This window comes from Cupressus sempervirens, chromosome 3, assembly GCF_028749045.1.
Source record: "Cupressus sempervirens isolate cs-2001-9-10 chromosome 3, ASM2874904v1, whole genome shotgun sequence".
Lineage (NCBI taxonomy): Eukaryota > Viridiplantae > Streptophyta > Pinopsida > Cupressales > Cupressaceae > Cupressus > Cupressus sempervirens.
This window is the reverse complement of record NC_143120.1, coordinates 850,006,754-850,059,075: the sequence shown is the minus strand read 5'-3', so window position 1 is coordinate 850,059,075 and position 52,322 is coordinate 850,006,754. Positions and strand designations below refer to the sequence as shown.

At 36.2% G+C, this 52,322-nt stretch overlaps 1 protein-coding gene across 2 annotated transcripts; it reads left to right on the top strand.

Annotated features, from left to right (window-relative positions):
• The first annotated feature begins 25,249 nt into the window (after positions 1–25,249).
• LOC149569443 (uncharacterized) lies at positions 25,250–51,190 on the top strand. 2 transcript variants are annotated; one of them, XM_089822143.1, is made up of 5 exons: positions 25,289–26,907; positions 28,019–28,471; positions 29,095–29,395; positions 31,194–31,291; positions 50,563–51,190. In XM_089822143.1, exons 1-5 carry the CDS (start codon positions 26,359–26,361, stop codon positions 50,584–50,586), a joined length of 1,425 nt encoding a protein of 474 aa, XP_089678269.1. In that variant the 5' UTR covers positions 25,289–26,358; the 3' UTR covers positions 50,587–51,190. The 2 variants fall into 2 exon arrangements, with proteins under 2 accessions (XP_089678268.1, XP_089678269.1); XM_089822142.1 differs by lacking the exon at positions 50,563–51,190 and having other exon boundaries at positions 25,250–26,907; positions 31,194–31,465.
• Positions 51,191–52,322: the final 1,132 nt, after the last annotated feature.

Below are 52,322 nucleotides of genomic sequence, written 5' to 3'. Positions count from 1 at the left end.
CATAGATTTGAAACCACATAACATGAACAAGAAGGAATTTAAAGATTAAACTACTATTGAAATAATATTAGTTTTCAAGCTAATAAAATCAAATACATAGCAAACTTTCCAACTCACTAATTACTCCAACATTATAACATGTTATTCTAGTCATGATTTTGCAACTTGCTACTATAGTACTATGAATAGTGTCACACTATAGTAAAAACTACCTTCAATTAGTCCAAGACCCTCATAAAATTTTTCCTCCACAATGGCATAAGTATTGGACAAGGAAAAAGAATGGTATGAGCATACACCCAATCCGCCTATAGCTAGAAATGTGCCCAAGCTGCCTGTTAATGAAGCTAATAGCAATGAATTGCAAAGGCCAAACCCCAAGGCAATGGTGTCTAGAATGACACAAGAGAGGGTAGATGTCCTTTAATGCCAAGAACAGATCCATAACCCATGCATCCAATCCTTCTCATATTCAACTTGCCTAACAATAGCCATAAGCTCTCCTTTTATTCCTACTTCATAGGGTTGACCACTTTTCACAAGATGTTAGATAAATAAAATAAAATAAAAGGCTAACAGTCACACAATCAGACAACTGCTAAAGTGGGGACATTATAGTCTGCCCCCCTCGAAATTTATTGTCTTCAAGAAATCTCAATCTTATTTGCTATAACACTTGCTCACTCTCCCAAGTAGCATCTTCCTTTGGCAGGTCTCTCCATCTGACTAAATATTCTTTAATCACCCTGTTCTACAGAGTCCTCTCCCTAGTATCTAGTATAGCCTAAGGAATCAATACAAGCTTCCTCTCCTCATCTAATGGTGGCAAATCTGCAGAAGGAACAACTCTTTGATTGATGGATTTCTTAAGTCTCGACACATGAAACACATTATTCATCCAACTAACCTCTGGAAGCTCAATCTCGTAGGAAACCTCGCCCACCCTACATATCATTATGTAGGACCTATAAAACCTAAGCTTTAACTTATTTGTTCCACTCTTCTTGAGTGATGACTGTCTGTATGGTTGTAGCCTCAAGAAAGCCATATCCCCAACCTCAAAGTTGTGCTCTATCTGGTGCTAGTTAGCATACAATTTCTGTTGATTTTGGGCTTGATGTATATTCTCCTTGATCACCCTCAAAATATCTTGACTATCCTGCAAGAAGTTTTTTGCTTTGGGCACTCTACTATCCCCTAAAACCAAATCCATGAAACTAGGTGCTTCATAATCATACAATATCATGAATGGAGTCATCTTGATGGACATATGATAAGTGGTGTTATAACAATACTCTCCCATATGTAGTCATTTGACCCAAGCCCTTTGTTGTGCAATCACATAGTTCCTCAGATATCCTTCCACCCATTTATTCACAATCTTTTTCTGCCCATCTATCTATAGATGATAACTAGTTCTAGGTGTAAGATCTATACCACACAACCCACATAATTCCTACAAAAAATAAGTCATAAATTTACTATCCTGATCACTAACAATGAAACTAGGTAGCCCGTGTAACTTGAATATCTCTCTAAAGAAAAGATTGGCCACCTATGCTACTGTTTAAGTGGATGGAATAGCAAAGAAGTGAGAAAACTTTGTCAACTGGTCAACTACCACATAGATGCAATCTCTCCCCTGTACTCATGGTAACCTAGTGATGAAGTCTATAGAAATGCTTTCCCATTTCCTATTCAGAATGGGCAAAGGTTGTAACAACCCCGTAGGACATGTGTGCTCCCCCTTATTCTATTGACAAACTGCACACTCCTAGACATGCTTTTGAACATCATCCTTGAGCCCTTTCCATGTGAACCACTCATGGATCTTCCTATAGGTCTTAAAGATCCTTGGATGTCTAGTTGTAGGTGCATCATGGAATTCCTTCATTATTACCTCCCTAAACTGTGATGAAGGAATCAAATATATCCTACCCCAAAACTTGATCAATTCATCCATCACTGCATAACGATCATCCTGTATGGTGCCCACAATCACTCCAGAAGCCCAAGTGTCCCTCACATACTATGTCATAATCTTATTTCTCCAATCTCCTAAAATCTCAGCTAGAGCACAAATATGAGGTCTCCTGGATAAAGAATCTGCCAACACATTCTTCTTACCTTTGAAAAACTCAATGTCAAAGTCATAAGCCTACAACTTCGTAATCCACTTTTGTTGTCTATCATTCAAATCATGCTAACTCATGAAGTATTTGATGTTTTTGTGATCAATCTTGATAACAAACTTCTCCCCAACTAGGTAGGATCGAAACTTGGTCAATGCATGCATAATAGCCAACATCTCCTGATCATAGATGGAATAGCTCCTCTCCACTCCACGAAGCTTCCTACTCTCAAAAGCAATGGGATACTTCTCCTATATCAAGACTACCCCAATCCCATCACCTAAAGCATCATAATGAAGCTCAAATGGCTTCATGAAGTCCGATAGAGCTAATATTGGACATGATGATATCACCTTCTTGAAATGATTGAAGCATCTCTGAGCTGCCCCTGTCCATGCAAAGGCCCCTTTCCTGGTAAGGTCTATCAAGAGTGCAACAGTCTATGAAAATTCCTTAGTAAATCTCCTATAAAACTCATATAGACCAAAGAACCCCTTAAGTTGTGTAAGGTTCATAGGGGTAGGCCAATCAACAATAGTTCTAATCTTTTTGGGATCGACCCAAACTCCATTTGCGATAATGATATGCCCAAGGTACAGTAACTCAGTCAACACAAACTCAAACTTAGATTCCTTGGCATATAGTGAATCTCTCTCCAAAATGGACAACACTATCTCAAGATGTTGTAAATGCTCCTCCCTAGTCTTACTGAAGACCAAACTATCATTAAAGAAAATTAGGACAAATCTCCTAAGTTGCCCTCTAAATACCTGATTCATGTAACTCTAGAACGTAGCAAGGGCATTGATTAGCCCAAATGGCATAACCAAAAAATCAAAGTGGCCATAGTGACAATGAAAAGCTATCTACTCAATGTCCTCTACCCTCATCATGATTTGATGATACCTTGATTGTAAATCAATCTTCGTAAAAAAACATGCACCATGCAGCTCATCAATCAACTCATTTATCTATGGGATGGGATATCTATTCTTGATAATCTTCTTATTTAATGCCTTGTAATCAATGCACATGCACATGCACATTGTCTCATCCTTCTTCTTTACCAACACTACTACTCAAGCAAAGGGGCTCTTACTAGGCCTAATATGCCCCATCTCCAACAAATCCTTAATTGCCTTTTCTATCTCATCCTTCTATTTCTTAGGATGATGATAGGGAGTAATCATAGTTGGTTTGGCTCCCTCCTCAAGTTCAATAAAATGCTTCATCCCTTTGTCAAGAGGAACCCCATGCAGAATGTCACCAAAAACTTTAGCATGCCTATCAAGTATCTCCTGAATATCTACTGGATGACTCTTCACCTATGGTTCCTGTGAGGCTGGCATAGTAAAACATTATGTCACTCACTCTACATCATCATGCCAAAATAGTCTCTGCATTCTCCTCAAGGAGATTACTCTGTAACTCCCATCTGAAAGTCCTCTAAGTACAACAGTTCTGCCCTCATGCTGAAACCTCATCTCCAATTTTGCTAGGCTAAGTGTGAACTCGACTAGCGAAGCCATCCATGTCATGCTAAGGATGATATCATAGTCTCCGATGTCTACTACATAGAACTAATCCTCTAACTCATAGCCATCTCCAAACCTAATGTGAAGATTAGATATTTTCCAAGTGCATAGTAATTTTTCACCATTAGCTATCATGACTCTGAACCCAGTGTGCTCCTCAGTCTATAAATCTCTCTTGGCTACCAATTTTTCATCTATGGAATTATGTGTAGCCCTAGTTTCAATGAGTGAGATCATTTTCTGCCCCTAGATAATACCCCTAACCTTAAATGTGATTATATTCTAAGCTCCCATTGATCATGCCAATGACTTCTCATCCTTAGGAATGTTGCTCTCCTCTGTAGTGCTATCCTCATCTAAATTAGAGTGTTGATCCTCCCTCTCTGATTGTGACTCCTCTATTGAGAAATAATCCATTTGATTTGCCTTAGCCTTGAGAGAACACTTATGAGATAAGTCCCAAGGCTCTCAGCAATGAAAACATAGCTTCTTCTTCCTCAACTCATTTAGGGTGTCATTATCCAACTTATTATCCCTTTTTGGTTGAGCATCCTTGTGAAAAGATTTTTTTTCCTTCTCCTTGTCATTTTTCATATATGAATCTCTATGCTAAAATTTGCTCCTAAAAGAAGAAGGTGCTAAGTCACGAGCCTTCTTAGTAGCCTCTTGTAATGTAGTTGGGTCATGTCCCTTGATCCAACCCCTCAAGGGATTTGAAAGTCCATCCATAAACAACACTACTAACCTCCTCTCTAAAATATCTATGACCAATACAACTAACCTCTGAAATTCACTAATATACATCTCAACTGATCCCCAATACTTGAGTTATGCCAACTCCTTAAACTGTAACTAGGGATCTTTGGTATCAAATCTCTCTATGAGTCTCTCAGTGAACTTCTTGTAAGATGTGATCTAATTATGTCCTAGGGTTACCATGCCATGGTGCCACCACTAATGCATTGGACCATCCAAATGAATAGCTGCATACTTGATAGCCTTCTCCTCAGGTATAGGATTCAGCTAAAAGTATGTATCTACCTTCTACACCCAAGCTTGTGTAGTCATCTTCCCTGAAGCATCAAAATAAGGTAAAGAAAGTTTCCCAACTTTCTTTCTTAGCTCAAAGTTTTGATTTCTCCCTCATGATCTAAGCATGTTTCTCATCCTCAAGTTCATATAACTTGTGAGGGAAATATTTTCCTGAAACTTTGGTCCACTAGCCTCCTAGTCCCTCTTGAACTGATCCTGTGACTTGGTAATGTGTGGTTCATTAACTGGTTGAACTAGATCTCTAGGTGGGAAGGTGGGTAGAAGAGGTCTCGAGATCACTATTCGAGCTGGGTGTGCAACATGTCTAAAGTTATCAGCCTCATTCCCATTGTTTCCATGTCCATTATTACCATTGATGTTAATCTCAAGACCATTTTTTTTGCCTCGGCCTCCATTATTATCATTTCTCCTATTGTTATCGTTTCCCCCATTGTTATTGTTTCCATTGTTGGCATCACTTGGATTAATATTGACACCCATCTATCTAGCTATAAGTTGCAGCATCATATCCATTTGCCTATTCTGCTCCTGTTGCATATGCCACCCCTCGTCTAATGTACTAAGTAATTGTCTGAACATTACCTCCTCCTGATTTGGACCAGTATCCCTACCTCCACCTAATCCTGTATTCTTATCATCTTGGCCACCCACACTGTTGTCTTGTTCAAAGAATATCTCCTCTATGTTTGTATGACTGGATTGTGTGTCCCTCTACACGGATGAACTAGACTATTCGCTCTACAAGTTTGAACTCCTAATTTGTCTTGCTCTAGTATTGTAGAAATTATCAAGCCCCTGTTGCATGCTCAAACATAAATGCTTAACCTTTTTAATTTCTAGTTTTAGTGTTTTGACGTTTTGTCAAAGACTTTTCCCTCTATCTGATTTTTCCAAATTCCTTATAAGACCTCCATAGGATGATAGGACTTATAGCTCTAATACCACTGTGATGAGCAACCTAGAAATGTCGAAAAGACTGAACCAACTGCTAATAGTGATTTTAATGTCTTTGCATAGATTTGAAACCACATAACAGGAACAAGAAGGAATTTATGCAATACTGAAGATTGAACTACTATTGAAATAATATTAGTTTTCAAGCTAATAAAATTAAATACATAGCAAACTTTCCAACACACTAATTACTCTAGCATTATAACATGTTATTCCAGTCATGATTTCCCAACTTGCTGCTACAATAATATGAATAGTGTTGTGCTATAGTGCTGGTACAAAAAAAACTGCCTTCAATCAGTCCAAGACCATCGTAAAAACATTCCTCCACAATGGCATAAGTATCAAACAAGGAATGAGAATGGTATGGGCAAACACCCAATCCGCTTGTCGCTGGAAATGTGCCCAAGCTGCATGTTAATGAAGCTAATAGCAATGAATTCCAAAGGCCAAATGCCAAGCGAATGATGTGTAGAATGTCACAAGAGAGGATAGATGTCCTCTAATGCCAAGAACATATTCGTAACTCACACATCCAATTTCTTCTCATATTCAACTTGCCTAACAATAGCCACAAGCTCTCCTTTTATTCCTACTTCATAGGGTCAACCACTATTCACAAGCAATGTGGAATAAATAAAATAAAATAAAGGGCTAACGATCACATAACCAAACAACTACTAAAGTGGGGGCATTATAGTTTTGGCTATAATATCCAGATACTCTAAACGATAACATAATCCTCATCACTTAAAACAAGGACAATCAAACAAGGTGGGCATGTTCAAATGAAATAGTGTAATGGGTACCCCTAAATGTCCCAAAAACTAAACCAAATTGCTAAAAGGAATTATGTCAAACAATTTGCATTCAACCTCTTATTTCTCTGTTTAATGTTTTAAAACCTTTATAACTCCAGAAATCAAACGTTTATTTGTTTGTTGTGTTTGTGCATGGAATTGGTATCATACAACACAAACAAGAAAGAAACTACAATAATATGCAAAGTGGACATGAACTACAGCCAAATAAATGTTATTTTCAGAATTCATAAAACCAAATACATGGCAGATTTATCAACTCATTAATTACTTCAACATTATTGACATAATACTCTAGCCCATGCTTTCAAACTTGCTGCTACAGTACTTTGTCCTTCAATCAGTCCACTACTTTCATAATATCATTCTCTCAAAGCAGCATAAGCGTCGGACAAGTAGTGAAGAAGATATGAGCAAAATACCAAATCTGCCTGTAGCCGAAAATGCAACTAAACTGCCTGATAATGAAGCCGATAAAAAAGAATTCCAAAGGCCAAACCCCAAGGGAATGACGTCTAGAATGTTACAAGAGAGGATAAACGTCCTCAAATGCCAAGAATGGAGCTGCAACTCACACACCAATTTCTTCTCATATTCAACCTGTCTAATGAAGCCACAAATGCTTCTTTTTATTCTATTCCCAAGGGTCTGCTCAACTCATATGGGCAATGTGGGATAAAAGATGTGTAATATATAAAACATATATTAAAATACCCCTTATGTCTCCCTTGGGTACACATCACCATAAAATAAATATTAAAGTAACACTTTAATAATTTACAATTAAATTAGACGTTACTTTAATAAAACTTCAGGCATTAAAATGTATTAGCAATCAGGCTCTGAATAATGCGAGTGGTAGCTCATTAGAAAGCTCTCACCGAGGAGTATCGAATCCAATCACCAAAATTGACCTGCACTGTGTCCTACCGACTTACTAAAAATAGTAAGTATGCCTGAAACTGAGTAAATCAACTTCGTTTTGGCCCAAACTAGAAATGACTAGGCCAAAACACTCCAGGATCCCATTAAACCCTTCGTTAGCCCTCAGGACCATGTAGAACAAGGCTAATGCACACACACTTGGTCAACTGCTAAAATGGGGACATTACAGTTCGCCCCCCTTGAAATTGCTTGTCCTCAAGCAATCTCAGTCCAGCCTGCTGAATAACTTGCTCACTCTCCCATGTAGAATCTTCCTCCAGAAGGTCTTTCCATATGACCAAATACTCCTTCACTATCTTGTTTCTAAGCTTCCTCTCTTTGGTGTCCAGAATAGCCTCGGGTACTAACACAAGCTTCCCCTCCTCATCCAAAGGGGGTAAATCTGCAGAAGGCACTATACTCTGACCAATGGATTTCTTAAGCCTAGACACATGAAACACATTGTGCACTCGATTGCCCTCTGGAAGCTCAAGCTCATAGGCGACTTTGCCCACTTTGCGAATCACCCTGTAGGGACCATAAAATCTAGGTTTCAACTTTTCAGCTCTGCTCTTCTTGAGTGATGACTGTCTATATGGTTGTAGCCTCAAGTAAACCATATCCCCTACCTTGAAGCTACGCTCTATTCGATGCTGATCAACATACAATTTCTGTTAATTTTGGGTCTGTTGTATATTCTCTTTGAGCACTTTCAGGATGTCTTGACTATCCTGCAATAAGTTTTTGGCTTTGGGCACTCTACTGTCCCCCAAAACTAAATCCATGAAGCTAGGTGCTTTATAACCATAGAGTTCCATGAAAGGAGTCATCTTGATGGACATATGATAAGTGGTGTTATAACAATACTCTCCCATATGCAACCATCTGATCCAAGCCTTTTGTTGTGTAGTTACATAGTTCCTCAAATATCCTTCCGCCCATTTATTCACAATCGTTGTTTGCCCATATGTTTGCGGATGATAACTAGTGCTAAGTGTAAGATTTGTACCACACAACCTAAACAGCTCTTGCCAAAAAATACTCATAAACTTACTATCCCGGTCGCTGACAATGAATCTGGGCAGCCCATGTAACCTGAATATCTCTCTAAAGAAAAGATCTGCCACCTGTGCTGTTGTGTAAGTGGACAGAATAGCAAAGAAATGAGCAAACTTCGTCAAGCGGTCCACCACCACATAGATGCAATCCCTTCCCTGCACTCGTGGGAACCCAGTGATGAAGTCCATCGAAATACTTCCCCATTTCCTATCAGGAATGGGTAAGGGCTGTAATAAACCTGCAGGAAATATGTGCTCTCCCTTATTCTATTGACAAACCACACACTCCCTGACATACCTTTGAACATCATCCTTGAGCCCTTTCCATGAAAATCGCTCTTGGATTTGCCTGTAGGTCTTAAAGACCCCCGAATGTCCAGTTGTGGGTGCATCATGAAATGCCTTTAGTATCGCCTCTCTCAAATGTGATGACGGAATCAAATAAACCCTGTCCTGAACTCTGATCAATCCATCTATCACCTCATAGCGATCATCCTGTATGGTACCTGAAATCAATCCAGAAGCCCAAGCATCTCCCACATACTCTGCTATAATCTGATCTCTCCAATCTCCTGAAATCTTTGCCAGAGCACATAAGTGAGGTCTCCGAGATAAGGCATCAGCCACCACATTTTTCTTACATTTGACAAACTCTATGTCAAAGTCATAAGCCTGCAATTTAGTCACCCATTTTTGTTGCCAGTCATTAAGATCACGCTGGATCATGAAGTATTAAATACTGTTGTGATCAGTCTTGATCACAAAATGTCCACCTACCAAATATGATCAAAATTTGGCCAATGCATGCATTATGGCCAACATCTCCCGGTCATAGACAAAATACATTTTCTCAACTCCCCAGAGCTTCCTACTCTCGAATGCAATGGGATGCTTCTCCTGCATCAATATTGCTCCAATACCATCACCTGATGCATCACAATGAAGCTCAAAAGGCTTCATGAAATCTGGTAGAGCTAGAACTGGACATGAAGACATTACTTGCTTGAAATTCTCAAAACACCTCTGTGCTGCCCCTGTCCACACGAATGCTCCTTTCCTGGTAAGATCTATCAAGGATGTAGCAATCTATGAGAATCCCTTAACAAACCTCCTATAAAAACCACATAAACCAAAGAATCCCTTAAGCTATGTAAGGTTTGTGGGAGTAGGCCACTCTACAATAGCTCTAATCTTTTCGGGATCAACCCGAACGCCATCTGCACTAATGATATGCCCAAGGTAAAGGAGCTCAGTCATGCCAAACTCACATTTAGATTCCTTGGCATACAATGACTCTCTCTCCAAAATAGATACCACCTCCTCTAGATGATGTAAGTGCTCCTCCCAGGTCTTACTGAAGACCAAGATGTCATCAAAGAAGATCAAGACAAATCTCCTCAGCTGCTTCCTGAATACCTAGTTCATACAACTCTGAAATGTAGCGGGTGCATTGGTTAGACCAAATGGCATAACCATGAACTCAAAGTGGCCATAGTGAAATCAGAAGGCTATTTTCTCAATGTCCTTTGCTCTCATCCTGATCTGATGGTATCTGGATCACAAATCAATTTTGGTGAAGAAGCATGCCCCATGCAACTCATCAATCAACTCATCAATCCTAGGAATGGGATACCTATTTTTAATTGTTTTCTTATTCAGTGCCCTGTAATCGATGCACATGGGCATCATCCCATCCTTCTTCTTTACCAATACTACTGCTGAAGCAAAGGGGCTCTTACTGGGCCTGATATGCCCCATCTCCAAAAAATCCTTAATCGCCTTCTCTATCTCATCCTTGTGTTTCTTAGAATGACGATAGGGAGTAATCATAACTGGTTTGGCTCCCTCCTCGAGCTCAATAACATGTTCCATCCCTCTGTCAGGAGTAACCCCATGAGGAATATCGCTAAATACTTTAGCGTGTCTATCAAGTATCTTCTGGACATCTGGTGGATGACTCTTTTCTTGTGGCTCTGGTGAAGTTGGCATAATGTAGCACTCTGCCGCCCACTCTATGTCATCATGACGAAAAAGTCTCTGCATTCTCCTCAAGGACACTACTCTGCAACCTCCATCTGAAAGTCCTCTAAGTACCACAGTTCTACCCTCATGCTGGAATCTCATCTCCAATTTTTCTAGGTTGAGTGTGAACTCAACTAGTGAAGCCATCCATGTCATGCCGAGGATGACATCATAATCTCCCATGTCCACAACATAGAACTCATCCTCCAACTCATAACCATCTCCAAACCTGATGCGAAGATTAGATATCTTTCGAGTGCATAATAATTTATCACCGTTAGCCACCATGACTCTAAACCCATCATGCTCCTCTATCTGTAACCCTCTCCTGGCTACCAACTGTGCATGTATGAAGTTATGTGTAGCCCCAGTGTCAATAAGAGATATCACTTTCTGCCCTTGGATAGTACCCCTGACCTTAAATGTGATTGCCTTTTGGGCCCCTGTCAAGCGTGCCAATGATCTATCATCCTTAGGAATGCTGCTCTCCTCTATAGTGTTACCCTCATCTGAATCAGAGTGCTAACCCTCCCCCTCTGACTCTGACTCTTCTGTTGAAAAATACTCCATTTGATTTGCCTTAGCCTTGAGAGAACATTTATGAGATAAGTCCCAAGGCTTTCTACAATGGAAGCACAACTTCTTCTTTCAAAGTTCATTCAAGGTTTCATTGTCTAGTCCTTTTGATCCTTCTTTGGGTTTGCTATACTCTTTCTAAAATGATTTTTTGTCTTGGTCCTTGTGGTAGGAAGAATCTGTTGGATGGTTTTTTCCTTTGTATACCGAAGGGGCTAAATCTCATGCCTTTTTAGTTGCTTCAGCTAAGGTGAGTGGATCATGTCCCTTCACCCAACCTCGTAATGGATCAGCAAGACCATCACAAAATAACACCACCAATCTCTTAGGAGAGATATCAGTAACAAGTACAAACAAGCGTTGAAACTCAGCAATGTAAGCATCCACAGAACCTGATTGTTTTAACTGTGCTAGCTCCTTGAAATGTAACTCGGGATCCCTAGTGTCAAATCTCTCAATCAATGTTTCGGTGAATTCCTCATAGGATGTAATCTGATTATGCCCCAAAGTCACCATGTCATGATGCCACCATTCATGTGCAACACCATCTAGGTGCATAGTCGCATACTTGATAGCCTCCTCCTCAAGCATAGGATTTAGCTGCAAGTATGTATCTACCTTCTGCACCCAAGCTCATGCAGTCATCTTCCCTGAAGCATCATAATAAGGTAAAGAAAGTTTTCCAACTTTCTTCCTCAGCTCAAAGTTTTGATTCCTCCCTCCTGCTCTAGGCATGTGTCTCACCCTCAAGTCCATATAATCTTTGAGGGAAATATTCGCCTGAAACTCCAGTCCGCTAACCTCCCAATCCCTCCTGAACTGATCCTGTAACTCGGTAATCTACGGTTCGTTTACTAGTTGAACCGGATCTCTGGGTGGGAAAGTGGGTAGAAGAGGTCTCAAGCTCACAGTCCGCGCTGGGCGTGCAATGTGTCTAAAGTTATCAGCCTCATTCCCATTGTTGTCGTGTCCATTATTACCATTAATGTTATTCTCAGGACCATTGTTGTTGCCTTGGCCTCCATGGTTATTGTTTCCCCCGTTGTTGTTGTTTCCCTCGTTATTATTTCTGTAGTTGGCATCACCTGGATTAATATTGACACCCACCTGTCTAGCCATGAGCTACAACATCATGTCCATTCGCCTATTCTGCTCCTGTTGCATACGCTGCCCCTGCTCTAATGTATCCAGTAACTGTCTAAACAGTACCTCCCCTTGATCTGGACCAACATTTTCGCCTTCGCCTAATCCTGTATTCCTATCATCTCGATCACCCATATTATTGTCTTGATCAAAGAATATCTCCTCTATGTCTGTATGGTTGGATTCAATGTCCACCTGCACGGATGTACTAGACTGTTTGCTTTGCAAGTCTAAAATCCTATTTTGTCTTGCTCTGGTATCGTGAAAATTATAAGACCCCTGTCGCATGCTCAAACATAAATGCTTAGCCTGTGTTTTTTATTTATTTCTGATTTTAGTGTTTTGACATTTTGTCAAACACTTTTTCCCTCTATTCGGCTGTTCCAAATTCCCTATAAGACCTCCACAGGATGACAGGACTTATAGCTCTAATACCACTGTAATGGGCACCACTGAATGTCCCAAAAACTAAACCAAATTGCTGAAAGGAATTATGTCAAATAGTTTGCATTCAACCTCTTATTTCTCTATTTAATGTTTTAAACCCCTTATAACTCGAGAAATCAAACGTTTATTTGTTTGTTGTGTTTGTGCATGGAATTGGTATCATACAACATACACAAGAAAGAAACTACAATAATATGCAAAGTGGAAATGAACTACAGATAAATAAATGTTATTTTCAGAATTCATAAAACCAAATACATGGCAGATTTATCAACTCACTAATTACTTCAGCATTATTGACATAATACTCCAGCCCATGCTTTCGAACTTGCTGCTACAATACTTTGTCCTTCAATCAGTCCACTCTCTTCGTAATATCATTCTCTCAAAGCGGCATAAGCATTGGACAAGTAGTGAAGAAGATATGAGCAAAATACCAAATTCGCCTGTAGCCGAAAATGCAACTAAACTGCCTGATAATGAAGCCGATAACAAAGAATTCCAAAGGCCAAACCCCAAGGGAATGATGTCTAAAATGTTACAAGAGAGGATAAACGTCCTCAAATGCCAAGAACGGAGTTGCAACTCGCACACCAATTTTTTCTCATATTCAACCTGTCTAATGAAGCCACAAATGCTTCCTTTTATTCTATTCCCAAGGATCCACTCAACTCATATGGGCAATGTGGGATAAAAGATGTGTAATATATAAAACATATATTAAAATAACCCTTATGTCTCCCTTGGGTACATATCACCATAAAATAAATATTAAAGTAACACTTTAATATTTTACAATTAAATTAGACGTTACTTTAATAAAACTTCAGGCATTAAAATGTATTAGCAATCAGACTCTGAATAATGCGAGTGATAGCTCATTGGAAAGCTCTCACCGAGGAGTATCGAATCCAATCACCAAAATTGACCTGCACTGTGTCCTGCCGACTTACTAAAAATAGTAAGTATGCCTGAAACTGAGTAAATCAACTTCGTTTTGGCCCAAACTGGAAATGACTAGGCCAAAACACTCCAGGATCCCATTAAACCCTTCGTTAGCCCTCGGAACCATCTAGAACAAGGCTAACACACACACACTTGGTCAACTACTAAAATGGGGACATTACAAATAGAGAATAACATATTTACTCTTAGCCTACCCATAGTATAATAAAAATATTGGACACAATGAAATTGATTATACAAACATTCTTATGCTTTACGTTATAGCATGTTTTTGACTATTTATGTCTCTGATGGTATCCACATCTTGTTCCAACCTTTGTATTAACAAATCCATCAAACACCAATCTACAGAGCAAGATTGAAGTCTACACCACACACAACATTAACTAGTATATTATTTATTAATAGAAAAGGACTCTTCATCAAAAAAATCATCTCCTCCCACTGATGGAAATGTTGGTGAGGACTTGAGTGGCATACTCAAGTTTCTATCAAAAAACAACTCCCCTTTCATGGTCCAAGTTTTTCCATGCTTTAGCTTCAAAGATTTCGGAGCCCAAATTAAAGTAGAGTATGCATTGTAAGGTCTAGTTGTTCGTAATTCTCATAGGCACATTACCATTACACCACAACTACCACTACCATCTATTTCTTTGAATCCTTTCCTTCTATGCATGTTTGAAAATTGTTAAATGATACACATGACATCTTAACGCATTTTATGGTGACAAGCGGAGATAACTAATGGTTGTCTCTTCTATTGCTGAATTAGGAGTTAACAAATGTTACTCATGTCAATGAAAAAAAAAATGACAAAAGTGTGATTTAGGAATGCAAAGTCATCAAAATCCATTAAATAAACAATGTCAAGAATAAGAATATCACCCATGTGATCAATATTCGAAACAAGCTCCTCGAATTTGATGATACAGAAAAGCTTAATATAATTGCAAAATAATAAGAATAACAATGCACTTTAAGATATATCACACAATTTGACATTATAGGGTATCTTTTGCCTCTAAATATGTCGATATGATATTTTTGAAACTTCAACATCATGTAATGATGATGATGATAAGAATAATAATACAACTTTTTTTCCCATCTTTATTCCTCTATGAATGCATGACATTTACTTTCATTCAATAAGTTTAATTTTTTATATAAGATAAAATTTATTGAGAGATTTTTTTTTAAATTACAATTTCAATAAATCATAAATTTAATTCTTAAAAAATATATATACACATATATATATACATATATATATACATATATATATAGATATGTATATACACACACATATACATATATATATATATATACATATACATATACACACACACACACACACACACACACACACACACACACACACACACACACACACACACACACACATACATACATACATACATATATATACATACATACATACATACATACATACATACATACATACATACATATATATAGATATAAATATATATATATATACATACACATATATATACATACATACATATATATATATATATACATATATACATACATACATATATACATACATATATATATACATACATACATATACATACATACATACATACATATATATACACACATACATACATACATACATACATACATACATATATATATATATTTACATACATACATACATACATACATACATACATACATACATACATACACACACACACACACACATGCACGCACGCACACACACACACACACACACATATATCGGTAAGAGGCCAAAGCCAAGGTTGATTATTATTATTTATTTTGATTATTTGTTTCAATTATTAGTTAATCTCGAGTAGATGCGAACCCAAGACCTCTCAATTAAGAGGCTCACAATTTACCATTGTGGTGTAGGCTCTTGTCTTGTTTTTTTAAATATTTGATATATGATTTTTATTTTTATTTTAGATACATTTAGCTCATAAATATCTTTGGTGTGATAAATATTCTTTATGACATCATCTAATTCTTACTAGATATTACATATTAATTATAAACATACTTAATAAGCTAGAATTTAATATAATATTGTTAAGTATGATTTAGTATATTGTCAATGGGCCCTTGATCTATTGGTGAAGTTGAATGGCTCACAAAGAGCCCACCAAGGATCAAGTCTTGGTGCAAAGCTTCGACATCATAAGGGATGACACCGAGATCATGCCCTGGGTGATTTTGACGGTGTGGATGCCCCTCAGTCATTGGCTCTTGAACCCTCCATCATTTTTTTAATCTAAATATATTATCTTATTTAATTTAGGTTAGTACTAAAATATTATCTTTTTTCTATTTTATATATATATATATATATATATATATATATATATATATATATATATATAAACTAAATAATTCAATTTAAATAAAAAATAGTATAAAAATACACAATTAATTTAATATTTATATTTTAACTAAAATGAATAATATTTAAAATGAGATAGATATACTCTCTTATGCTAATTCAATAATAAAAATATGTTTGAAATCTAGTATAATATGAATTTTGGAAAAAAGTATTTGATATGTAAGAATTTTGACTTCAATAATATTCAACATTATACAATCAAAAATTGTGAATCGTTTATTGATTAGTATAACTACTTGGTTTAGGAGTAAGACTTAATTGAAAAATTATAGCTACATTTGTGTTCTATAAACATGCAAACTCAAACAACCTTTTCTATCTACTATCCCAAGCCATGAAAACAATTCAAGTGGAGCATTCTAAATACATTCTAGGAGTTATGTTTCAAAGATGAGCATTTAGATGTAATGGTAAGTTATTATATCATGGTTTTTGACATTGGTTGTAGTTGTGGAATACTTGAGAGTAATATGTAGATAAATGTTTTACTTTAGGCATTTTATTTGCTAGCATCCATCCTCCTTGTGTTGTGCCTAATACACATTTAACTAAAAATGAGGTTTTTCAAATCTAGCAAGTATTTAGAAGCATATGCAGAAAATGAGAAGGGCTTGAACATGATCCCTTGAACATTTTTTTGTTGTGCACAAGCTTTATGGATTTTTTTTCAATTATTTCAAAGGATTGGATTTCAAAACATTATGTAAACTCCACGTAGCAAGCTAGTAATATGGAACTTAAGTAAAATTCTTAACATATATAGCAAAATCAGGTACACAAGATAGTAATGAATAAATAATGTGCACTCACTTGTCTTTTAAGTTTCCACTAGCTATATAAACTTCTAGAGAAGTTAAATGTTTGTATTTACATGCTTCCAATTAACATTAAAAAGGAGAGAATAGTTCCAGATTTCAGTCACACAAATAGTTGCATCTAATTAGAGTTTCCTACTAAAGCATAGTTAATAAATATGGAATAAATTATTCATATATTTCCTTGCAAATATTGTCCATGTCTTTTTCCAAATAAAAAAGATATTATTTGTTCATATTTTAGGTTTATTTAGTCAGAATTCTCTACTTGCTTACAAGAATAAGATTTATGTAGTCTCTCAAAAAATAAATATAAAAGTTCAACCTGAAGACCTATTTCTAAATGACTACCATGACACAATTTCTACACTCTCTATTAAAAAACTTCTCAAATAGCCATGTCTTACCACTAAAAACATTACACAATAGGCATGAATGCCAACACTTTAATATTTGTCATGGAAAAGCTAGGATGCCCTAATAATGCAATTGTGGTGACTACACGCCGGTGGCCTTCTGTAGACACTGATGTGGCTACTGTGGACAATGCTTGAACATACAACCTTACATCCTATGATCATTGCTATTATGAAACTAGATTTTCAAATTTATTTGAGGAAATATGCCCAAATAGATGAGGCACCTTGTTTGTGCATTAATGGGCATCTAAGCCCTATTCAATGACTTCAACTAAACTTACAAATTAAAAATGTGATTACAAATGACATAAAACTTACACCCCCTATTCTTTTAACACATATACTAATACTAGTCAAAGATTCCAATTTGCATGATATAGTTGGGACCGTATCATGCCACATACTAATCCCTTCTATCATTAAAAATATGCAACCAATTTAGTATTTAATGTGTTATGGTTACAACCTTTTTTTGTCTAGTATTTCCCCCTTACAATTTACTTCCAAGTAAGCTATGAACTCTAAAATGCAATTTTTTCCCCAAAATTTATTTAGTTTTAGGGGATTATGTTGATTTAAGCACCTAATTGTTTAAAGGAGCACCAAAAGATGTATGATGTGTGAGACATGTATCTCCAAGCATCTAATTTTTAAAAAAAAATATGAATATAATATAAAGATCTAGGTGTGTTGAATGGTCTAATTTATAATTACAATATCGAAGTAATTATTATTGGATTAATTAAAGTAGGCCCTTGCATATGATATGACCCCACATTATTTTAAACAACAAAGCATACAATCATTTTATAGGAGAGGGTAAAGTGTTGTTAACATTAAATGTATAGCATTTCTATTTTACGAGCTTACAATTAAGCCTTCTTTTAATTAGTATAATTTAAAACAAATTTTATGTTGCAAATTTATTCTTACTAGATAACAAAGAAGCTTCAAGCCTGTCCTAAATAAAATAAACAAAGAGATATCTCAAACCAAATATTAGATTCTATCATATCTTATATTTTTGATGTAGGAGCATCTTGGGTCTTTGAGCAATCTTGCATCAACCAAAAATATATCTTGTTTTCTATACTAGTCTATTGTTCGTGAAGTAGTCATTACTATTGTTGGTGTTTTGTTATGAACAGTTAACATAATGATGGGAATCTATCCTTGATCTGCCTCCTAAGAGCGCAAGATTTGATCATTTGAATTTCTTGAGTTGTGAACCGTTCTTTGTAGTCCCTATTTTTTGTGTTTTCCTTCTACCAAGGCATGTCGTTTCTTTTGGCATGGTTTCTTATGTCAATGTGATGTGTTGCAAAGTTAGGAGCCAACTCCTAGGATATGTGGGAATCCACCTTCAAGTGCGTAATGCCTTATGTTTCATTTAGCATTAGTTAAATGGTTTACTCTTCCTAGGTTGGACCTATAATGTAGTTAAATGCTTGACTAGCTGACTTGTGGCTTAGTTGGCTATATAAGAAGTTTGGTTAGAGATAGAAGGTAGGATAAGATGATACGATATGAGAAGCAGGATAGGATGCAAATTTGGATACTAACTTCATAAATTTTCATTGTATAATGTTGAAACCTGGAAGGCCTCATAGCTAGGCATGCTGATAGAATTGTTTTAATTATTACATTAGTGTGGCTACCAATTGATAGCCTTATATGGATCTTGTTTCCATTGTTTCATGAGATATTTAAATTTCTTCTGTGTGTAACTCTGAGCAGGACTACTTGTATGTTTGAGTTTAACTGTTTCTACTTGAATATACCCTACCTCTGCATCAGGTGGTATTAGAGCCAAATTCTTTCTTGTGGATTGGATCGTGGGTAACCTTATTAGATTGGTTGTAGGGTGGAAGGTCTGAGATCTGACTTATAACTTGCACAAGGTTACGATCTTGCAATAACTATTGTCAAGATAGTTTGTGGTAGAGGAAATGTTGACAATGCTATAATGGATATGTTGAGGCAGAATGCAACCAGACTTGAAGTTGTGGAGATAACCTAGAGAAGAGGAGTACATCTTGAAGATGTTAGTGATGAGAAAGAGGAAAAACCTAACCCTAATCCTGAACTTGAGGTTGAACAAGATGAAGAAAAGCTTTTGAGAGTATTGTCTAGAGTGAATGCTAGACCTACTATTGAAGTTGCTTGTTATGATGGAAAACTAGAGACCAATGTGGTATTGGATTGGATCTCTAAAATGGAAAGGTATTTTGAGTATGAAGATACTCTTGATAATAAAAAGGTTAAGATAGCAGTTACAAAGTTGAAAGGTCATGCATCTCTGTGGTGGGATCATTTACAAACTGATAGGCAAAAGAGAGAGAAGGAAAAGATCAAGACATGGATGAAAATGCTTGGAAACATGAAAAATAAGTTTCTCCCTATAGGCTACCAAGTTAGTTTGTTGAGGATGATGAAAAATTTAAGACAAAAAGACATGAGTGTGAAGGAATATAGTAAGGAATTATACAAATTAGAAATCAGATCTAGACACGTGGATGATGAAGTTGAAAAGGTAGCTAGATAGCTAAATGGCATGAGAATATCAATTCAAGATGAGATCAGCTATGTTAAGATGGATAATGTGGAGGAAGCATATTAATTTTCTTTAAAGGCTAAAGAAATATTAACAAATAAACATGACCAAAGACAAAAAGGAAGATGTGGTAGATTTTAGAGAAGCAGATGCAAAATTTATGGAGAATGTAATAGATTTGATAATACAGTGCAAGATAAAGGATGGAAGGATGGACCTACTAGTAAAAGTGGTAATTACTCTAAAGGGAGCTATATTGGTTACTCTAGTAACAACAATAATGGAAAAGGGGAAGAAAAATATTGGTTTAAGGGTACTTGTTAGAAATGTGGAGAAGAGGGTCACAGGGCTTTCAAATGTACTAACTTTAGAAAGAAAGATGGAGGTAACAGTAGAAATACTTTGGCTTGCAAAGAAGTTGATGAAACATCTAATGAAGCTGAGAAGGGTGAGATCTTGATGGTGAGAAGAGTTTTGTGGAATGAAGAAATTGATGAAGAATCTATTCTGAGAAGAATTTTATTCAAGACCAAATGTAAGATAACTGGAAAATGTTGCAAGGTGATCATTGATAGTGGAAGTTTTGATAATTTGGCATATGAAGAGATAGTTGGAAAATTTTCACTTGCAGAGGTTGAGACAACCTAAGCCTTACCATGTTGTTCGGATCCATAAGGAGCATAAATTACTTGCAAGTGAACAATGCCTTGTCAAATTTTAAATTAGGAATTATCATGATGAAGTTTTATGTGATATTATGCCTATGGATTTTTTGTCATATTCTTTTGGGAAGACTTTACAGTATGATAGACAAGCTTTACATGATGGTAGATTGAATTAGTATACTATTTGGGTGAATGGGGCGAAATAGATATTGTTACCTTTGGTAGAAAAGTTGAGCAAAAGTCACTGTACTACAACCAGAGTATGTTTAGTGGAGGGTAATAAGTTTGCAAAAGAGATGAAAGAACAAAATCTTTGCCATGCTTTGATTCCAAGGAAAGTTGAGAAACAAGAAGAATTAGAACATAAACCTAAGATTGAACCTTTGTTGACAGAATTTCATGACATCATAATGTACCTGATGGTTTTCCTCCTATGAGAAGTATAAGTCATTGTATGGATTTCACACCCGGAGCTAGTTTTCCTAATAAAGCACCACATAGGTTGACACCTGATGAGAAGATTGAGATGAATAGACAAGTGTGGAAATTGTTGGAGAAAGGGTTGGTTAGAGAAAGTTTGAGCCCATGTATTGTACCTATGGTATTAGCACCTAAGAAAAATGGAGAATGGAGAATGTGCACTAGTTCTAGAGCTATGATTAAGATAATAGTAAAATGAAAATTTCCTTTACCTAGGATGGATGACATAATGGATAGTTTGAGTGGAGCAAAATATTTTACAGAGATTGATTTGAAAAGTGGATATCACAAAATTAGAATCAGAGAAGGAGATGAATGGAAGACTACTTTTAAGATTAATGAAGGTTTGTATGAATGGTTGGTTATGCCATTTGGTCTAACTAATGCAGCTAGTACTTTCATGAGATTGATGAATGAAGTTTTGAAAAGTTTCTTGGGTAAGACTGTGATTGTATACTTTGATGATATTCAGATATTCAGTAAAAGTAAGAAATAGCACCTTGAACATATCAGACAAGTTTTGGAGAGATTGAAAGAGGAAAAGTTATTGATTAACTTGAATAAATGTTCATTTATGAAAGAGGAGATTGTATATCTTGGTTTTTTAATTTCAGCTAATGGATTGAAGATGGAACTTGAAAGTTAAGATTAATCCTTGGTTGGCCTACACTTGCAAATGTTGGAGAGGTAAGATCATTTCATGGATTGACAAGTTTTTATAGGAAGTTTATTAGGAATTTTAGTTCTATTTGTAATGCTATGATTGAGATTATGAGAGGAGATAAAAGGGATTTCAAATGGACACATGGAGCACAAAGGAGTTTTGAAACATTGAAACAAAAGATTGTAGAATTTCCTACACTTGCTTTGCTTGATTTTAGTTAAGTTTTTTCAAGTTGAATGTTATGCTAGTGGAAGTACAATTGGAGATGTTTTGAGTCAAGAAGGAAGACTTGTAGCTTTCTTTAGTTGAAAGTTGAATGATGCTAAGAGAAAATATTCAGTTGATGATCAAGAATTCTAAGCTATTGTTCAAGCTTTGAAGAAGTGGAGACATTATTTGATGCCTAAGGATTTTGTATTGTACATTGACCATAAAGTTTTGTAGTATTTGAGAGGTCTGAATAAGTTCAATCAGAGACATATGAAGTGGGTTGAGTTCCTGCATATTTTTTCCTTTTCATTGAAGCATAAAAGTTGATAGTTAAACAAAGTTGTTGATGCATTGAGCCAAAGAAGAAATTTGCTGACTTAGATGAGAGTTGAGGTACTTGGCTTTGATGACTTGAAGTGTTTGTATGAGACTGATTTGGATTTTGTAGAACCTTTGAAAGTTTGTAAGGAACATATAGTGAATGAAAAATGGTCTGATTATTTCATTCAAAATGATATGTTGTTCAGAGGAAAGCAATTATGCATACCTAAAGGATGTATGGGAGAGAACATAATAAAAGAGAAACATAATGGTGCACTTGTTGGACATTTTGGTATTGATAAGACTATTAAATTGATTTCTGAGACATATTTTTGGCCACAGATTTACAGGTATGTGCAACAAATGGTTAGAGGTTGGAAAAAATTTCAAGTAGCAAAAGGAACTAGTCAAAATGTAGGATTGTATTCACCTTTACCTGTACCTAATAGACCTTGAGAAGATGTGAGCATGGATTTTGTTCTTGGATTGTCTAGAACTTAGAGAGGTAATGATTCTATTTTGGTAATGGTTGACAATTTTTCAAAGATGACATATTTTATACATTGTAAGAAGACCTCTGATGCATTACATGTAGTTGAGTTATTTTTCAAGGAAGTAGTAAGATTGCATGGTTTCCCTAAGACTATTGTTTTAGATAGAGACACTAAGTTTACTGGTTATTTCTGGAGAACACTTCGGGAAAATATGAATTTACAGGGTTGAAGTTATGTTCTATATTTCACCCTTAGAAAGATGGACAAACTAAAGTAGTGAACATAAGTTCGGGTGACTTACTAAGATGTTTAGTTGGGGATAAGCCTGCTAATTGGGATTTATTCTTGGCACAAGCAAAGTTTGCATACAATAATTCTGTGAATAGAAGTACTAAGAAACCACCATTTGAGATTGTTATTGAATTTCATCCTAAAGGAACCACATAGTTGAAAGAATTGCCTACTAAGTCAAGGAGTGATGAAGATGAGGACTTTGCATTTTTCATGAAAACTTTACATGAGTAAGGTAAAAGATATTTGGAAGACAATAATCAAAAGTATAAACATAGAGCTGATAAAAAGAAGAAACACAAATCTTTTGGAGTTGGTGATGAGGTTATGATTCATTTGAAGAAGAATAGATTTCCAATTCGTACCTACAGTAAGCTGAAAATGAAGAAGTTTGGACCTTGTAAGATTTTGAAGAAGTTTGATAATGGAAATGCCTATCAAGTGGAATTACCAGAAGATATGGATATATTGCCTATATTCAACATTGTAAATATCTTTGAGTATTATGAATCAAAAGATGAGAATGATAGTAACTTGGATTATCCTAGAAAGTAGAAAGAAGACATTGCAAATATTGTAAACAAAAGAGTAAGCAAGAGTACTAGAGGAAATGATTACATGGAATACCTAGTTCAGTGGAAAGATAGCTCATGGATTACACAAGCTAAGTTGGATCTTTATGATTTAGGTCAGAATACAAGCAGTGCCTAAAGTGGACATTAGTTCTTTATTAATCCCAGGTGTCTGATGCAGGAGCATCTTGGGTCTTTGAGCAATCTTGCATGAACTAAAAATATATCTTATTTTGTGTACCGATTTGTTATTAGTGAAGTAGTCATTGCTGTTGTTGGTGTCGTGTTATGCATGGTTAACATAATGATGAGGACCTATCCTTGATCCTCCTAAGACCACAAGCTTTGATCATTTGCATTTCTTGAGTTGTGAACCGTTCTTTGCGGTCCTTATTTTTTGCATTTTCCTTCTAGTGAGGCATGTTGTTTCTTTTGGTGCGATTTCTTATGTTAATGTGACGTGTTGCGAAGTAAGAAGCTGACTCCTAGGACATGTGGGGATCCACCTTCAAGTGCATAATGCCTTATATTTCATTTAGCATCAGTTTTGGTTTACTCTTCCTAGGTTGGACCTATAATGTAATTAAATGTTTGACTAACTGACTTGTGGCTTAGTTGGCTATATAAGAAGCTTGGTTAGATATAGAAGGTAGCATAAGATGATATGATATATTGAGAAGCAGGATATGATGTGAATTTGGATTCTAACTTCATAAATTCATTGTATATGGCTAAAACTTAGAAGACCTCACAACCATGCATGTTGATAGACTTCTTTTAATTATTACATTAGTGTGGCTGCCAATTGCCTAGCCTTATATGGATCTTGTTTCCATTGTTTCATGAAATATTTAAATTGATTCCATGTGTAACTCTAAGCAGTATTGGTTGTATGTTTGAGTTTGACAATTTTTGCTTGAAAATCCTGACTTGAGAGCAATTAGATAGATGGAGGTCATTTACACACTCATAATAAAATAAACTAAATATAGATAAATGTTAATAAAAACTCAAAATTAATAACTTGTAAATGTAAAAATAGACATTGATAAATATCAATTAAAACTATTTTATTTATTTATCATGAAATTATTAATTTTTATGCCAAATTATAATTATATACAAATTTATTTAACATTCTTCTCTAATTTTTAGTTTAAATATTTAAAACTTTGATTATTAACATTCAATTTTAATTTTTAATTTTAAATATTTATCATTATTTACAAAAGTAAAAAATTAAAGTTATCAAAACACAAATTTTTAATTGAACTAATGATTCTTAATATATGTACTAATAATTGGGATAAAAATAAAATTTAAACTTATTATTACTATCATTTTAAAAAATTATAATTTTTAAAAAATATTTCCACATCTACTAAAAAAATATAATTCTTGTGAGAGCATATCTTTGTGTTTTTATATTTATTTTGAAAGTATTATGTAATCAATATTAATATTTTATATTTATGTTAATTATCAATTAAAATATTAGTTAATAATTAGGTATTGCATAGTTGTATATAATAGAGTTATAGATTTGATCATGAAACACAAATAGACATATATATTTAACACTCACTACTAGCAACCAACATAAAACTCCACGCTTGAATGCATAGAGACAACATAAACTATACCAAATTGTTCACTACTCCTTCATGTTTGTCACTTTATGATTGAATAATGGTTTACAATAGACAAAAACGCTATCATCGCAATCAAAACTAGGAATCGTATACTAAAACTTCCTATTCTTCAGACTGATATCATATACTAAATCAATGCCATGACATTTGCCAATTCCATTTCAAGTTTACAATTCACTACCTGCTGTTATACTTTCTATGAAATGATCGCAGATTCACGGGATATTGTACAGGAATGCGGAACGATGATGATGAATTTTGGTCATGATTAAAGCGGCGATGATTCCTGTGCTTTTCATCGTTTTTTTCCATTTCCATTTAAATGCAATTTTTTGAAAAGTTTTTATTCCTTTAAAAATACGACGAAATGAATGAGCACTCACTCTCTTTTATATTATTTAATCACCGACACAGTCCAACCAGACGAAGCTTTGTGAGGCAGGAATGGCTTTTGCTTTGATTAGCACATTTCCAACTGAGAGATTCCAAAGAAAGCTTCTCAGGCTGAAATATCACTTTAATTTCCTGAAAACCTTTAAAGGTAAACCCATGGTGGTCTGCAAAACAATAAGCAAAATCAGCGAAGGAAAAGAAGAATTCATGTGCATTGTCACTTTGAATGCTTTGCTTTTACTCAATCGCGCTGTAATGAGGGATTTGTGTTTATTTTTATATCATAGAGTTTGTTTCCAAGCTGTGACTACTTATATCAACAATAAGATGTATATGTGAGTAAGAGTATTCTAGAACCAGCAGCATGACTTTGGTATTGTTCCGAGATGGTTAATTGCATGAGTTGTTGAAGTTCTTCTGCTTCAGAAAGAAAGAAACAACATCTAGTTCTGTTGCACATGCTAAAATTTGAGGTTTTCTATTATCAAATTTGGGTAGTGTGAGCCTAAAATTGGCCTGCCAAATTTGAGCAGAGTCTTAAGCCTCACAAGTATGGTCTCGTCTGAATTAGTTAGATGGTAAGATTGAGCCTGGACTTCAATTTTTCCATACACTAGAATTCAAGATTTTCGGTTTATCCATTGCATAGTTTTAGCAATAAAGTCTTCCCGTCAATAGAAAACACACAGTCAATCTATCCAGAAAACAGCCGCTCTGAGATTGTTCTGTTTTGGAAAGTTATAAGGCCGATCCTTTAGTGTTCCAAACGTTTGTTCTCCTTATGGATATGGCTAGTGCAAGAAGTTTAATGTTACCAGGAACGCACATAAGTTTTATAAGTGTAGAAGAAGTCCCTGTTCCTAGTCATGAACAATGTTTCTACGAAGAAGAAATAATCTCTGGCCACAGTTCTCCGCACTGTAGTCCTCCTAGTTCCACTCTTCGAACCCCATCCTTGCTGCATAAGGATTACACAAGACAGAAATCCAGCAGAAGAGATGAACTTAGGAGGTTCAGAACGAGCTTATGGTGGTGGGGGCTAGATCAGTCCACCAAGTCAAATATGATTTTTTCATGGTTTATCTTCATTATGTTTACTCTGGGAGTTCCTGTTTTGAGTTCACTTTTTGTGACGTGTCCTCGCTGTGAGGAAGAGAAGAGTTATGCTTATGATAAAATTGTTCAGATTCCAGAGTCAATATTGGCTGCTATTGCGTTCTTTTGCCTTTCACGTTATGTGAGAAGATACGGCCTTCGCCAGTTTTTGTTTTTGGATCAACTCTGCGATGACACAGTAAAGGTGCAGCAAGGCTACACAGAAGAAGTGGATGTAAGTACATTATTGAAAGAATGTATTACTTTACTAGGCATGAACACGTAAGATTCAAGTGCTTAATTAGTCATAATTATATAAGAATTTAACTGAACATGCTCCCCAATCACGTAGTCTTTTTACATTATTGATATTCTAGATCTTAGGGTATGAGTTCATATAACTCTAAAATTGAGAGTACTTAATTTGTAAATGTTGTGGTTCAAATGGTTGGTGTAAGTGTTTTGGCTAATTGAACTAGAGTTTTTCCTGTTGACGTTAATAAACTTTTTCTATTTATAATGTGATAAGCAACGTGTATTTGTGAAACTTTCAGACAGTCACCTCAACATGATACTGTAATGTGTATTTCTCCAGAAAGGCTGTGAGTCGACATCTCTTGATAAATTATCTTTTTGCAAATTGAACAACTTGTGAAATCTCATGATCTGCTTGATAGGAATAGATTGCAAAGATAAAATTCCCATCTCAAAGATATCTTGTTGAACTATTTTACTGTCAAGGGTAGGACGCATGTAGAACAAGAATAACTGAACTATAAAGAGATGAACCATTAAGAATGGGGTTTAAGCATGAATTCCTCGACATTCTAAATCCCAGAAACATTTTTTAGTAGGCCGAGAAGCTGTATTAGGATTTGGCAGGGGTTTCCTGTGAATTGTTGAAACTACTAGAGGGGCAGGTCATAGGAAACCTTTTCAAAACACTTGTTGAAAATCTTAGCTGTTATTAAAAAATTTCCTACCGTAGAATATAGCTTGACCAGATGCACTTTAAAATTCGCAATATTCACACAGTGGTTTCTGAAAATTTTCAAGAGTTTCTTAGAGTTTCTGCTATATTTGATGCCTTTTCCTGCTGTTCTTGTTTCTTGCCACTTCCTTACGATGTGTACCTCCAGTTCCTTCAGTTTCCCGATATACTGTCCCTGCATTCAGTGCCGATGTTTACAAAGGTTCAAATAGCCATATCTGATTTTTGTTGTACCATTGACTAATCATGAAAATTTGAAATTCAAAGAAATGAAATAAGTTAAATATTTTACTTAGATTTTGGGAATTCTATCTTGAATTTCTTTGACTTTTAATGCTTTCCTTTGTTTGTGCAGAATTTGTTCAAACTACTGGCATGGATTCTCTTACCATCATTCCTGGTTGAGCTTCTACACAAAATTCTGTGGTTTATGTCTGTGACAGTTACCGTACCATATATCCATGGTCATATCCTTAGCAGCTCAATTATGTTTGCAGCTATTTTAGTTTCATGGATTTACAGAACTGGTGTATTTCTCTTTGTTTGCATCCTTTTCCGCCTGACATGCCATCTTCAAATTCTTCGGTTTGAGGGCTACAAAAGTTTTCTAGAAGAGTATAGCTCTGACGTTTATACACTTCTGAAGGAGCATATCAGAATCAGGCACCAGCTTTTTCTAATCAGTCATCGATTCCGTGTTTTTATTTTGGGTTCTTTGCTTACCATTAGTGTGAGCCAGCTTATGGCACTTGCAACGATGTTATCCTCGACTTCCAAAATTAACTTTTTCACTGCAGGCGAAATGGTGGTCAGTGAACTAACTGGCTAATTTAAAATTACACTAGCATAGTTTTCACATATGGATCAATTTATGCTATTTATTTAAGCAATCCATGACTTGGAACCTACTTAAAGTTTATGGTTTTTTCTTTTAAAAAATATCTTGTTTGATATAAAAAGTATACATCCAACATTCAATTGGGAAGAATAAGACTTCACTGTTTGCATGTCCATTATATGATAAGTGTTACATCCTTCCCTATTCTTTTGTCAAAAAAATTGGTAAACAAAGTACAATTTCATAGTTGTAGTTATATTTTTATCTAAATTTCAGATGATTTTTTTTGAATATTGGGTGAACATTTTTCTTTTGCTCCCCATGTCATTATTGGGGCTCTGTGTTAGTGCTATACTCCAGGCTCAAGCCTGATGTGCCTCAGCCCTCACTGTTATAATGTGACAGCGCTACTATTCAGGCCAAAGTCTGATGCACTTCACTGTTATTGGAGCTGTTTGTTATTGCTATACTCTGATCCAAACTTGATGAAGATTACTTTTTATCTTAATCCTATTTCTATATATTTTCTAAAGAAAATATTATTGAAAGATGATATCTAATTTAAATGTTTTCCTTCACCATGATGTATGCAGGTTTGCTCTGCAGTTCAGCTCACTGGTTTCTTGCTTTGTCTGTTGGGAGCTGCGAGGATAACCCATAGAGCTCAGGGACTTGTTTCCATGGCCACCAGGTGGCATTCATTATCAACATGCTCCTCTCATGGCGCCTATTATTCTGAAAAAGCAGATTTACCTGATTCTTTTGGGCAAAATCCAAGTTCTACCACTTCTTTTCCAACAGAAAATTCAGATAACGATTCCGAATCATCTGAGATATTTTTTATGTTTCCTTCAAAAGATGCAGTGGCAGCTTTCCAAATGAGGCAATCGTTTGGTCAGTATTCAAATTTCAAACCCACTTTCATGATGATTTTTTAAATATTTATAGTAGTTTGTTGGAGAGTTTCCTATTACGCCAGAATATTGTTCATTATTTTGTAACAAGGGGATGTGTTTTCAAACTGGTAACCATTGAAAGAATTATTAATAGTTTGTAATTTGTGTTTTCTCTGCTCAAACATATGAGTTTCTGTAGCCATTAGAAATATGTTATCCTTGGTTTGAGTTGAGTAATCTGAGATTTAGTCTCTTTATAAATGAAAAATGTGTTCTTACAAATGCCTGAATAATCTCAAATGCCCACAAGCCGGTACTTTAATTTGACATAAGATATTTGGGCTTTGATTTGCAAGGTTGCTTATTTGTCTCTGATGCAAATTAGTTATTAATCTCAATCCACTAGATGTAGTGGATAAATAATATATATATATATATATACAGAAACAAAAAATATATAGTAAATATGCTTAAATTTGAGTTTTACACATGGGGAAAAAATACATGAAAGAGCTGAAAAGTGTGCAAACAACACTCTCAAGCTAAAGGGATCCTACGTCCAATGATTCTTCTAATCTCATAAAGCCATGAGAATTAAGGAAGGGATCTAGGATTTCCTACATTGAATCTAATCTAAAGAAGTATCTAGAATGAATTTTTTATTGAGGTCAAAAGATAGGTTATTTCATTGTCAATAATGGTCTTAAGAAAAATACATGTTGCTGTAATTCCAAAAATGATGGCAATATGCTAATATATCAAAGTTTTGTGATGCAGAAAGTGTCAGCAAACGAATCATGCATGCATACATGCACACACATTACACACTTAGCATAGGAACACATTTCTCAAGCATACCTGCTCAACATTTAATAGAAACTACTTAGTGGGAGAATTACACCACATTATTTAAGCAGACTTGCCTCAATTGTGTGGAACACCAAGGAGTGTCCAGGGAATGCCCCAGATGGCTCAGGTTCTCCCTATAGAGGCATGGATTGCGTACCTACAAGCAACCTGACACATCCAGGATGCTCCTTGGACACTCTTTGCGCACTCTCATGGGTGTTCCCAGGGACTCCTGCAGGTGCCAACAACTTGCAAACGCCACAAAAAATAAAATAAAAACACTACCATTGATGTTGGATTGAGATTCTGGCCCTCTTTACCAGATTCGTTTTAATGAGTCTGAGATGCAACTGTTCCTGAAATGAATTGGTTATATCTGCTGCCTCTTCTACAGGGTGATAGCAGCTTGTTCTTTTTTGATTCTAGATATTGGATTCTTGTGATGCTGGATTGGGATTCCATATTATTTTAGAAAACTGTAGTATATACTTAATTTTTTTTTTTGTGTGTATATTTACACACACACACACACACACACACACACATGTATCTGTGTATGTATATGTATATGCTCGCACACACATATAAAATACTACCATACTTGAGGAAAATATCTTCCGTACCACCAGCATACTGTATCTGTACCTATACTAGAAGTGGCAGCTTAGCCTTCAAATCTTCCATATAAACAATTATGGTATGGTATTTTCAATGATTTTAGATGAATTGTGATTATTTTAAATTTTATATAATCATAGTTTCATTATCAGTTTTGGAATGGATAGAAGTAATTGGAGGAAGAGAACAGGTATAGATCACAATCATTTTAAGTAAAACAACATAGGCAGGACCTCATATAGAATGCAGAAATTTACAGCACTTATGTACTTGTGATGAAGTATATCACTGATACTGACAATAAACATTTTTTGTGGGATCTTGTGCAGTAACATACTTAAAACATAACAGTGGAGGCATCACATTGTTTGGATTTGTTTTGGATCGTGGTTTACTATATACAATCTTTGCCTTCGAATTCTCTCTGGTAATGTGGATTCTTAGTAAAGCTATCGCCCTATCTTCAGTGTGAAAGAATTGCAAATCACTTGTTTCAGCCATCAAATATATGCAATACTGTGATTATGTCTACTTACATAAGTATGACACAAGTTTGAAATATTTTTTCTCTACCATTCTTCCAAGATTTGTTATTTCTTTATTCGCTTTATCCAACAATCATTGTGGTGTTGTCTAAGTTTTCCTTTAAGGAACATGTTTACAGTTGAATATGGACATGCATGTATTTCAGACTTCATCAAATTATTATCAAATTCTTAACAGACCTCTTAACAAGAACAAAGCACACTTTTTCAGTAATCATCTTGAAATATGGCAGTTGCTACCAAAATTGTAGTTTTTCTGTGGAGTGATTGGACCTCTAAGGAGCTTCTGGCACTTTTCTGGTCATTTACAGATAAAAACCATTGGATACTCTCAAGAATGTAAAAACATCAAAACAGTAGTTGAAGGTTGAAGTTTTATTTTGAAGTATTGATACATGCTTCTGCTATATCATTCTTAATTGCACTAAAAAAATTATATTATTTTCACAGTTGAAAAGAGTTTTTTGGTAGATTATACAGCAAAATAATTCTCATGAAAATTTTAGCATCTTGTTAACATAGTTTATCTGTATACAGTAAACTATACAACAGAACACAACGCTACCTCAAGTTGTGGTCTGAGCTTTCACCAGTAGAAGTTTTTTGAATATGGACAATCTCAAAGTAGGACAATTCCAAATTGAAATAAAGTAGCTCATATTGATTCAGTACAAAGGCTTCAAGACAAGTAATGGTATTGGATCTCAAAATAAGCAAATTTTGACTAGAAAATTTGAATCATAATTCACAGTTGAAACTTCAACTTCAACTTGAACTCTTAAAGAGAAATTCTAAATGCACCACTGCCAGAGAAGCCTTCAACAACACCAGTTACTCTCTGTTGGTCAAATCCTATTGCCAAATTAGTGATTACAATTTGTGCTTCATAATTACTGTAAGTATCTACTATCCTTTCATAAACCCATAAAATAACACTATACACGATAGGTTATAATAAGTTACACCTCAAAGCAGAAAAAGGCAAAGAACAAAGTGCAGTACTGAACAGCCAATTCAAATATGTTCTCTGACTCAAGGCCAGTAAGTAACAAATGCGAAGTAATAGAATAGCACACATGGGGAAAAAACAACAAAAGTCTAACCATAGCACTGAAAATCCGATTTTGATAAAATGATATAATTGGCTACCGAACAGATTGGCTGCAGGACATAAAGTTGAAATGAGGAAGGCTGCCATTGAAACACAAACATCTATTGTTCATGCTTTGCTAAAAATCAGTGCATGAGTTGTTCTAATAGGAAATTAGCAGAACATGAGAAACAGAGTGATTTTATGGTGACCCAAGAGCTAGAAAATAGGGCAACAACTTGGGAAAGTGGCATTCTATAATAGTTTTCATATGCAGATACGAAAAAATGGAAGAAATTGTTCGAGAACTTATAATGCCATCAGGCAACTTAGTTTTAAATACACCTCTTTGGATTATTGTGAATTAGACACTATAATGACCCAACTTATACACCAATAAATGAGAAAACAAAGCATGAATGAATAAGTTTTTCATGTTACAGTTGCAACAAAGATATGTCACAACCTCATGCTCACACACACAACATTATTGGAACTCAACTGGATTGTGACCAAAATATGTTGCAACACCAAAAATAACATTATGACAAAAGGTCAATGCATGACAACATAGAACCATAAGCAAAAGACTTACAAAAGCATCACAGAATGATGTCAGCATGATGAAACGTGAAGGACAATTAACAATATAGTAGTTTTTTCATATGGTACCAACAACAGGAAAGAGTGGGAAGAACCAAGCCCATGCTAAAGTTCATCCCCAGTTCATTCAAGACTTCAAACAAACTCCCAAAGATGGATTCGCAACACTTGCACATCGTCAAAAACAAGCCTTGATTGAGGCACAAATTCTCAAAATCAGCAAAGAGCAAGGCCTAAGCAAGACTAAATCAACCTATGCAAGACATGGCATAATTTTGTCAACTGATGAACTATTATATAATAGTTTGAAACATCCAATTTAAAGGAGCTTAAGACAGACTATGAAATCCTTAAAATTTACAAAAACACCAATATCTATTTTACTGCAAAAAATGCACTATTTACATGGAAGAGTTCATCAACTCAAAATGTAACAATGGGGCATGATTCTTTAAATTCAAGCAATGGAATAAAACGTAGAATTACTGATTTTCATTCATTCACATCATCAGTAATATAGTGTAACATGCCTTACCCATCTCTTTTCCTTCACAAGTAAACATTAGGATGTCGATACAATCATGATTGCTTGTTCCAAAACAAGATTTGATTTCAACATGTCACAATTCTTACATGGTTACAAAATAAAGATTACATCCCAAACATGAATAGATTGCATTCCAAACATCATCAATGAACAGAGATACCTTCAGTGGTGTCAACCTTGCATCACAATCATAGATTGCATACTGGCCACAGTATTCTAGGATTTCAGATCATTGCAACCTAAGGAACAGAGACATCATTATCAATATCAAGCAGAATCATCCTTCCAGATCAGAGATCATTCTTAGAGTCAACATTATCGCAAGATATCTCATCATTGTCGGAAGTCTGAGATAACTATCAGCGACACATTTTCACATTGCTTGCATCACATAGCATCTGATCACAATTGTCATATTGTGGCAACATCATACAGATCACAGACCATGGAACCTTCTCCTGTATTCTCATTAGGTATCCATAGTGTTAACCATCCCAAGGTATCGATATCTACAATCTCACTTCACATGGGGAGCAGCAAGTTCATTGGCCTCATTCTCAGACCTACAATGGGAGCTGCAACTGCATATTTCTGAGACATTAACTCCTGATCCGTCTCCGACTACCATAGCTTAATTTCAGACATTACAGATAGCTCTAGGAATCCATAGATCAACATCAACATAGTTCAGTATCATATCAGTCATATCAGTCATAATGCTGTGGCACTGTCAGTACAGAAAGAATTCTCATTACATTCTGAATTTCTGAGACATGCCTGAGATTTAACATCATCAGATCTGCTCATTCCATATCGAACTCTGCAAATCCCAATGTGGAGATACCATAAGAAGACCAATTGCAAAGCTCACTTGAAAATCATTCAGATAGTAACAACCTTTTCAATTGACTGATTCCAAAATCTGACTTGCTGAACTATCATTGTGCTAAGTGTTCCATTTATTCTCATGAGAGATGGATTCATGTTGAATCACTACTCATGAAACATGGGTCAATGAGTTTGACTCAAAATCACACAATTAAATCTTGATAGCAATATCATAATTTGACTTGCTATAGAAATTATCTCCTACTTATCAATTGATGAACTTAAGGGGCTTTCTAATGAATGGTTCATAAGGCACAACACTTGCTGAAGGTTTTGCAAATGGGATTGCAAGTTTTGGGTTTAACCATGGAGGAAACTTTGTAGTTAAGCGCGCTCAGGCTAGAGTAGTACTGGGATGGGTCACCTCGTGGGAAGTCTTAGTGCTTCACCCCTGTGAGCATCACCTAGATCCAATGAGTGCTAAGTGTTCCATTTATTCTCATGAGAGATGGATTCATGTTGAATCACTACTCATGAAACATGGTTCAATGAGTTTGACTCAAAATCACACAGTTAAATCCTGATAGCAATATCATAATTTGACTTGCTGTGGAAATTATCTCCTACTTATCAATTGATGAGCTTAAAGGGCTTTCTAATGAATGGTTCATAAGGCACAACACTTGGTGAAGGTTTTGCAAATGGGGTTGCAAGCTTTGGGTTTAACCTTGGAGGAAACTCCGTACTTAAGCATGCTCAGGCTGGAGTAGTATTGGGATGGGTGACCTCCCGGGAAGTTCCGGTGCTTCACCCCTATGAGAATCACCTAGATCCATTGAGTGCTAAGTGTTCCATTTATTCTCATGAGAGATGGATTTATGTTGAATCACTACTCATGAAACATGGGTCAATGAGTTTGACTCAAAATCACACAGTTAAATCTTGATAGCAATATCATAATTTGACTTGCTGTGGAAATTATCTCCTACTTATCAATTGATGAACTTAAGGGACTTTTAATGAATGGTTCATAAAGCACAACACTTGGTGAAGGTTTTGCAAATGGGGTTGCAAGCTTTGGGTTTAACCATGGAGGAAACTCCGTAGTTAAGTGCGCTCAAGTTGGAGTAGTATTGGGATGGGTGACCTCCCGGGAAGTTCTGGTGCTTCACCCTTGCGAGCATCACCTAGATCCAATGAGTGCTAAGTGTTCCATTTATTCTCATGAGATATGGATTCATGTTGAATCACTACTCATGAAACATGGGTAAATGAGTTTGACTCAAAATTACACAGTTAAATCTTGATAGCAATATCATAATATCTTATTTCTTTGAGAGGGGGTGGAAGAAAAGAATAAATAGAGGTGAGAGCCTCATTGTTGAGCATCCAGTTTTGATAGTTGCTTGCTATGTTCTTTGGTGGAGCCAAGGGTTTTTGCAATTTTTATTGAGCCTTTGGATGCAGAAATTTTCATAGGCTAAAAAATCTTGAGGCTGTGAAACTATTAGCTGAGATTATTGCAGCAATTGGAGGAGATGCTTCAGTCTCTTCATTGTGCCAATTTGGTGACCAAAGGTCAGATCTGCTGAAGCTTTCATGTAGGTCATCTATATTGAGATTTTTGCTTGTGTGGCTTCATTTTGATGTTATTTCTTTGTGGGTATTGGATCATTAATCCCGGAAGGACGTGGCAATCATTTTGGAGTACCTTGGAGGAATTATCAGGTTGCTAATAATTGTTTTTTGAGGTCTTCCATATTGCTGCTAGGGCATCATTGACATCATATTTTTGCTGATATCTTCACTTTGAGGCATCAATTCATTCTGGGTATTTGTGCGAACAACTTATATCAACAATTTCTTCATTTCAAGGGTGGTTTGGAGGAGTTTAGTGGCTGCATTTATTTTATTTTACATCTGCAAATCAAGGGCAAGTAAGAGCCATATGCTAGGGTTGTTTTTGCACTTGGAGGGCCTAGTAAAATCAGGAAAACGTTCATGTGAGGTCATGATTACATCTGCAATTCATTTCCTACAATATATGAGCAAGGGATATTAAAGTGATATTAGAGCAGTTTCTAGCCACCCTATTGGGTAACAATTGCATTCAATTGGTGCGAATACCATTTGTGCACGAGCCAGTTTGGATTTGATTGTTAGCTGGACAATGAAAAGAGGTCATCTTGGCAACAGTTTTTAGCAATAAATAGGATTGGAAAGTGTTTGAGCAGACTCAATACAAGCACCAACGTGAATTGTTATGTTTAAGATATTCACTTCAAAAATTGGGGCTTTCTACAACATTATCGATACCTATGGTTGACACAACTCTTCATGAGAGTGATTTTGTCTTCTAGTTCCAATTAGGCATGTAAAGTTTTATATGATGAATTTGATAGGCATGCTAATTTGAAGCAAGAAGACAACATGATAGTCTTGGGTGATGATTGTATACATCATCCTTACAAGAGATTTTACAAGAGGTTATGGGAGTGACCTTGAGATTGACACTCAAGAGACCAGTGCCATGAGTGGAGGTTGCATAAACACTTCTGATTTTTATGACAGCAGTTATGAAACCTTGCATCTGCAAGGGCCAGAAATGTCTACATCCATTCAGGACACTATCCTTGAGTTGTCACATAGTAGCAATCAAGAATTGGGTTCTAATGATGCAATGTATGATGCAAATTCATGTCATGAGGAGTCTGGTTTTTAAAGTCCGACCTTAGAAAATGAGTTTGAAGATTTAATTGTTGGCATGGATCCTAGGATTGTGAGTAGGATAAACATGTAGTTGAGTTATATGTTGAGGTACATAGCAGCAATACCTTGGATGTTGATGTGTGCATGGATGATAGAACACATAATGCTTATGATTTAGGCTCATTTCACATTGCAAAATTTGAGCCAAAGAGCTTGTTTTGGAATGGACAATTACAGAGTCATCATTATTCGATTGAGCAACTTAAGGTGGACATGAAAGTCAATCCTCTACTTAGTGTAGCAACCTTTAGTGTTTTGATTACACTTGATGAAGGTGACACTTTACAATGACATAATGTCATTATTGATTTGTTTGAGGATGATTGTGTTATGCACCATCGTTCTAATGAGATAGAAGCTTGTGATAATGAGAATGCCAACACTATAGGGTCACCAATTGATGGAAGTCCTACAACTACTGGTAAAGACAAAGATATCAAGCATATGAGATCTAGTTTGACATAATTTAGCATTAAATAGGTAGATAGATTTAAAGAAATGAATGAAGAATGGTTGGAAAAAGCTAAATTGGTGGCTGTAGGAAAGGTCAATCTCATCAACATAGCAAGGAAAAATACGATGGATAACATTAGAAGATTCTTATTTCAAAGAGAGAATGAATCTGAAAATGCACCTAGTTCCAATGACAACAATGAAGTTGATGAGTTTGGTCAATTAAAGGATTTGGCAAAGATCCCAAACATGAAGAAACAAAAACAGTTTCAAGTTTCTTCATGTGCAGCTGAGTTTGTTCATAGCTTGGTGTAATATCCTCACCAAAATAAGAATTACATAATAAATACTTAATTTATAAATAAATTATATACAAACAATCACATAGTATACTATATCTCCTTTAAATAATAAAGATAATAAATGATCTCAATATATATTATTATTGACTATTGATAAAATAATAAATTAAATTATATTATATATTAATCTAATATAATATAACAACAGTATTTTATGTTACCATAATAATATATATGTTAAATAGGAATATATCAAATGTTATTATGATAAAATTTGTTATAATAATATTAAATTATAAAATTGAATGATAAATAAATAATTCTATAATAAATAAATATAATATTTTTAAACTAAGGAAAAGAGTAGAGTCACATCCTTTCAGGCATGATAGGTATATAAGGGTTATCAAAGAAATTCTTTGAAGGATATAAAAATATATGAATAAAAATGGAGATGAAAACTCATTTGCAACGGTTCAATTCAAGATGAATAGATAATGTCCTGCATGGGCACATTACACTTGGCGAGTTATTTGAAGTTGATGGAGGATGAGTTTATGGCAGCATTATCTCATCATGACATGATGTAGAAACAAATTGAGGATCATCTTTGGGCTATTTAATTAGAGAGAAAACAAAGGGGAATTGGAGCAAAGTCTTCTTAAGATGATTTTCAAGTTGTCAAAGAAGCTATGGGAATAATGATGTCAGATTATTTGTACCTTCTTTTAGATAGAGATACCCCTCTTAGCCTTATTGGGATTTATTCATATGTATTAATGAGAAAAGAAGAGGAAGTTGATAAGCTTCCTCACGAGCTTGAGGTCACCAGGGGTTCTTTGAGCAGTACTCAGTGGACTCTTCAAGATTCCGAGGTCCATGTCGATGAGCTTCGCTTAGAGTTGAGTCTAGGTCATTGTTCATCATGGTCAACAAAGATTTAGACATCTATGGAAGCTAGGACATTGGGTGGGGACAACAGTCTGAGTTCTCCTTGTGTTCACTCTTTGGATACAGGTTTAGTTTTAGTTGTTGGATGCATTACTCTCGAGGGAAGTTTGTTAAAATTGTCAACTGATGACAATCTAGGTTGAAGGTCAACTGTGTTCCAAGTATACCATGTGTTCTACCTCATACCTTATTGAGTGATGATAATACTATACTGAAGACAACATCAGTTGAGGTGAATGGAAAGAGTTGGGATTGTTACCTTTGTGTTAAGGTACAATTATTGATAAGTATTTATCATCCCGTAGCAATAGTGATACCTTTTCGTCTATCATGGATTTGATTAGCGGGCTACATGGTGTTGTGATTTATGCCAACAACTTGATGGTGTTGGTATATGTTTTTTGCACCTATGTTGGGCATCCTTCACATTTATAGTAGATCACTCATGGTGGATTGGATTTTTGTTGATATGGCACGCTATCTCGGTTGCATATTCAAAATTATTGGAAATTCAAGAATTAGGCTCATCATTGGTACTACTACAATTGACATTGGTCAATCTTATCAGAGGAGGATGATTCCTTTTGAGCCATGTTCTTGGGTCTTGGATTGATTCCAACTTACTAGAAGGAGATTGATGTCAGACATGGGGGCACTTCAAGACCCTTGTAGGTTCTTCCTAATAGAGGTTTTGTTGACATGAACACAAAGGGTCGCAGGTATTGCGGTTAGCTCATTTCATCCTGTTATGAATTGCAAGTCTTCTTCTAAGGATGGTAAGTGTTGGATGGGATATAGTTGACTATTCTAGTTGTCATTTCATGCACTTAGTGGAGTTTCATATTGATTGCATCATGACATGAGGTGTGCTCATAAGCTCATTTTTAACCCACCAATACAAGATCTGATGACTTAGAGAATGGGATTGAATGAAAGACAATCTGGATCATTCAGATATGACATCTTATATTTCAAATGCTGAGTTCGATTGGTTTCCAAGAGTTACTAGTATGGTATTGGAAGTTGCTAGTGTTGAGTTGATTGGTCTCTCGACTCTGTCATGGGATCTAGGGAGAGACTACTCCAAGATGTATCATTGCAATTCTTGGAAGATAAAGTTTCCTACATAGCCAATGATAGAGATCCCTATGCACAATTTATATAGAGATGATTTTCAGAATTGGGATGTAATGTCCCCATTATTAGAGGGTTCCTGCAATGGGCTTGGTCAGTTCACCATCGCAACCCTCTTGAGCTAACAGTGGGATTTGAGGGTCTTAGTTGTGGGGTTATAGGCTCTCCAACAACCTATGGTGTGTTTTGGCTTCATTTGAGGGACTTACTATTTATAGTAAGTCAACTGTTGGTTCCGATGAGCTAAATTGAGTTAGAGGAGTTGAGTGATGCTCTCAATTTAATTTTGGACTTCTAGTTTGGGCTCCAAGAATCTTAAAGGGAATGTCTATTTATAGTAAGTCACTTGTTAGGCTCATTCATTGTCTTTCTTCATTTGGATCACTTTGGTGTTGTCAGACTTCTATTCTAATGCTTCTTCAGTTGTTTCCACAAGACAGGTGAATTATTATTATTCATCTAAATATGTTGAGGTTGTTATTTTTGTTGGTGTTGTATGTTGGTCACCTAAGTATTATAGCTCTTTGGAATTGGGTTGAAAAGTTTTAAATCGTGGGCACAAGAAACAGTGGCCTTGTGTGTCAAAATATTATGTTATGGTGGAAAAGGTAATTTATGGAACCAAAGCAATTAATAAACTATATTAGAATGACACTTTATTATATTTTAATATTATGATGAGGAAGCTTCTTAAATGGAGTTCATTTAAGAATCTTGTGCCATTTGGAGATCATAAATATGAGCCCATTTGATGAGAAAAGCATCCCATCATTTGATTATCTTATTTTGCTTTGTCGTCTTTGTGATGTTTTCCTGAAGTTCTAATTTTTTGTGTCCTTGCTAAAGTATAAGGGTTTGAGATCTATAGCTAGGGTCCCTTTGGCTCATGGAATTGTAGAAATCTCGATTTCTACAAATCTTGATTTAGCCAAATCAAGGTTTTGCAAATCTTCATTCCTATTTTTGGGATTTTACTTGAACTGTTTGTTTCACTCGGAAGATGAGTGCGAAGACACATTTTTATGTGGAAGTTGGAGTTGCAGGCAGGCTCCAAAAAGTAGTCCAATCTATTGTTTCTACACTCCTCAAAAAACATAACCAGGTTTTGATTTTCAATTCCTACTTGCTAGTAGGAAGTCGGAAAACCTGGTTTTGAGACAAAATTAGAAGTCTGGTATTCTAATTTGATTTTGCCGATTTTGAAACAAATGCAAAAAATTTCAAATCCAGATTTTGAAAAAGCCAATTCCTGTCATCTTCCACGAACCACACGGACCCCTAAAGTATTGTAGATTTAATTTTGGAGATTATTTGAAGGTTGCATTGCACATTGTTGCTGGAGTATAACAATTTGCCATCACTCTTACTGTTTCCTATTGTGCCTAAGGAGTGATTTAATTCTGAGAAGATTGATTGGTTAGTGGAGATCATTGGCAGCTGTGTGATTGTGAGCACCTATGATTTGTGGAAGGGAAATTACTGTGCAGGGATTTGCAGTCTGTGTTCATAACCATGGTAGCATTTGGACTTCATGCTTACCCTGCATGCATTATTAAGTGCCTGTGGTTCATCTAATAGGGGCTGAAGTTGTAATTATTGCTGCTGTTCATTATATCAGGCAGGGCTGGCTGTTATTTTGAAATCTGCAAACACAATTGCAGATCTGCATTCAAACTATGGAGGTCTGCATTCACATTTTTGGGGTCTGTGTTTAAGCTGCAAACTCACACTGGGAAGGGGAGAAGCATCTTTCAGCATAGAAGAACAGGTTTACTTGGAGAATTCATCTCTGCCTCTAAATTAGGTTCTGAAATGTAATTTTTCTGAGTCTTGAATGAATAAAATGCAGATCTGAATTTGTGAGTTAATGTTCTTTGCAAGGTTATACATTTCCTTACTATCTTTGGTATTGCAGATTGGGGGTTTGAAACATAAAATCAAATGTCTTGCCAAAAATACTAAATCGTTCCAAGGATATCATCAAATATTAAATAAAATCAGTATAGAGTTGGAATTAAGTTCGTTACATCAGAGCTGGTTACTTACTTGCCAAGTGTTTGACAAAATGCTAAAACTGTTTAGTTATGAAGAAAAAGTATTTGTCAAAACAATAACTGGACAGGATTATTACATGGGACCCAAGAGTTTACTTGTTGGGAAGTTCGCTTCACAAATTGACAGGGCTCAAAAGTGACAGGAATTTCAATTGTATACAGAGGACTAGTTGGAGTTCTTCTCAGGATCATTTGGGATCCAGGTCGTTGGCACAGCTTGCTTGATATTCATGCATCAGATGTGGTAGTTGAGATTACCTATGGTTGAGCAATTTCAGGAGGGGCAGATTGTAATGTCCCCAAATCGGAGGCAAAGTGATTAAATTTATATAATTAATTAAGTTGTCAAAATTAATGATATTTCTTAAGGATAGCTCAATCAAGTATTTTAATAAAAACTTAAGTTAATTATTTTAAATTTATTTCAATAAATTAATATATCAAAAGGATAAATTTATATTCAATTAATTTAATAAAGTGACAATATAAAAGAATATATCATAAAATCACTTTAGTGAATTAAATATTATTATTTTAAGGGGAATCTTTTAGAAAGTGCAATTAAATAATATATTTCTTCTAGAAGGGGTGGAAGAAAAGAATAAATAGAGGTGAGAGCCTCATTCTTGAGCATCCAGTTTTGACAATTGCTTGCTATGTTCTTTGGTGGAGCCAAGGGTTTATGCAGTTTTTATAGAGCCTTTAGGAATGGAAATCCTCATAGGTTAAGCAATTTTTAGGTTGTGAGACTATCAGCTGAGATTATTGCAGCGAGTGGAGGAGATATTTCAGTCTCTTCATTGTGCTATTTTGGTGGCCAAAGGCCAGATTCGTCGAAGCTTTCAAAGTAGGTCATCTATTTTCAGATTTTTGCTTGTATGGCTTCATTTCAATGTTATTTCTTTGTGGGTATTGGAGCATTAATCCTGGAAGGACGTGGCAATCATTTCAGAATACCTTGGAGGAATTATCAGGTTGCTAATAATTGTTTAATGAGGTCTACTAAATTGCTGCCAGGGCATCAGTGACATCATAGTTTTGCTCATATCTTCACTTTGAGGCATCAATTCATTATGAGTATTTGTGCAAACAACTTCTATCAACAACCCAATCATTTCAAGGGTTGTTTGGAGGAGTTTAATGGCTGCATTTATACTATTTTACATATGCAACTGAAGGGCAAGGATGTGACCATATGCGAGGGCCATTTTTGCACTTGGAGGACCTAGAAAAATTCATGTGAGGTCATGATTACATCTGCAATTTGTTTCCTACCATATATGAGCAAGGGAAAACCCCCCAAAAAAAAAGTCATATCTTGATGATGCACAACAAAATGGGGATAATGACAAAACTAAATCAACTCTACCAAAAAAATAGGATTGAGGAGGGGAATGAGACGGCGTCCTTGATGAAGGAAGTGCCAATTGAGGTGTGGATGCCCTCCAAGCTTGCAAGTGGTACACCTACTCTGTGCACATCTTCAAGTCTTGCTCAATCACCAGCTATCGCTCCATAGTTGTTTTGACCATAATAGTGGCTTTCATAATCTCCTTATCTTTGTTGTTAGTTGTCTCCATGGCATTGACCAGGAAAGTCTCAATCATGGCCCGTTCTATGTGCTCCTCCAATTGTGCTTCCATGGCTTCCTTCTCTAGTAATTGTTTCTCCAACTGTACCACCATGGCATGACCTTCTCCCAACTCATCCTTTTCTTGAGAAAACTGCTCCTTCACCTCCTGGAGTCAGGTGGAAAATTGTCAACCATTGGGCCTCAGCCCGATACCACATGATGGGTCCTCCTCCACTTATAGTAAACCTCACAGAAGGTCTGCTCGATACTTCTCAATAATATCTCGACTCAATTCTCCTCCACACCATGCAGAAGGCCCCAACTCTCCAACATCTCCAAAGTCTGTGTGGCTAGCCAACCTTGGGACTCAATGTCGGTGAAACTCTTGAGAACAATCCTTTCTCATAAAATTCAACACCTGCTCCATCTATTGCTCCACCACCATGCTACCTTGGGACCAAGTAGTGGCCACTATCCTCTTGGCTCCTACTACTATCTTTGTGATATACTACTCTAAGTCACTCAACCCCTCGAAGGCTCCATAATGCCTACGTCATATCGAGGAGTCACTGCCAACTACCTAATTGGTGAACTCTCCCTCTCTAACTCCTTGATAATAAGGGAACCCTCACCCTCCAACTCAACTATCTTGTGAAGGGGTATCTCCTGTCACAGTGAGAGGATAGTCGGTCCAATTGGTGCCATCTAGAAATGGGTGTGTCAAGTGCTCAATTCTCTCCATGTCTATGATGAGTGCCATCTGCCAACATCTTTGTCCTTGTCAGCTGCTCTACCTCCATAGAAGTATTGGCCAACATCTCCACCACACCATCCTATGGCGCCTCCTCACCCTCTTGCTACCCCATGGTTGCCAACTTGGTTTCAACAACCACCTTCACCTCAACCTCAACTACATCCATCAGTCATTCATCTAGTTTGTTCAACACATAAAGTCTCTCTCAGTTTGATACTACACTATCATCTGCCCTTCATGCAGTTTGTTCAATGCATAAAGTCTCTCCCTTAAACTCTATATTGCTCAACCTATTTTCAATGACTATCCTTAATCTTGGTACCATGGACTTGGTCGATACAATAGCCTTCTAGTCATACATTAACCAGAAGGGTGTTTGACCAATCATTACCTTGTAGGTTGTGTGGAAGGCCCACAATATTGAAGGGAACTTCTCCTCCTAGTCCTCCTGCTCCAGTCCACATGACTTGTAAATGACAGACACCATAATCTTATTGGTGGCTTTGGCCTGCCTGTTGGCTCTACGATAGTAGGGGTTGGATAGGGAATGAATTTTTTTGCGTTTCGTGCTTAACAATCTGATGATGTGATTTAAAAGATATCCTCTTTGATCAATTGTCAGTTGAATAGGGATGTCGCATCATGTTACATAGATAAATTTCCCTGTAAGCATTGAGTTGTCAAGTAAAGTTTGCACTTCCACCCACTTAGTTAAATATTTTGTCGCCACCACAATATACTTGCACCTTCATGCACAACTGGGCTTCATTGGCCCAATAAAATCCAATCCCTACTTTTCAAACAATTTTTCAACATGTGAGGGGTTCAGAGGCATGAAGTCCCTCTTCAGTGGTTTTCGACCCATTGATATGTGCCAAAATCTATGACTCATTATCTAGCATCGTTGTACAATGTGGGCTGCCAAAATCCTACAATCAACACCTTTCATGCCATTGTGTCCACCTTCTAGACCTTCATGTACTTCCCTCAAAACACTCGGGGCTTTCTCCTCTATGACACACCTCTGTAGCACTTGGTTAGGTCCCATTTTGTATAGTGACCCATTTATTAGTTGATATGTTCTACCCTTGAGAATGAGCTTCCTTCTTTCTTGTGGCAGCATGCCCCTTGGGAACTGCAACATTGAGTGATACTCTCTGATGCTTGCGTACCACGTCAAGAATACTGCAATGTAAAACAAGTGGGAATCGAGAAATTTGTCGTTAACCCCTTCTGGTAGTTCCCTAGATTTGATCCACAACAACTGGTATGCAATTACATGGGTCTTTCTTGGCCGCACAATGATTGTGAAAGTAAATTCCTATAGCAGGAATAATCACTTGATTACCCTTCCTTGGGTGATAAGTTTATTTACCTAGTACATTAGCACCTGGTGACTCATATAGAATGTAAACGGGGTCACTAGTAAGTAGTGCCTGAACTTCTAGATTACATATACCATTCCGAGAGCCTCCCTCTTTGTTGTATTATAGTTCTTTTCTACCTTCGACAACAATCTACTTGAGAAGTAGATGGGATGGTCCAACCCATCCCACTTGAGTCATTTTAGCACCTATAGCAAAATTTGAAGCATCCATGTGGATATCGAATTCCTTATCCCAATTAATGTACCTCAAGATCGACACACCCACTAGCCTTGTCTTTAACTCTTGAAAGGCTTCTCCTTGACCTATCCCCCAAGTGTATGACTCGCCTTTCCATGTTAGTTTGTCCAATGGGTACGAGCTTTGAGAGAAGTTCTTGATAAATCTTTTGTAGTACCCAATGTGGCCAAGGAATGACTTCACCCCAGTGACATTTATGGGGGGATCCTTCTCCATGATCACCTCACCTTGTCAATCTATCCTCACAGATGATGTGCCTCAACAACTTTCCCTATGACACATGAATCTACACTTATTCAGATTTAGTGCCAATCGTTCTCTTCGACACCTCTGTGTGCACTATCGAAGGACTACCAAGTGTGTTTCTTTTCCACTGTAGATGGACCAATCATCCAAATATGTCTTGAGGTTCCTCACTGATATCTTGTCAAAGTTTGGCCAGATTATCTTTTGAAAAGTCATTGATCTACTACAAAGACTGGAGGGCATCTGATTGTATGCATAAACACCATCCTCCACTATGAATGTTGTCTTTAGCTGATCCTCTTCTGCAATGGAGATTTGGTTATACCTCAAAAACCAATCCATGAATGAATACATTTCATGTTTGGCTACTTCCTCCAAGATGTCTATAAATGGTATGGGAAATAGGCCTTTGATTGTGATGCAAATCAGGCACTTGAAGTCTACACAAAAGCCGATCTGATTTTCCTTCTTCAATGATATGATAATGGGGGATGCCCACTTGCTTGCTTGGACCCAAAAGATGATGCCTCCCTTCAACATTCACTTTATCTCTTCATTGACCTTTGCTGCATAATTCTTATTCATCTAATATGACCTCTTTCACACCAGTACCGCTCCACACACCAATGGAGTGGAGTGTATGCGAAACTCTAGAGATACTCCCTTTAGGTTCTTGTATGTCCATGCGAAGACATCCTTGTACTTCGTAAAGATTTTAAATGTTGTCGCCTTCAAAATAGGTTTCTAGTCATCCCCTATCAATATGTTTATGAGGCTTGTCTCATCTCTAAAGTTTTATGATTCACTATGAGGGCTCTTTGTACTATATGAGTCTCTCTTTGTTAAACTTGTGTGTTGGAGTATCATTGACTTGGGCATTCACTTCCTTCTATTTTGTGAACTCTGGCGTAGACAAGTCCTTTTTCAACTCCTTGTTGACCTGCAACATATTACACTAGAATAGTTCATAATCTTCCACTTGCCAATGAAGGAGTCCATTCATGGAGTCTATGTCATCTTCAGAGCATCCTTCAATATCCAAGATTCCTTCATCATTCAGCTCCATCGTGTGCTTTCCTTCATCTACTCCATTTAATCCCTTTGACTCTGACTCCAAAGAAGATGCGAGTTCTTCACTCACCATGTGAGTTCTGAGGTCGATGTCGATGACATATCCCCTTCCTCCACTCTCCATTGACAAGGTGTTCCTCTTTGCCCTTGCTATAAAATCCCACCCTCACCTTAAGATGGCATCATATTATTTCTTCTTTAGGGGGATTATAGCAAAGTTCAAGATGAAGGGTTGGGTACCAATTGTTATCTTTTGTGCCATAAGTACTCCAATCGGCTTAATGCCATGCTGATCGCCACCCACTAGATAAAAAGTTGATGGCCTCAATGTTGGCTTCCCCAATTTCTTCCATGTCTCCTCTGGTAGTACTTTCATCTCTTAACCTCAGTTGATGATGGTGTCTGTGAGGATGGTTTTCAAGATGGTCATCACCACTATCAGGTGTTGACCACCATTTACCACGAGTAACATTAGATCCACTGAAGGGACAACAAGAACTTCTATGCGCTCTGTCGTACAAGTTGGTATTGATATGGTGCTTAACAAGGTCATTAGTAACTATGGCATGGTCTCAAGGAGGCCTTTGATCTTTACAGGTTCCTCCACCTGTAACATTTGCCTCAAAATGTTTTGTTCTGCTTCTATTTGAGATGAAGTGCTTTCTATCTCATTTGTCTGCCTTTGTTGGGCCATCATTTCTTTTTTAATGTCCACCTTATCTTCCTATACTCTCTGCTTCTCTATAGGGGTGTCAGGGTACATCGCCTTCTTGGCCTGAGCCTAAGTGATTGCTAATGACTTCCTATGTTGAACACTACATGGATATCCAGGATGGGATAATTGTGCACCCTTGGTACCTCACCCGTTGTTGGACTCATGCCCTCCACATCTCTCTGGGGTCTTTTAAAGTGGGTTCCCATTGGTTACACATACTAACTGACCACTAGATGAACAAAGAGATCAAGATTTTCCACCTCTGTCCTCTGGGTAAGGCGGGCACGAAGACCCATTTTGTGTTTTCTTGCCCCATCTACAATGATATCAGAGGGAGTTTTTACTATTTTTTCAGAGATTGTAGGTCCCTTTTTTCTTTTTATAGATACATTGATCAGTGGGGTCTTTCCCTCTACCCCCAAGAGGTCATGCGGCTTCGTGATCACACTCTACAACTTTTGCTTCCATCGATGCAATCTCCAGGTCAGCTCATCACCTTCTTCTCTTTGGGGTTCCCTGCCCAAGGGAAGAAGTAGTCACTCAACCCTTCGTCAGATCACACTAGGAATGTGAGACCTCATAGAGGGCACACTTGACAACACCACCCTTCCTCTAGTGGTTCCTTGCAACGGTTTGGGACACTTCCTCGCCCCAGACCATATCCTTTGGTGCTGGATTACTTCTTGCCTGTGAGTAGTATTTAGTTTGCTTTGGTTTTGTCCTTTTTCTTTCTTGTTAGTTCTTTCTGTGAACACTATTTGGTGCTCCCATTGTTGGCTGCTACCTTCTTGCACATTCTCCTGTTCCTTAGACCCTTGTTGGACATTAATAAATTTATCTTATCTTATCTCTTGTAGGCTGAAGTGTTGTCCAACCCGTAAATGCTAAAGAGTTTCCATTCTTCGGATTGAATTTCATGTTGGAAGCCTTAAACTTAGAGCTCTCCTCAATTCTCAAATGAAATCATAAACCTAGATGATGAGAAATGAGCTCAAAACTTATTTTTATTCACTTTTATTTTCAACCTCAACTCTATTTTCAAATTAGAACTTCAATTGCCCTCTTTATTAAGAAAATAAATTTATTTTATTTACGCCTCCTTATGAATATCTAACCACAAGGAGAAATTCTCCATTATTTAAGGAGGGCCAATAAATTTTGAAAACTTTATTTAATATAAAGTGATTATATTATCACTTTAATATTATATTATTAAAATCAAACTTAGGAAGTATTTTAGTATTTAAATATCTTTTTATTTATTAATAAATCCAATCTAAAGTTCAGGAATCAAAAGCCACTTGAAATGTTGTAATCACCTTTACTATCTGACCCTGTATAGGTTGACCGATAGTTCCTCCTAGAAAGTAGGAACTTGACCTAGAATTTAGGAATCTCACCTAAAGTACTAGAAATTGTCCAAGAGGTCCCTAATATCTTGAGTCCCCTAGGTGGTCAACCTATTAACTGCTAGTTCTCCCTAAGATCTAGGGATGCTCACTAAAGAAGATAAATGATTCTATCAAACCCAAACTAAAACCCTATGAATCTCCTTTGTTGTATGCACCTCTAAAGCCACTGCCACTAAATTGGGAGCTCCTCCTAAAAAATAGGATAGACACTCAAAGTCACCAAAATGATCCCAAAGACCCTTAGGTACCTCATAGACCACTCCTAGTCAATCCCTAAAATATAGGGATGTCTCCTAAATTTTAGGAGACTCATCAGTTGCCCAAAACTGCCTGAAAAGCTCCTGCATCTCTCTCTAAGCCCTTGTATTGGTTCCCTCCACACTCTACTAGCCTATAGGAACCAAATGATATGCCAAACTGCCACTCTTCTCTTGTTGCCTAGAAAGGGGACATTACACTCAATTATGCACAAGAATATTCTTGAGCATGTGCACAATTATTTTATGCAACAACATGCAAATGTGTGCGATGCAAAAAAATAAATTTATGAGCACCACTTATGCATGCTCTAACAAGAATCACCAATCCCATGCACATAACACTCAATTTTGCATTTGATATCACTAGGTTTATAAACGGGGTATATGCTCCCTTTTAAGTGATGCTTATCAATTTTGAGAAGTTGTATGTGATTGACTGGACCCATGTTTGTTTCCTTTCAATGATTGTTGATCTTGTGAATACCTTATTATTTTGTGTTTTTTTTCATTCTTGTTTCTAATTTTGGTGACAATTTAGCTTCCTTTTAATACACATAGCAATGGCCTCTCTCTAATTCATTAGTCTTACTCTTGGTATACAAATATTAATTTCACATGCTAATTACAAAAACACCAATATTAATTTTTAACTTCATGTATATATTAATTTGGTGTATAAATACTTTTGCAGCAAATTACAGCCATTGTCTTTTTAATATGCAATTTATATTTTGATGGTAATTTGTTTCTCCCACTATCTGTGCAGATATTCGACTTGATCTTAACATGAATCCTCATCAATAACCACTGAAGTTCTGGAAAATTGATAATATTTTCAATTTAGGAGTCACTGAATGTATTATAGAGGGCAAAACATCTGAATCCAACTTGAGCAATTCTTATTGCCCTGGAATTGCATAAGAGCAATTGGACATGGTTCTTTTTGCAATATTTTAAATTTTCCATTAGAATTGAAGAGTAGTTGAGGAATCTCAGTATTGACACTCTACAAGGGGTTTTGTACATATCCAGAGTTAAGGAGTTCATTTTGAAAATGGGTTTACGGTTGCAGCTTTGTATAATGGTAGAAGATAGCTTGAGTATATCAGTTAATCTTACTCATGACAAGCTTATAGACAAAGATGTAAGTCCAAAGGAATAGTAGCTTAGGATACGAAATTGTCTGGTTTTTATTAGACTTTTGAAACCAGACCAGGGGTTGCACTCAACTCTTGATCCATTGATGGGTGCCACATGCAAAGCTAATAAATTCAGAAAAAAAACTATTATTGATTTAAATTACTCCGAACTCCGCTTGATCTTAACAAGCACAAAGATAAAAAAAATATTAAAGCTTCTCAGGCCGGAAAGTAATAACATCTAGTTTTGCTTAACTTTTGAGCCATTATTTTTCCCAAAAGTGTACTCTGATATTTACCTGTGCTCATAGCAAGGTTAATTGGGTGCAGGAATGTGAGGATTTTTTGGGCATGTAGTGTGGACTACCAGATCTTGTGGGGAAAGGGTACAGGTTGTATTCACGAGTTATATCATACATTTATCTTGTTAGTAATTATTTGAAAACATTAGAAATTTCAGAGTAATCATGCAATACATGTAGAGATGTGACTGCTCGTCCAATATAGGTGTGTAGCAGTGCACCAATTTAGGGACCAGCTATATGTGCACCCCAATAACCATTGCTCATACTTTTGTCTTTGTTTACATGATACACAACTATGAAAAGGTAAAATTGACACTTTTGTAAAGAGAGACACAAAATGGACAGCAGTGAAAGATGACATGATTTATGACTCTGAATTAATATTATTTCTAAATCTAAGATTTTCTTGTAGTTTGGAAATTCATTTTTCTAGTTCTTGAAGCTTGTAATTTTTATTTTCTTATCAGACAGTTTTGTTTGAGTACATTTTACATTCGATCTTTTCTTTTTTTCTTCCGGTGACATTATTCCTGTCTCAGTCTCTCAACTGACCTACTAATGCAGTGAAGTAGTTTTTGCCTAACAATAGTCAAAGTGTTCTACAACTTTGTACTTCCTTTAAACCTTCACTGCGTGAATTGGAATACCAAAGTCGGAGGCTCAGTTGTTGGAGAGGGTCGCAGTAGAAGGAAAGATTGAGTTCAAGATGAATCCTTAGGCAGGGGTCAGTCCTATATAAGTTGGGACCTAATTCATTATGGTGTGATTTTTCTTTGGTTACTTGTTGTCTTTAAAGCATTTTTGCTTTCTTTTCTCGAGTTTTTGGTTGTTCCCATTGCCATTTGAGAATGATACAAGGTTGATTCCTATGGAGCACTTAGTCATGTTTATGTTTGCATTTCTTCATCTTATGAATCTAGTTTTCTTTGACATGGCCCAATATTTTATTTGGAAGAGGTAGTTAACAACATGGTCCATCCTCATGGGACTGAACTATCTATGAGGATTTATACTGTTTTCACTCAAACACAGTCGCTTGGAGTTTTCTCATTGTTTGATATTCCATTCAGTATTGTATTTCC

What these genes read in the sequence shown, in the direction of transcription:
- LOC149569443 (XM_089822142.1), top strand. Translation starts at nt 26,359, where the DNA reads ATGGATATGGCTAGTGCAAGAAGTTTAATGTTACCAGGAACGCACATA. An exon ending in GCTACACAGAAGAAGTGGAT is followed by an intron (nt 26,908 to 28,018) that starts GTAAGTACATTA and finishes TTGTTTGTGCAG; the next exon opens with AATTTGTTCAAACTACTGGC. An exon ending in CCAAATGAGGCAATCGTTTG is followed by an intron (nt 29,396 to 31,193) that starts GTCAGTATTCAA and finishes GATCTTGTGCAG; the next exon opens with TAACATACTTAAAACATAAC.